Here is a 72,089-nt window from a genome sequence, read left to right as displayed (position 1 = left end):
TTAAATATGTTGTCACAACAACAAAATAAGACTGCTGTTTTGCCTGCCACCTATAAGGTTTCTTTTTGATGCACTTGTTTCACTTTTTGAGGCTCGTTGTACTGGCAACTTCAGCTGCTGCTCACAGACATTCTTTTTTAAAAATTTCTAAGTATAAACAAAGCACAAATCTCTTAAAAGAATCACAAATTTTAGCTTCCTGCTTTCCACTTCGCAATTACTCCACTCAACTTCCTGACAATCTGAATAATTCTCAACTCTACTTTCCTGCCTCCTCAATTAACTCTGAACTCCCTTAATGGTCAAGAATCTATCTCATCCTTGAAAATGCTTAGGTAGTAAATAAAAGGGGAAGACTACTAAGGTTGTAATCTCTGGATTACTTCCAGTGCCACATGCTAATAGAGTCTGGAAACAGGAAGGTAGATGAGACAAACACATGGCTAAACAGATTGTGTAGGAGGAAAGGCCTTAGATTTTTCAATGATAGGGACAGCTTTTGGGTTAGATGGGACGTGTATAAGCTGGACAAATTGCACCTAAACTGCGATGGACCCAGCATTCTCACCAGGAGGTTTGCTGTTATTGTTGGAGAGGTTTTAAACTAACTCGACAGGATAATGGGACATAGAGTAAATGTCAAATTGTGGGCAAGATCTAATCTGACATAGAAAGATAGCTAGGATAGTCCAGTAGGCGGAGAAGGCCTGGGTAGAATAAGATGCATGGGAGGTCCAGGAAGCTAAACTGTATCTATTTTAATGCATAGAGTCTGATTGATAAGATGGATAAACTTAGAGCGTTGATCAGCACATGGGAATACATTGTTGCAATCACTGAGACATGATTGAAGGAGGGACAGGATGAGCAGCTAAACATTCCAGAATATAAAGGTTTCAGGCATGATAGTGAAGGAAGTAAAAGATGTGGGGACTTTGCAGTATTCATGAAGGAAATGATCGCTGCAACAATGAGTGAGGACATCCAAGATGGGTTTTCAAATGAAACCATTTGGATACAGCTTAGAAATTTAAAAAATGTGGCAGTTATCTAGCTGGGATTTTACTACAGGCCTCTCAACAGTTAGAGGGAGGTAGAGGAGCAGTTATGTAGGCAAATCATAGAAAGGCATTAGAGAAATAGGGTTATAGTTGTAGGGGATTTCAACTTTGTAAACATTGACTAGGGTTGCCTTAGTGTGAAAGAATCAGATGGGGTGGAATTTTTAAAGTGCATCCAGGAGAGCATTTCGTGAGAGCGCCACTAGAGATGGGGCAGTGCTAGACCCAATCAAGGGGAGTGAAGCTGGCTAAGAGTTTGAAGTTTTAGTGGGTGAGCATTTTGTGGATAAGCAAGTTTTAAAGTAATTATGGAATGGGATAAGGATAGTGCAGAAGTTCAGTGTCTAAATTGGGGGAAGGCTGATTTCATTATCATTAGACAAGATTTAGCAAACATAGAATGGGAACAGTTATTTGTAGGTAAGTCTACATTTTGAAAGCGTTCAAGGCCAGTGTCTTCCTCTAAGAGTGAAGAGCAAGGGCAATATGTCCAGGGAACCCTTGCTGTCAAAGGATATCAAGAATTTGATAAAGAAAAAGAAGGAAGTGTATGTTAGGTACAGTGCATTAAAAAAAGGGTAGGCCATTCAAAAGCATTTGGGTAGCGGGTTGCTTAAAAAAGAAATTAGGAGGGCAAAGAGGGTGATGAAATATTGTTGGTAGATTGGATGAAGGAAAGCCCAAAGGCCTTTTCTAAGTATACTAAGAGTATGAGGATTACCAGGGAAAGAGTGAGTCCTGTTAGAGACCAAAGGGTCAACTGTGTATGGAACCAATGGACGTGGGTGAGGTCTTAAATAAATACTTCTTAGCTGTATTCAGGGATAGTCAGCATGGATTTGTTAGAGGAAGATCCTGTCTAACTAATTTAATTGAATTTTTTGAAAAGGTGATTAATATATTGATGTAGGTAGTACTGTTGTGATTTACATCAGCTTCGCTAAGGCCTTTGGAGGGCTGGTCCAAAAGGTAACAGTCCATGGGAATCAAGTCAAGGTAGCATACTGGATCCCAAGCTGACTTACAGGTGATGGTGGTGCGTTGCTTTTGTAATTGGAAGCCTGTGACCAGCAGAGCACCATAATGTAGAAGATATAATTAGTAAATTTGCAGATGATTTAAAAATTGGTGGTACTGTTGACGGTGCGGTGGATGGTCTCAAGCTCCCGTCTGATATTTGTGAGCCAGTAAATTGGGCAGAGCAATGGCTGTAGGAATTTATTCCTGATAAATGTGAGTTGGTCCAATAAGGGTAGGATATATACAATGAATGACAGGTTCCTCGGGAGTTCTCAGCAACAAAGGGACGTGGTGTACTAGTCCATAGATCCCTGTAGATGTCAGCACCCAAAGACAGGTTGGTGAAGAAAACAGGAAGCTTGCCTTCATTACCCAAGGTATAGAATATAGGAGCAGAAAGTCTTGTAACAACTTTATAAAACATTGGTTAAGCCAGATGGAATATGTGTGCAGTTCTAGTCACTAGATTATTGGAAGGATGTGTTTGCACTGGAGAGGGTGCAAAGGTGATACACCAGGATGTTGCCTGGGATGAAACATCTGAGTTATGAGGAGAGATTGGATAGGCTGGGATATCAAGGTGTAGACCTGGATGAACACAGCCGGCCAAGCAGCATCAGAGGAGCAGGAAGGCTCATTTTTTGGGCCTAGACCCTTCTTCAGAATAGGCTGGGATTGTTTTTGTTGGAGCAGAGTTGGCTGAGGACGGAATCTGATTGAGGTCTACAAAATTTTGAGAGACATGGACAAAATAGATCATGAGAACTTTTTCTCCATGGCAGATGCGTCTACCCAGACAGCATAAGTTTAAGGTGAGAAGCAAATAGTTTGGAGGAGATCTAACAAAAAATTTTTTCACCTGAAAGTCGAGGTATGGAAATATGCTGCCTGCGCGGGTGATGGAGGTAGATACTCTGACAATGTCTCAGAAAAAAATCTGAATGAGCACTTAACATGCCAGGACACTGCACACTATGGAACAAGTGCAGGTAAATGGGATTCGTGTCGTTTGGTGTTTGTTGGTTGGCATAGACGAGGTAGGCTGAAGGTCCTATATCTATGACTCTAACGCAGTCTCAACCGCCCTCTCTGGAACAGGATTCCATAGGTTTACTATTCTCTCAAAGAAAAGAATTCACTTCATCTCTCCTTTAAATAGGTGAGCCATTACTCTGAGATTATGCCTAATGGCCCTAAATTCTCTCATAAACGGAAGCAACTGTTCCACATTGACTCCACCTACTTCCCCCATTCAAGTCGTAAATATAAATAATTGTGGCCCCAACACTGATCCCTGTGGGCACTACAAGATATAGATTGCCATCATGAAAATGCTTCCTTTTTCACAACTCTTGGCCCTTTATTAGTTAACCAATCCTCTATCTCTAAAAATACACTTCCTTCAACAGCATTGACTTGTATCTTATTAGGCAGCCTTACGCAGTACATTATCAAATGCGTCTTGGAAATCTAAATATCTATTGGTTCTCCATGATCTACTCATCTTAACTCATAAAAAAACCATAATACATTTGTCAGGCCTAATTTCTTTTCATGGAATCTTGCTGCCTTTGCATGATTATATTATGCATTTCTAATTGAGCTACTATTACATCTTATACCATATACTCTAACATGCCCCAATGACAAATGTTAAACTAATTGACATATAATTATCTTTGTTTGTCTCCTTCCTGTTTTCACTAATGATGTTACAGTGCTAAACTGGCAATCTGCTGGAACCTTTCTAGAATTTAAGGATTCCTGGAAGGTTACTCCCAATGCATCCATTACGTCTATGGCTACTTCCCCAGGTTCAGGGAACTTCCTGGTCTCTAGCCCCATTAATTTCCCTAGCTCTTTTTTTTCCCTGAAGTGATAGTTATTGTATTTATTTTCTCCTCTCCTTTAGCCTTTTGATTGTTTAATATTTTTGGGAAGATATTAATGCGCTGAACAGTAAAAATTGACAGAACGTTTATTCAACTTAACTGTAATTTCCTTGCTCCCCATTATTATTTTGTCAACCTCATTGCTTGAGGGTTCACTGTTCAATTTGGCCTCTGTTCCTTTTTGTATATTTAAATAACCTCAATGTCCATTTTTACAATACTTGCTAGTTTACCCTGAGTTTATTTTCTCCTTTCTTTTTTGAAGTCACCTCTTGCTGGCTTAGAAAAAATTCTCAATCTCTGGTTTACCTGTGTGCTTTCTCTTTCAGTGTGGAAGTACCTGAAATTTTCCTGGTTAAGCATGGTTAGCATATCCCCTTCTGTTAGGACTGCCCATGTCTGAGCAGCATAAAATGACTGATGGCTGCCCATGGCTAATGCAGCAAAACATGGCTGACTGTAGTTAAAGTGCTGGTGTAGATATTTGCACAAGTAGAATAGTAGTAGCTCTGTAGACTCAAGGTTACTGAACTGAGATAGAATATGCAGCTACAGTTGTTTACACAAGACTCAGCTTAGACATTTAATTAGTGGATTTCTCTTGAATTACTTAATCTGTTACAATACTAATGGTAGATTTTAGTTAAGATTCTTCAGCTAATCATAGATATAGATTCTGAAGTAGTTATTGACCCATGTTTATACAAAAAAAACCACTAAAAGTATTAGAGGAAAAGATTCAAATCAGTCTCAGACCGTAAAAGCAGTCCCCATACCATTACAGGAAGAGCAGAGAGTCTGGGAAATCTCATGAAGGACTGGAGGTGGACCACAAGCCTATCCATCTTTTTGTTGTTCAGTGATATGTTTGGCTCAATTGGAAATATATTGAAATTGCCAAATGTGGCAGCACTTCCTTCGGGTTAAGGACTATCAACAGTTAAACTCTGTACACGGCAGCAAGGAAATTGCTGAGGCAAGCTTAAGATGTCGTACTAGAGCCAATTACAAAGTGACCAATAGTAAAAAAAATTTGTGCACTCTAAGTTTGAACTGTGTAAATTAAGACATTCTGAAGCTTTTTCTGAAGCACCCTTATTGTGCTGGAGAAATCAAGCTGTACTGGAAAAAAGCTGCAATAAAGGTTACTTGAAACCACCCTGTGACTCAGACTCTCATTGGAAAATATGAGATCTAAAACCTTCTTAACATTCTTCCTCGCACTGGGGTATATCTTTAATGTGAGTCATGAAATATTTTCTTAAACACCTGCCATTGCTCCTCAACCATCTGTTTTAACAAAACTCCTTTCACAGTCCATTTTAGCCAAATTCTGGCCTCATCCCAATGTAATTATCCTTATTTAAGTTTAGCACGGTTGTTTTTGATGCTAATTTGATTTTCCCAATCTATATCAAAATTCAAGTCACCCATGACTAATGAACTGAATTTTTGGTTTTTAGCAATGCCTCCACTCCCTCTACAGTCACTACCTTTAAGATCCTCAGATGGAGGCCTCTAATGCCATTAGTTTGTCAAATACATTGTCCTTTGTGCTTTATTATTAAACTAAATTATTAAAATTATTACAAGATCTTTCCTTACTTGCCCATTACCTTTGGGGTGTTTACAATGTCCATGAAGACCACTGCAAAATATTGGTTTAAGTTACTTGCTATTTCTGTTTCCTGTCATCAATTCCACAGATATTGGAGACTGGAAATGTGCCTATTGATGGCAGTACAGTACAAGTAACATGGACTTTAAAACCAAAATTGTGCTTAAGAGGTAAGTAATACTGTGGATGACAATAGCAGACAGAAAAAAAGATGGCTGCCAAGGAGCCAAACCTTTACATGCAGGGAATGTTGACATGCTTAATTACCTGTGCTTCACAACCACACTGATTTCCTGTAGCTGTAACTTGTTTATTTATAAAATGAGATTTTTGGGAAGGAGGAAGCTTAAAAAAGTGAAACTATTAATAAAGCTTTGGTGCAACACACGCACAGCTGAAATGTAATATAGCGCAATGCTGTTCAGAAATTGGCCTGCACTAAGCCATTTTTGATAGAAGATCACATCCTGTCCAACACTTGCTGTATCAATAGGTTATTGTGCTGCGGTAAAACTCTGACATCTCTGGGTTGTCAAAAAAAAAGAGATACCAGTCCACTAAATTTATTTATGTTACTGCACTACATTGGATTGATTTTGTGGCAAGTAATTATGCTAGATCAAAAAAAGTCCTGAAATCAGTTTGCAGACATGCATTGTGCAGAAATTTGGGATTGTGTTCAAAATGATCGAGATCGGTAAGTGGCGAAAATAGCCCCTTTATTGAGCATCTGCAATGGCATGGTTCGAGGCAGCAATAAGTCCAAAGTATTACAGTATAACAAAGTGTAGAGCTGGATGAACACAGCAGCAAAGTAGCATCAGAGGAGCAGGAAAGTGACGTTTCGGGCCTGGACGTCTAGGCCCAAAACATCAGTTTTTCTGCTCCTAAGATGCTGCTTGGCCTGCTGTGCTCATCCAGCTCTACAGTTTGTTATCTCGGATTCTCTAGCATCTACAGTTCCTAATTCATCTCTGATACAGCGTTACAGTAGTCTCTTTAGCGCTCAGTTTAACTGTGTGACACCATACTGCTAAAATTTTAATGTATCTACTGTACTCAAGTCTGTGTCGTATCTATCCTGGGGAAGCAGGGATTGTTTAATCATTTGCTAAATGCTGGCAGTTACTCCTGATGGATTTAGAATGTCTGTTCGTTCTGAGCTTGCATAATTAAGAAGTTCTTTTGCCCTTAATGTTAGTAAAATACTAGACCCTATATGATCTAAATAAGTGAGAAATTATACATGTACTTAATAAACGTATGTAGGATATTAAACTGATCTCTCTCAGCTGGGTTGTAAGATTTAATTTACTATTTCAGGTTTTGACAGTTCTTTCATTTATTTATACAGTTTCACGGAAGCACTGTTTTGATTGTAAGTTTCTTTAAGCGATAGTGGTCCTTTCAATATGTACTTAACAGGTACATGCTAATGGAGGAAACTTGTTTGATGTTCTGCAACCTATTCAGGTTCCAAGAGATGGTTGCTAAGGGCTAATTGATATCATATTCATTCCAGGTTCGAGTGAGTTATGGAGACACAATGGCATTGTTCTGAGTACAGTATTAACACTTATTCGGGGGTAGCCTTTGATACAGAAACAGGTCTAAACACTGCTTACAGCATGGGGTCAACAATAATTGAAAGATGTAAAAAAGCAGTAATGCGTTGGAAGGAATGTTTAATTTAGTTTATCGTGTAAGAGTAAAATGTATTACGAAAATGCATTTTTATCAATGAATGGAAACATGGTATAGTAAACAGAGCATTTGTGACTGAGTTGGTAAAGAGGACCATAGTAAAATATCTCACAGTCCCTCCATTTGATTCTCCTGAGGCCCTTTGAAGAGCGTAATTCAATTCTTATCGTAACACAAATGTACCACTTGGGTCTTTTAGATGTTGGAGGGGCTTGCGGAAGCAAGGCTTCTAGTTGGGGATGGTTCATATTTTCAAAGATGTATAGAAACAAATATTGATTGAATAAATGACTGTAGACATTATGGTGGTCATTCAGTCTCTGGTTCTGCTGTATTGTAGAATATGGGAGGTGTGAATCCAGGCCTTGTTTCCTCGGACCTTAACAGCTGACTGGGTGATCAGCAGCTCCTGGTTTGGTCCTTCCCACATCGCGCCTAAGATCTCCTTGACAATCTTACTCATAAGAACCCACTAGCTTGGTACAACTTTGTGATCTCCCTCCAGCAGGTCCTTCCAGACAGCCGATACCTGTGAGGAGGCAGAACATATTTCATCTGTTAGCTTGGAATTCTCCAGCATCTGCAGTTCCCATTATCTCTTCATCTGTTAGCGCTTGGCAGTAAGACAATAGGGTGATACTCATAAGATGACAGTTGGCCCTCTGTAGGTCTATTGTCCTGGGTAGGGACATTGGCCTGCCTATCACTATTTCAAATAGACTCAGGTCTTTTGTTGGGAGTAGCCCTGACACAGCACAGAACTATTGGTAAAGCCTGGGGCCAGGGCATTCCCTCCTAGTGGTATTTAGCCAGTCACTGTCTCAGGATTTGATTCATTCCTATGATTGTGGATGACAGGGACAGTGAAAATCTCAGTCAATCCTGAATAATTGGCAAACTTCTTGACACAGTGTTCCCATGAAATGGGTTCCCTGGTCCGGGACAATTCTGATAGGTAGCCCCCACCAGGATATGCAGTCCGTACACAGTACTTTGGCTGTGGTCTTTCTTGTGGTCACAGCTTCCACATGTGTCCACAATTACAAGGACGTCTGAGTAACCCTGACAGTGTGGGAATGAGAAATAATTGACTTGCTAATGCTGGAATAGCCCTGGAGGCCCCAGTGCTTTCAGTTGGGGAACTTGCAATTTGGCTCCAAGGTTGTTCTTCTGGTAGGTGAGGCAGGGGTCTGCTATCACTTGGGCATATATTTTAGAACCATGCCCCCACCAGCTGTGCTGGAACATGGCTGTCATCTATTCCGGCCCCAAATGTCCCTGTGAGTGGATTTGATATTCCAGATAATGGCATCAAGGCAGTGGCTGTGACTGGTCTATTTGATTCTCGATGTCTCCAAGCTTCATCTTTGCATAGTCTGTGTCCATTATCAGTCCATTCTCATTTTTCCTCTTGAAGCGTTCATTCTGCATTGTTTACAGATTTTGATTTGCTGTCCCAATGTCAAGCTGGCAGATGTGTGCTGGAGGCTTTTGGCTGGAGCGATTAGAAATGGCTCTTTTAGCTGCCTGATCTTCCAGGGCATTACCCTCGGCTCCTATAATGTTATTTTTAGTGTGGGCTTTGCACTCTAATATGGCCACCTCCTTGTGTAGCTGGAGGGCCTGCCCCAGCTGCAGCCATGAGGAATCCACATTGTTTCCAGAGTTGGCCAAAGCTACTCCAAAAGCACAGTGGGTGTCAGTGAAATTGTCGGCAGACTGATTCTCTGCTATTCTGCAGGCTTCAGTCAGAGCCTGTAGTTCTGCTTGCTATGCCAATGCTCTGGCAGGTAGGCTTCTCAATGCCATGATGGAGTGGAGTATCTTGACAGCCCATCCAGCTTTACTTACACCATTCTCTACAAAAGAGGATCTGTTGGTGCAAGGGATGAGGTTTGGGTTTTGCAAAGCCTCATTTATCATTTGGTTATTGTCCTACAATTCCTGCAGGATCCCAGCACAATCATGGTAATCTTCTCCCTCTTCTGCAGGCACCAGTAACAGTGTGGCTGGATTGACTGGGATCACACAAACTATTTGTAGATTAGGGGTTTCAAGGGCTGCTGTCCATTGGGTCCACTGGGTAGCATTTTCCCAGGATACTCTGTTTATAGAGAACAAAGTGTGTACAGCATGTGGGCATTTAACTATTACTCGCTGCTCCAAAACCAGGCTCCACCGCCATGCATGTAGCTTACGCGTGCTCTCAAACAGTACCCCCATCCAAAGGCTACATTATCCAATTTCTCTGAGTAATACCCAACAAGTCTCAATCTGTCCTTATGTTCCTGAACCAGACCCCCTGTCATATAGACCTCCTTCTTGTGAAAAAATAATGCAAAGGGTTTTCTGTTATTGGGGATCTCCAATGTTGGTGCAGAATAAAATGTTCTCTTTAGGTCCTAGGAGGCTTCTTCCTGTTCCTTCATCAATGCAATTTGTTCTTTCGAGTCCTTTTTCTCCTTCAGGATGTCCATCAGGGACTGGGCTAGTTGGGTATACAAACCAACCCAGCACCGGTTAAAGTTACACAGACCCAGGAAAGCCCTCAATTCTCAAATTGTCTTAGGCTGCAGTCCAACTTTAGGTGATTTCCCTTTTCTTGTGGGAGATTTTCTGTCCTAGATTCACTATGTCTTTCTGGGCGGTCTCAGCATTTTCAATACTGGCCTTATGGTCTTTTCGTTGCAGGTGTTTAGAAGAGTCTTCAGGTCTATCTCATGTTGCTTTTCCATTTCTGGGGCTCAGTATATCATCCATGTACTGCGTGATAACTGACTTGGTTGGTGGCATTTCACGGAGGTGGTTTTGTAAGGCCATATAGTATACAGTCAGGCTGTAGTGGAATCCCTATGGGAATCAGGTCCATATGTGCTGTTGTTGCTGTACAGTAAAGGCAAACCACGACTGTACTTCAGGTGCTAGGGATACTGACCAGAAGCCGTTAGTCCTAACTATAATGAGAACCACTTGTGATCTGGTGTTAAGGCATTGAATCTGGTGGAAGGGTCAGATACTACTGGGACCTCTTGATGGTTGTCTTTCCTGTAATCGGTCGTTAATCTCCATTCCCCCCTTGCTTTCACATGGACCACACTGGTCTGTTACAGGTACTGTGAGTTTTTACCAAACTCCCCTTTTCCTCTAACCTCGGAATTATCAGAAGGATTCCTGCAATAGACGGAGTACTGTTAAGTGCAAGGTGGAGGTTTTCCTATAAAAGTCGCAGGTCTCATTTGCAGTAACCCGCAGTCATCATTGTCTTTGGCCCAGGTGGGGTGGTCTTCTAATTCTTCCCTTTGTAGGGTTCTGATGGACCATGCCATCTGTCCATCATCGAAATGTAAAGACAAGTTTAGTTAGGTGTGAATATCCATTCTGAGGAGCAGTTGGGCTACAGGTCGTACACATATAAAGGTTACTAACTTGTGGGCGCTGAATGCAATGTGCATGGGTTTCGTCCTTTCACTGTTCCATCTAGTGGGAGTTTTGTTTCATACTTCTGGGGTAAATAATTCAACCCTGCTCCTGAGTCCCAAAGGCACTCCTGCATTGTCACATACAGACCGTCTCCCCTCTGCTGGCATAAAGCCAGTGGGAGTGTAGATGGACACAGTGCGGTCTCTCTCAGTCTTTTGCCATCTTTAGCAGCTCCTGCTGCTGCTGGGTGGTTAGCTTTTTAAACTGCTCTGGGAGATGGTTCTTACTCCCAGTTTTTGAAATCTCCTCTTCCTTACTATTTACCTAGCAACTGCCCTTTACCCCTTTTTCAGTATCCCCCGGCCCAATGGCCTTTCTTCCCACAGACCTAACTGTTCCCTGGGCATTTGTCTTGGGTCTTTCTAGGGGTACTGCGGGTCTGTCCTATCAGTCCTGTTTGTAGGGACTCACAATTTGGCACCTATGTCGCGGTCAGGTTGGTGGGCTCAGTCCATCAGTTCATTATAATTAGTCCCTGCCTGGTCCTAGTCTGGTTTGGTGAGCTTTAGCATCTTAGCGAGCTCTTGTTTAAGTTCGGCCACAAAAGCAGACTTCAGCGAACTGTAATTACATTTGAAATCACCCACAGACTGGAGGGGCAGTACTTTATTTTCCATCTCGGGAGCCTACAGTCCAATGTCCTAAAGGTCGATTTTACCAGTTTCAAAATCTCCCCACCCCCAGCCTCATCCCATAACCAACCCTCCCTCTCATCCATGCCTCCTTGACCTGACACAACCTGTCCATCTTCTCTCCCACCTATCCACCCCAACCATCCCACTGTCCAATCCCCACCACTCCCTACCTGCAAACACCTATCACCATCCCACCTACCTTCCCCAGCCCAACCACCCCCTCTTTATTTATCTCACAGCCCTGTTGTCCTCCCCCATTTCTGAAGAAGTTGTCGACCTGAGACATCAACTTTCCTGCTCCTCTGATGCTGCCTGACCTGCTGTTTTGCCGAACCACTTCCTGGATGTTGTGGGTAGTTAGATACAAATTCTGTATGGACTTGGGAACTAGGGAAGAAATAGACAGGACAGTTATCTTCTCCTTCAGTTTCTTGTTTATTTTCTCTAGCTCCTAATTTTTAAGTTCAGCTTTTTCCTGTTTTGATCTCTCCTTTTGCAGTTGTTCATGCACTGCTTTTAATTGCTCTTTAAGATGGTTTAACTCACAATCATGGGCTGATCGAAACATGGTTTCATTCCTTTACCGATTTGTCCTATTAACATAATGGATCATTTAGTTCCATCCTTATTTTTCTGCCATGTGGCTTCTTTCCCCCCAGACTCATTTCATGTCATCTTGGGTGCACTGTCCTTTGGGAATATTGTATTTCTACCCAATTTTGGTCAGGGATTTCCCTAACAACTGTACTTCAAGGTAGCATTGTGACTGCCGCAGCATTTCTTCTTTTATACACACTTTTCATATATACAATGTTTAGCATTATGGTGTCACATTGTCTATTGTGCACAAGTTTGTGTGACATTTGTCCTGGGGAAGCAGGAGATGGTTTAAGCACTGTTACTCTTGATGGGATTAGAATGTCTGTTTGGTCTCAGTTGCATAATTAAGATGTTTTTGTCTTTAATGTTAGTGAAACACTCAACTTGTATGATCTTTGTAAGTGAGAAATTATACTTTTATTTGGTACATGTATGGAGAATATTAAACTGATCTCTCGCAGCTGAGTTGTGAGATTTAATTTACTATTGTGTTTTTTGACAGTTCTTAGACATCCATTCATGCAGTTTCACAGAAACACAGTTTTGATGGAGAAATTCACTAAGTGGTAGTAGTCCTACTAAATATGAACTTGAAAAGTACACATTATTGGAGGAAACCATTTGATGTTCTGCAACCTATTCAGGTTCCAAGAGACAGCCGCTGAGGATTATTTAGTATTATAATCTTTCCACTTTTGAATGAATTATGGAGACACAATGGCATTGTTCAGAGTACAGTATTAACATTTATTCAGGGGTAGCCTTTGATCCAGAAATGGGGTCTAAGCTCTGCTTGCAGCACGGGGTCAACAAGAGTTGAAAAGGTGTGATGAAGCAGTTATGGGTTGGAAGGGATGCTTAATTTAGTTTACCTCATAAAAGAGTAAAGTGTACAACCAAAATTTATTTTTGTCTAATGAATGGAAACATGGTATAGTAAAACGGAGCATTTGTGATTGAGTTGCTAAACAGAATCATAGTACAATATCTCAAAACTAAGCAGGCACAGTTGAGTAATAAAGAAATGATCTGTCTACATAAAAAACATGGTTCTACTTGGCTTCATTTTTTGACCAATGGAATGCATTAATGGTAGCTGTTAATACTTCTATTATGCTCTCAAGACCACTTAAAATTAAAAGGACTACACAAATTCATTTTGATTTGATCATAAAATGGTCCTTTATTAGAGGACATTCAGCCTATCAAGTCTGCACCAACCCAACCAGACCCATTCAATCTCCCTTAATCCTACACATACCATGACTTATCCATCTAGTTTGCATGTCCATGGGCACTATAGACAATCCCCCTAACCAGCATATCTTTAGACTGTGGGAGCACCTGATGGAAACCCTCAAAATTATGTTAAAGGGATACATACTTCACCCAGATGGTCATACAAGGCTAGAATGAAACCCAGATCCCTGGTGCTGAGAGGCAGCAGTGTTAACCACTGACACATCATGCTGCCCTGATGGAAGCACTTCTCTCTCAATGAGCAGAGGTTTTGAAACTAATTGAAATTGCAGTCGCGAGATTTAATCAAGAAGCTTACTTTATGAAATTTGAAGAGTGGCTCATCAAGCTGAAAGCATACCTTCGTCAACCAATTGTCACTCACTTCATCTCCACACACCACCACAAGGATACCATTGTTTAATCTGACACCTTTCTTACATGACTGATTTTGAAGTTGACATGAAGGATTAAGATTCTTGCACTACATGGAGGCATGCTTTGTCAAACAACTAAGGCACATTAATGGCTCAACCCAGTCTGATGTACAATACACATTTAATCAATTTAACATTCACTAATCTAACTATGAAATACAAGCAGCCCTTGTGTATTGAAACACTTTGCCTGGATAAAAGGATGTTGCCATTCAAGTTAAATCTTTCAATGTCAAACAGCAATACTACCACAGAGCCAACATCAATTCAAAGTTCTGAAATCAATTTCCACAAAAGAAACAACCTTTATTTGAAAAGGAGACACAAAAACATAAGTATAGGCTAGTTAGCTTAAAATCAGTTAAGAAAATGTGAAGAGTTTATAACAAATGATATAGAGCAGAACGTTTTGCAATGCACAGTATGATCAAGCAGAGTCAGTGTGGCTTCATGAAGGGAAAAGAAAAGTCAAGCAGACAAACATTCTGCAGTTTGTTGGGAAAGTAATGAGGAAGACAGAGAAGCTGTGAATGTATTTAGATTTTCAAAAGGCACTTGACAAAAAGGTACCACACAAGGCTACTTAACAGCCCATGGTGGAGTTGAAAATAGTTGATTAACACAGATAGAGGAATACTGTGAAAAGTTTTGGGTTCCTGATCAAACAGGTTGATTACATTGGGCCTGTTCTTGTTGGGATATAGAAAAAAATGGGAGATTAACTTGTTGAAACATACAAAGATTCTTATGGGCTTGACAGGTAGATGTAAAAAAAAAGGGAAACTTCAGAGGCCATAATCATAAAATAGAAAGTTGCACATTTAAAACAGAGGTGAGGTGGAAATTTTTTGATGCTCATGAATCTGTCAGTCACCACCATAAGGCTACTCAGGCTGGGTATAATCAAGGCAGAGATAGACAGATTTTAGATCAGTCAGGGGATCAAGGGTTTGGGGGGGAAAAAAGTAGAAAATCGGAGGATTTAGATCAGGCATGATTTAATTGAATGGAAGAACAGACATGATAGGCTGAATAGCCTTCTGCTCTAATGGTGAATAAACTCATCATTATACCCAAAGGGCGATGCAGCATCAGAAATGCAGTCTTTTATGTGACACTAGGCCAAAATCCCATCTGCTGTTTCAGGAGCATTTGAAAGATTTCATGGCACTATACAAACAAAAGCAATGACTGCTTTGGTCTTGGTCAACATACAGCCTTTGATGCCTACCATCAAAACACATTATCTGTTTCTTTCATTTCTCCACTGTTTGTGGGAATTTTTTTTCAGAAACAGACTGCAAATATACATTAAACTACTTCAATAGGTATAATGTGCACTGCCGATTGCAAAGTTGTGAAAGGCTGAGAGTTTGGTCAAACAAATCTGTTTGGCCAAATTTCACATTTCTCCTTCTGAGCACTCTGGCGGTTTTGTTAATTCAGGAACAATAACCCAAAAAACCTTAACATCAAAAAATTCCATCTATTAAAGATTACTTGACAATTTGAAAATGACGATGCACAATTCTTGATTGCTGTTGGCTCCAATGACTTGGCTGGATACACTGCAAGTTTAAATGCATGGATAAGATTCCAAAGTTTTATAATTCATACACTAGCCAAGCTTACAAAATAATGGAAACAAGGCAGATTACACACATCTTTATTTTATTAAAACAGATTTCTTAAGTCACTGATTATGCAACAGGAGTAGTGATAGTTCACTCAATAATCCAATTGTTATCATCACGATCATCCTTAGCATTGAAATTTTTAATAAAACTTTCACAAATCATTATGGTTTACAATGATAATCAATACTCAAAAAAGGTCAAAAAACAGAAAACATTTAGAAGATGTCTTCAAATTAGTGAGGCACTGCAACTGCCAAAAATCTTCAAATTTCAGAACTGATCTGTTATGTTTAGACTATTGCATGGAGGAGGGTAACACAAGCTTTTGATGGAAAACTTTTCAATACAATCATTTAAAAGAACATCTGCTTCACTCTGTCCACAACGTAGGAAAACATGTTTGAATAAAGGTGACTCAGTAAGATGGACATGTGTAGAATAATTGTGATATAAACTGCCTTCAATAATTGCAGCAATTTATTTGTGTTGAACTATCCTAGAGAGATGTAGAGTCAGTCCATTGTACGCTGTGCAAGAACTTGATATTTACGTTAACCAAGATGTCTGTAACTGTACAAAAATACGCTACAAACTGGTCTGTTTAGTCAGAATTAAAAGATGCACTCCGAAGCAGAAAGAATTGAGAAGAAAAAAAAGAAATGAGATGGCGCAGTGCAAGGCCACAGCAAAGCACGACAACCGTCACTTGAGAAGTTCTCTCATTTCAGGGCTTTCAGCAACTTCCAAATAGCTCCTTCCTTCAGGGCACTTCCCGGTTTTATTTGCACCCTGTGGGTTGGAAAAAGACAATTAGAAACCAACTGGAGATAGAAGGGTCTAGGCCCGAAATGTCAGCTTTTGTGCTCCTGAGATGCTGCTTGGCCCACTGTGTTCATCCAGCTTCACACTTTATTATCTTGGAGATAGATGGTGTTCACTTAAATAAGACCCAAAAATTGGCTCCTGTTCAAATAAAAAGTGGATAGAACCATCATTTGAAAATGACATCCATGGGGAATATAGCAATGACAGTCTTTAAAAAAAAGTTTGCTGATCTAGAAACAGCAAGCTTTCTGATTATTAAACCCATCCTTGCCATTGTGCGGTTGTCCTCAGTAAGGGTTGTTGGTTTGTTCAAGTAGAATAATCAGTGATCAGTTTAAGGTACGGCCAATTAAACCTTTAATGAAAAAAACTAATTTTAAAATAAAGTTTAACAGTTGGATCATTTGAGCATTTCCATGCAGACCACTGAAATTTCTCACTTGTTGCTAAGCATCAAAGCTACAATCAGGTACCGAAATTTGGACACTGTGGCCTCTACTACAATGGAAAAACTGATAACTGGCAAATGAGATTATGGATCTCATTTGATCAGCTCAATTCCTTTCCAAAAATCCTCATTCAGTATAACATTAAATTCCTGAATCATTGACATTTCACCACTGCATAATATATATTAAATAATACAAGCTTTAATATAGTTGTATCTCAGTTTACTTTGCTGTTTATCTTTAATGCTTGGTTTTTTTTTGAAAAAGCTGGTCTCTGATCTGTGCAAACATTTCAAGTTCTCATCATGATGCTTTATCAAAACACTCATGGTGACTTCACGGCTGCAAATACAATGAACATCAGACGTGAAATATATGGGTACAAAGCTAAAGGAGAATCACCTCCAGGGGTGGTGATGGCCTTGTGGTATTATCGCTGGACCGTTAATCCAGAAACCCAGATAAATGTTTCGGTGACCTGGGTTCAAATCCTGCCATGACAGATAGTGAAATTTGAATTCAATAAACATCTGGAATTAAAGGGTTGAATGATGACCACAAATTAATTGTTTATTGTTGGAAAAACCCATCTGGCTCTCTGATGCCCTTTGGGGAAGCAAACGGTCATCCTTACCTGGTCTGGCCTACGTTACTCCAGACCCACGGCAATATGGTTGATTCTCAACTGCCTTCTGGACAATGAGAGATGGGCAATAAACGTTGCCTAGCCAGCAACATATTCATTCCATGAATGAAGGAAATTTTTAGGCAATTTTCCTATAGTATATTGAAGGTGATAATACACTAAGCTGGTGTAACTAGAGTAATGCATCTGTGCCAGGAATGTGTGCATGCATGCACGTTTGAGGCAGGTTGTGGATTACTCAGCAGCAGCTTCAATTTCTTCAGGTAATTCCTCAACGACTGCTACACTGAGGATTCCACAGCGTCTGCATGTATAAATTCCATGTGCACAAACAACTGCCTGTCTTTGGAATCTTGTGCCATATGCAAACAGAAGTTAGACTCTAAGACATTTTTAAGCTGTGTACATAAAATGCTTGGTCCAAGGTACACGTTGAGAGAATAAGGCCACAAAATACAAACATTTTTAAAACAAAAACCTCTACGAAATCAGAACTGCAAGACAAATCTTCTCAATTTGGATTCTAGAATCTAACATCCAGAATTAGCCCAAGATAAATTCAGGTAATTGCCAGTGAACAGCACATCAAATAGCAAATGCAGTCATTGCAGATCTCATGGATTTCTTAGAAACCCTCCAGACATTGAGATTCGGTGACCCATTGTTGCTAGAACATAAGGGATTCCAATGATTCACTTTTGATGATCAGACCTTAAAATTCCTTGCAAAGCCTCCCAGTCAATGGGCTGCCTCAACTGTTACTCATATTCTGGTAGTTCACCTTCCTTTCTTCAGACTATGCTCCTCTGGATTCTGAAAACTGAACTCCAACACCTAGGCATAGGCACAACTCTAACATTATAGAAATAAAAGAGCTCCACCAAGCTAGGCATGCTGTTTCTTGTAGATGTTCCACAAATACCTTTTCATGGCACCTGCTACCAACCTGACTGGTCCAGTCAGTCAGTCAGTCAATCTGCATATTGAAGTCCCCCATGATGACTAATAGTGTCTTTCATACATACTGTTTTCCTATCTCAATGCATTTTCTTCACAATCCCTGACTACTGTCAGTAGGCCTGTACACGGCACCCATCAGGGTGTTTTCTTTTCCCCCCCTACTCTGCCCACATTTAACACTTACTAATTCTATATCATTTCTTTCTAAGAAGGAAACCTTGCCCATTTGAGAGGCAGCGACAAGAATGGCCCCAAGGATGAGAGCTTGCCATGAAAAATGGTTGAGGATCTTGGGTCTGTACTTGGGAGTTTCAAAGGACTTGGTGGGGGTTAGGGATCCAATTGTAACATACTGAATACCTAGAGGCCTGGATAGAGGGAACATTGAGATGTTTCAACTGGTAGGAAGGATTAAGACCTGTGGGCACAGCCTCACAGCAAAGGCATTACATTTTAGAAATGAGAGGAGGAATTTCTTTAGCTAGGGGGTGCTTAATTATCAAAGTCATTGCTGCAGAGGGCTGTGGCGGCCAAGTCACTGAGCGTATTTAAGATGGTCTGCTTACCAGTCAAGAGCCTAAGGGTTACAGGAAGGAAGGAGAATGGTGTTGAGAAATGTATTAGCCATGATTGAACAGCAAGTAGGCGCATGGATTGAATGGCTTAATTCTGATCCTGTGGTCTTGTGCGGCTTGAAGGGGTACTTGGAGATGGTGATGCTCCCATTCACCTGCTGCTCATCCTTCCAGGTGGGATAGGTGGTGCGTGTGGAAGTTCCTGTCAAAGGAGCTTTAGTGAGTTATTGCAGTGTATTTTGTAGGTGCTACACATTATCGTCACTTTGCAATGATGTCAAAAGGAGCACGTCGAAGTTGTACCCACAGAAGCAAACAAAGTATTTCATCACATTGCTGGCTTAAGCTCTGTAGATACTGGATAGGAACTGATGAGACAAGAGTTGAGTTGCTCAATGCAGCATTCTGACCTGCTCTTTATAGACCAGCTACATAAATACTGCGGCTACATCAATTTCGGGAGACTGGCAAACCCCAGAACAATAGCGAGGTATTCAGTATTGATAACATCATTAAACACCATGGAGCAACAGATAGAATCTATCTTGTTGGAGGAGGCCATTGTCTGACATTAGTGAGAGTGATGAATATTACTTGCCACTTATCATCCCATGTCCTCCTACATAAAAATACATGCTACTTCAGCATTTTAGGGGAGGTGAATATTGTGCAATCTTCAGCCCCACATCTAACATTATGTAAAGTAAATCCTTGATGAAGCTGTTGAAAGTAGTTGGGTCGGGAACATTAGCCTGAAAAACCCTTGGCATGATTACGTGGGGCTGAAACAAAGGACCTCCAACAGGCACGTTCTTTATGCAAGGCATGGTTCCAACCAACGGTAAGCACCCTCACCAAAATTCTATTGGCTCCACTTTTGCTAAGGGTCCCGGATACCTTGTTTGGAAAATGCTGCCTTGATATGAAGGGAGTCTCTCTTAAATAGCTCTAGTGTTAAGCTCCCTTGTATATGTCTGGGCCAAAGCCGTAATGAGGTCAGTAGTGGAATGGCCCTGGTAGAACCTAATAGGATCACTGTGCAATTTATTCCTTTGCTAGTACCTATAAGTAACATTGTAAATGATCTCTTCTATCACAGTGTTGAGTTGAGAGTAGACTGACCAGGCAGTAATGGGCCAGATTAGATTTGTTCTGCCTTCACTGTGCAGGATATACCTAAGCAACCTTTTTAGGACTGTCAGGTACGTGTCAGTATTGTAGCTACAGTAGAACAGCTCGGGTGTTCAGCTTGTTGAGGTATAAGTCTTTATCTCCATTGCCAGAATGTTGTCAGGTGCACAGCCTTTGCAGCATCCACTGCCTTCAACTGTTTTGTGATATTCTGTGGAGTGAATCAAATTGGCTTATGACTACGATGAATGATGCTGAAGGCTTCAGGAGGAGGAGGAAGAAGAAACAGATCACTGTCTTAACACTTCTGGCTGAAGATTAATTTGAATTCAAATTCTTCAGCTTTGTCTTTTGCGCTGAAGTGCTGAGCATCCCCATTAATGAGGATGGCAGCATTTTATGGAGCCTTTTGCTCATTTGTTATTGACATGTCCACCACCATCTTTATTTGTTAAAAGAAAACAAACATGAGATGGAGTAGACATTTCTCTCTATGGCTCCCAATCCATTTGCAACACACCCAATCTAGTGGCCATGTTCTTCAGGACTCAGCCAACTTGGGCATTGTGCTATTGAGTTATTCTTGGTGATGGACAATGATGTTCCACATCCATGTACTATTGTAGAATCCAGTTTAAAATGTATAAAACAACATTTCCTATTAAAGAGCACCACTGACAGAAGCAATGGGAGTAAAAATGCAAAATCATCAGGGCACACAAAAGGACAGTAAACTTTTGATGTTCAATTGTTAATTTTAATTGATAATGTTAATGCACTTGATTAAAAAGAAAGTCTAAGGGCTATGGGGCAAAGAAAATTATATGGTGCTTAATCACAGATCAACCATAATGAGATTGAAAGGTAGAAGAGGCTTGAAGAGCAAATTGGTTAATTGCTGTTCTGACATCCCATCTGTGTGGCTTTTCCTAACAGTCATGCAATGTTTGATAATAAAGTGTGAAGCTGGATGAACACAGCAGGCCAAGCAGCATCACAGGACCACAAAAGCTGGCGTTTCAGGCCTAGACCCTTCATCAGAGAGGGGGATGGGGTGAGGGTTCTGGAGTAAATAGGGAGAGAGGGGGAGGCGGACCGAAGATGGAGAGAAAAGAAGATAGGCGGAGGAGTATAGGTGGGGAGGTAGGGAGGGGATAGGTCAGTCCAGGGAAGACGGACACGTCAAGGAGGTGGGATGAGGTTAGTAGGTAGGAAATGGAGGTGCAGCTTGGGGTGGGAGGAAGGGATGGGTGAGAGGAAGAACAGGTTAGGGAGGCAGAGACAGGTTGGACTGGTTTTGGGATGCAGTGGGGGAAGGGGAGATTTTGAAACTGGTGAAGTCCACATTGATACCATTAGGCTGCAGGGTTCCCAGGCGGAATATGAGTTGCTGTTCCTGCAACCTTCGGGTGGCATCATTGTGGCACTGCAGGAGGCCCATAATGGACATGTCATCTAAAGAACGAGAGGGGGAGTTGAAGTGGTTCACGACTGGGAGGTGCAGTTGTTTATTGCGAACCAAGCAGAGGTGTTCTGCAAAGCGGTCCCCAAGCCGCCGCTTGGTTTCCTGAATGTACAGGAAGCCACACCGGGTACAATGGATGCAGTATACCACATTGGCAGATGTGCAGCTGAACCTCTGCTTAATGTGGAATGTCATCTTGGGGCCTGGGATGGGGGTGAGGTAGGTGGTGTGGGGGCAAGTGTAGCATTTCCTGTGGTTGCAGGGGAAGGTGCCGGGTGTGGTGGGGTTGGAGGGCAGTGTGGAGCGAACAAGGGAGTCACGGAAAGAGAGTGGTCCCTCCGGAAAGCAGACAAGGGTGAAGATGGAAAAAATGTCTTGGTTGGTGGGGTTGGATTGTAGATGGCGGAAGTGTCGGAGGATGATGCGTTGTATCCAGAGGTTGGTGGGGTGGTGAAAGAGAACGAGGGGGAACCTCTTGGGGCGGTTGTGGCGGGGGCGGGGTGTGAGGGATGTGTTGCAGGAAATGCAGGAGACGCAGTCAAGGGCATTCTCGACCACTGTGGGGTGGGGGTGGGGGGGGGGGGGGGGTGGTGGGGGGAGAGAGTTGCGGTCCTTGAAGAACTTGGACATCTGGGATGTGCGGGAGTGGAATGCCTCATCCTGGGAGCAGATGTGGCAGAGACGGAGGAATTGGGAATAGGGGATGGAATTTTTGCAGGAGGGTGGGTGGGAGGTGGTGTATTCTAGGTAGCTGTGGGAGTCGGTTGGCTTGAAATGGACATCAGTTACAAGCTGGTTGCCTGAGACGGAGACTGAGAGGTCCAGGAAAGTGAGGGATGTGCTGGAGATGGCCCAGCTGAACTTAGGGATGGGGTGGAAGGTGTTGGTGAAGTGGATGAACTGTTTGAGCTCCTCTGGGGAGCAAGAGGCAGCGCCGATACAGTCATCAATGTCACGGAGGAAGAGGTGGGGTTTGGGGCCTGTGTAGGTGCGGAAGAGGGACTGTTCCACGTAACTGACAAAGAGGCAGGCATAGCTGGGGCCCATGCGGGTACCCATGGCCACCCCCTTTGTCTGTAGGAAGTGGGAGGAATTGAAAGAATTTGTTGAGGGTGAGGACGAGTTCGGCTAGGCGGATGAGGGTGTTGGTGGAAGGGGACTGGTCGGGCCTGCGGGACAGGAAGAAGCGAAGGGCCTTGAGGCCATCTGCATGAGGAATACAGGTGTATAGGGACTGGATGTCCATGGTGAAAATGAGGTGTTGGGGGCCAGGGAATTGCAAGTTCTGGAGGAGGTGGAGGGCGTGGGGGGGGTGTCACAGACGTAGGTAGGGAGTTCCTGCAATGTTTGTCTAGTTATGATGTCCTTGCATTGATCTTTTCCTAATGTCTCCTCAGGTATTGTGACTTCTGCCTGATCCAGTTGATAAAGTATTATGGTCAGCTTTGGCTCAGTCTGTAGCACTTGTACCCGAGTCACACCAAATACTGCATTGTCTACGACGTGCTTCAAGATACGTGGTGGTTCCGGAAAGTGCCATATAAATACAAGCTATTACATTAATACAAAACAAAATGCTGTAGAAACACAGGAGGTCTGGCTACATCTGTGGACAGAGAAAAACAATGTTTTAAAGTTGGTGTAATTTCTCTTCATAAAGAGAAGAGGTCAAACTAGCCTCAAAACGTCAACTGTTGTGTCTCTCCACAGATACTGCTGGACCTACTGAGTTTCTCCAGTGTTCTGTGGTTCTTTCATACTTCCAGTATCTGCAATATTTTACTTCTATTCAAGCATTTTAATGCTTGGTTTCTCTTTCTAAACTATCTTGGTTTATTCTACCCACTGCCCTGCAATTGTGGCTCTTCAACATCATTAACTTATCAGGCATAACCAGTTCAACCCCATTGCTCTTTGACCATAGTTACTTCATGCAAACAACAGCTCACTGCTTTGAATAATTCAGAACTGGAAGTTTAGAATGAGAGTTAATAAAATTACTCAAATTCAATGAGAACTGAACAATATTACAGTAACTCAAGAAAATAAAACTCCTATTTGAAGCACAGTAAATGGAGTGACCTATCTATAGATTATCAAACTCCTTCCATTGGTTGGTTCTGTCCAGAACTAGAATGCACAAGAAATTTGTAGCCAAGAAAAAAAAGTTATAACAGGGAACAAAAATAGCAGACAAATGAAATACATATTTTGGCTCCATCTCCATGAATGAGGACACAAATGATGTCTAAGGAACACAAGGTCTAATGAAAGGGAGGGACTGAAGGAAAACTCAGTATTAAAGGAAATGGTTTGAAAAAATTGAAAGGAATCAAGTCTGATAAATCTCATCCAATAATCTACATCCCAGAGTACTTAAGGGAATGGCCCTAGGAAGTATGGATGCATTGGTGGTCATCTTTCACAATTCTATAGACTTGAACAGATCCTATGGATTGAAGGGTTGCAAATACAATCAAAAAAAATTTAAGAAACAAGGTAAAGAGAAAATAAGGAATTATAGAGCAGTTAGTTTGACATAGGTAGGGTGGAAAATACTAGAATTCATACTAAAGGTTCACCATCAGAACTTTGGAAAATCATGACAGGTCAGAGAGTCAGCATAGATTGATAAAGGATGCAATGAGATCAGGGCGTCCTTGTATGTCAGCCTCTGAATGTAAACTTGCACATGTAATAGGAAATAAATGGTGGAAAATGGTGGAAAATGGTTTGTTGGCCTTTATAGAGGGGATTCAAATACAGCAGCAGGGATTTTTGCTGCAAATGTACAGGGCTTTGGGGGAGACCATGCTTGGTGTACTGTGCACAGTTTTGATCTCCTTATGACAGGGTACATTCTGGCCATGGTGCACGTACAACAGACTTACCGAACTGATCCCTAGACTGGCAGGACTAACGTGAAGACTGACCGGCTCAGGGAAGGACTATATTCATTAGACTTTAGGAGGAGTTGTTCAGGAAATCTCAAATTTTAACAGGGCCAGACAAGGTAAATGCAGCAAGGATGTATGAGATGACGAGCAAGTGCAGAACTACGAATCAGTTTAAGGATAAGGGGAAGCTATTTAGTTCGGAGATGTGAAATTTCTCCACCTGGAGAGTGGGAAGCCTGTGAAATTCACTGCCACAGAAAGCAGTTGAGGCCAAAAATCACAAATGTTTTTAAAATTATGTTGAATGGTAGAGCAGACTTGAAGGGCCAAATGGCCTAATCCTGCTCTTATGTTTCTATAGAAGTTTTAATAGAAATGAAAACAAATACTGGAAATATTTAGCTGGTCTTGACAGAATCTGTAGAGAAAGAAAGTTAACATTTCAGATTAATGACCTTTCAATTTCTGCTTTGATTTTAGATATACAGCATCTGCAATATTTAACTTAAACGGATTAAAAACTAAAAATCTCACTTCTAGTTTTAAACCTATTGGCTTCTGATGAATATCTGTACCAAAACAATAACCACTTACTTTTCAGACATAACAGACTTGCTGTACTTCCAGTATTCTGTTTTCGTTCGTGCTTTATTTTGGGCTAGAGACCATTTGGTGGTGCTCTGCCAAAAATAAGTTGATTTGTGGATCAATTTCTGTACAATTACTCAACAGCTCATGAGAATGATATATTTTGATACAGAAAGCTGACTCTAGCCTCTAGCTGTAGCTATCGAGTAGTAGATGGTCAGTCAATCTTAGACCTCAAAAATAAGGGTTGAGAAAGGGAATGTTTGGGGGGGGGGGGGGGGGGTGGAAAGTGATCAGTAGAAGTGCTGTTTCTACAGAAAAAGAAATCCTTGTACACATCAACCAAAGTAGTAAGGAAAAACAATTTAGCTACAGTGCTTGTTTCGAAGGACAAAAATGGATTGCATTAAAATATGTCAGCAAAATAATTAATGCAAATGGATCGAGATGCAAAAAAAGTGCAATACCAAAATGGATCATTCAGGTCTGAGATGGGGCATTAAATCGGGGAGACTCATACTAGAATGTCACTATCAAGCCTCAAAACGTAGGAACTAACTCACTCTGTACATGCATCAGGCCAGTATGAAGACCAAGTCAGTGAGGTTGATACTAAATCAAAAGGTGAAGCTTTACTTGCATTTAAATGTATTCATTTTCTCATTATTTACATATCCAACCTCTACCTTCCAACAGTTGGAAAAATCAGAAATAAATATCATCTAGGGTTTAGTACATTCCCTGAAATGTTCAATGAAAAAAATGTTATTTACCAGTTAAGAACCAGTTAGCAATGAATTCAAATAAAATGTCAAACAAACATTCAAAAGGTAATTGAATCAACGTTGTAGATGAATTGGTTACAGACAATAATGCAGCAAGATTTCCAAAAGCCTTACAAACCTCAACAGCCACAAGCCATTTGAGCCCCAGCAATAACTGAAAATAAAACAAATCAATAACCAGCTGCCCTAATGTCATCAGAAATGGCATGTAATGCAGGAGTGACAACTGCCAGATGGTCAACATACACCATTTTCAGACAGACACTGAAACGAGGATTGAGGTTGTGGTCTAGAGGGGACATAATAGTTATCACAAGAAAACAACTTTGCCAATACATTGACTGTGCTTCCATCTAGCCATAAGCACTTCAGAATATCACAGTATCAATAGTTCCTTGCACATACATTAGAAAGCTTGTATTCATATTGAACTTCAAGACCACTGTCTTAAGACAGTGTAGTCCAAGTAATAACTCAGACAGTGTAGTCAATACAAATAAAAATCTAAGAATCTAACTAATTCATTTTGATGTTCAACAGCATAATTGTCACTGAAACCCTTATCCTGGGGGTTACCACTAAAAGCCAAACTGGACCAGTCACAAACATTGAGGCGGAGCAAGTCAGAAACCAGAACCTCTGCAACAAGTAAATGGCTCCCCAAAAGCTGTCCACCACCTACGAGACACAAGTCAACACAGTGTGATGGCATACTCCTTTTGTCAGGATGAGTAGAGGGCCAGGATGCAATTCAAGATGAAGCAGCCCTTTTGGCTGACATTTCAAACACCTTCAAGATTCACTCTCTCCACAACCAATGCACAAGTGTGAGCAGGGTGTAATCAACACTACTCCTTCCACAGCACATTCCAAACACAACCTCAGACAGATAAGAGCAATGTATATCTGGGAGAATCACCATCTGCTAGAATCCCTCCAAGTCAGATATCATTCTGACATGGAAATATATAAACAAACATTCATTCACTGTTGTATGGTTCAAATTTTGGAGCTGCCTTCTTAACACCACAATGGGTGTATCTATCCATCACAGACTGCAGCAGCTGAAAGGAGCTCATCACTTCAGGACAATTAAGAAAGGCAATAAAACACTCATCTAACCAACACCACCCATGGCCCATTAATAAGTAGAGGAACTCTTACAATGAATGGCTCCTACTTACCAGCAGAACACAACATATTCTTCTTCCTTTCCTCCTATATCCAGGCTATTCCATTTCACTACCTATCTCCAAAAATTGCAATACTACTTGCTTGTTTGAATTTACAATACATCAGCAGCAGTACCAAATAAAAACTTTACATACTGCTTTTTTTTTTGCTCAGCGATTGCAATTTATGCTTTTAGAAACAAAAAAACAATTAAGTGCAATGAGAAAGGGTTCCAGGAACTCTAGAGAAGAGACAGAGTTTGGTACCTCTATACACAAAATCAACTCTCACCAAAACATCACCCACAGCTTTATTGATGTCGAGCTATTTAGATTTTTTTAAAAAAAATCTATGAACAGAATGCTGAGAAAAAGTCATAAAAAGATTCACCAGGACGTAGCTGGGAACGGAGGGTTCAAATGTGACGAGAGGCCGAGACTTTTTCCACTGGACTGTAGGAGACTGAGGGTTGACCTTTAAGGTTTATAAAATGATGGGGGTATACATAGTGTGAGGTGGCATGCATCCTTCCCCTAGGGTGGGGGGGATTTCAAGACTTGGGGTACATTTTGAAGATAAGAGGAGAAAGATTTAAAAAAGGTAAAAGATATATGAGGGGCAATTTTTTAAAAACAAACAATGGTTCTTGTGTGGAATGAACTGCCAGAGGAAGTGGTGGACATTGGTATGGTTACACATGTTTAGAAGACATTTGGCTAAGTACACAAATAAGATGTTCAGAGGGATACAAGCCAAACACTGGCAGGTGGGACTAGTTTAGCTGGGAATTATGGTCGGTGTGGGGTGATTAGACCAAAAGAGTCTGTTTCTATCCTGTACAACTCTGACTTTGACTCCATGAAGCCCATATGGTTCAGAAGAGGTGGAAGGTGAATGTTTCACCATGTGGATGTGTGGCAGGAGACCAATTTATAATGAGGCTAGTAAACATTACAGTCAAGTGTTTGCAGGTGAGAATTCCTTCCATGAATAAGGACTGATGCACAAATACACTGTTTTGTGTGTGTATGTAAAAATATTATTGGTGTTTTTTTTGGGGGGGGGTGGGGGGAGAAGAGGAGTAGGGGGGAGAGGAGAGTGAAAAGTGAAATGCACTGATTAGATTATTTGATTTTAGCTACATTTATAAAAGTAATAACCTCAGAAGCAATGGCAATTTATCACAGAAAAGCATTGCCTTATGGCTGTCTGCAAACAGCCTAAAACAGTCAGTTTCTCCTTTCATTGTTAGACTAACAAATGTACAAATATTCTATAGAAAGTGCTGAAAGGATTAGGGACTGAAGAAAGAAGACATGCTCAAGCTCACTGGTGCACTGTTGGCTACTTACAATTCTGAGTCACCCAATTTGCTTCAGGATGTACATATTTCCAACAGTACTTTTAGAGCAAACCTATTACTGTGAAATTGCAATTTAACTACAAAAGCAATCCTTAACCTCCTGAATAAACAAGAGATTATATTTTCCTCTTTTAGACATGGTCCAATAATTAGAACTTTTCAGAGGGGTGCATAATTGGGGAATGAAATGAATTGATGGTTTGAGATTTAAAATTCAAAAATACTCCTCAGTATGGTATCTTGGCCCAAACAAGATTTTCCCATTGAAAACAAAAGGATTTTATTCCAAAATGTGAAATCTTTGCAGAATAAAGAAATTAAAATAGCTTCTAACATTATCAAGAACATACAATATCTTATTTGTAAACAGTATTTTGTATTGTCATTATCTGGTAGCAGCCATTTAAACAGCAGCAAGAGGAATCTGGTTCAAACCTTCCAGAGCCCTGCAACAGTGGAACAACTAATAAGACACTTGGATATTGGAAACCAGAGACAGTTGTGCAAAATAAACACAGAAATAAAAGTATGTCAGAAGAACACACACTTTGGCAGCTGGGATTAAGCAATTGAGAAGACTGTATTAGCAATTTGGATTGACTGTGCTGTGCAGTCCCTTAGAATTAAATAATACATTGGAATGGTCTGGAAAGGATTGATAAGTATTATTGTAGCTATGCGGACAGAATATTGAAAATTAAAATAGAAATGTAATAGCACAGGTGACGGTCAACCAGTATGGTCAGTGGCTTTAGGCACATCTTGGGAGGCCAAACTAACACGGCATTTGTTTCTGTGCTATTGATCTAACCTGGCTATGCTGGTGTGTGGCAGCACCACCCTCGTGTCCTCCCATTCTATCTACTTCATTTTAGTCTCCTAGCATACCTGTGCAGGTTTCCCCCCCTCCCAATTCATGGACACACCTGGTTTATTTCTGAAAACATTCAACATTTACCTCAATCACATTCTTTGGTAGCAAGTTTCACATTCCAACCACATTAAGCAAGCAAATTTATCCTCATTTCCCTAGTGGAAATATTAAGTGAATTGACCCATAAAAACATTTTCACTACATCTCCAGGCCAACACATATAATTTTAAAAGGACCTCCATCAGTTCTCCTCTAAATCATTCCTTTGTTTAGGGGAAAAAGAAAGGTGTCCTAGTTCGTTTAATCTTCTGCTGTTCTTTCCCCGCAGTTACCACCATCCATCTAAATCCATTTCACCTGTGCACATCCTTCTATAATGTGGAGACCACAACTGTAGTCAGCACTTTAGAAAGCGCAGCTTTAGAATTTTGTTGAACTTTAATGTCATCTCAAACACAATACAATACATCTAAAAAGAAATATTGTACCTTGTTTGAATTTTGTATTGCTTTTAAACCGGTGATGCTGTTCTGAATGAAATATTCATCAGAAGGTACTGATGCTCATCTACCCTGTATTTTCATAAGGTAATGAATAATGACTTGCTCTGCCATTCAATAACACCATAACTGATTTGCTTATAGACTTAACTCCATTTTTGAGACATAGGATCTGGGTTTTATTGGCTGGGCCAGCATTTTTTGCCAATCCCTAGTTGCCCTTGAGAAGGTAATGGCGATATGCCTTTTAGAACTGCTATAGTCCACATGCTCTTAGGGAGGGAATTCCAGGGTTGACCCAGCAGCAGTGAAGAAATAACTATTTCGAAGTCAGAATGAGGAATGGCTTAGATAGGAACTGGCAGCTGGTGGTATCTGCTGCCCTTGTCCTTCTGAAAAGCTCTAAGGATCCTTGGTGATGTGTATTTCAATGTTCCAGTGCAGCACCTCACATTTACCCAAAGTTAATTTGTCATTTACCTGCTCATATTTTCTAATATCTTACTGTGTTGCATGCTCCCTCATGTTAGACTTGGCCTATAAGTTAGTAATTTTTATAGATATTTACAGAGAAAAACTTGTTCCTGGATCAAATACATTGGTTTCAATTTTGTAATTGTAACAACTGCTGAAGTATCAATATTTGCCATCACTATACCCAGCATCTAAATAAGGAAATTCACATAGATGAAATTAAGATAACAGAAAACAAAATATTTATAGATACACAAATTTAAAGATTTTGAAAGAGTCACTGCAATGCCATTAATCCTTTATAGTACACAAGCACCAGTGAGAACTCCCTTCTCTCTAACTAGGTTTGTCTTATTCTATGGCTTTAATTATCTGGTCTTCAGAATGATTACCTCTTCCTTTAACACTCATACAATGGAGCTCAGACTTTAATTCCAAATAAAGCCTTCACTGTTTTAACCAAACACTTCTGATATCAAAATTTCAAGTTAACTCTTTACAGCAAACTAATCCATCCTCTTTCCTCAGGAGCAACGGTTTTATACATCCAGTTTCAGCCAAGACTTATTCGGAATAGCGTAGGTTAGATGGGCTTCAGATCGGTACGACAGGCCGGCACAACATCGAGGGCCGAAGGGCCTGTACTGTGCTGTAATATTCTATTTTCTAAATCTGCTAAACTGAAACCCAAAAGCTCTAAGTTAAGGGTGTTCCCTCTAAATGAGGATCAAACCACATTTTGTAGGTTCCAGTCACCACACTTCACTGTGTGCTGGTAAAATTATCCCAATGTAAACAAACTAGCATTAGCTGACAAAAACTCACGTGCTATAATAAAAATACACCATTTCTACAGACAAGTTAATCATTGAAATTCTTCAAACAGACCAAACCCCCCACCCCTATCACTAGTAATCCAAATTTTAAAATAATTTATATTTAAATATAAATTAGAAGCCAAACTCCTTACATTACAACATGCTGCAATTGTTTTCAGCTGGATAAAAGATGGAAATAAAGCATCAAATGGGACTGAAGTTGTAGATTTATTTTTTAAATTCTGAGAATTCCCAAAATATTTTGGTTTAAAATGAGAAGATTCTCATACATCCTTCATTTTTAGTGAAGCATTGTCAGACTGCTTAGTGTTTCTTGCACAAAGGCCACATAGCTTGTGATCAGTGGTTATACGGAGAAAATTCTAGGAGTTCACCATTAGACCACAACTTGTTTAAATCAGGTGATCACCTATTTTCACTTTATGTACCACGTGTAAGAAAGTGACCAGTTGACTTGTTGCTTTATAGTTATAGCGAGGAAGTTTGAGAATGATTTCAGGACATCATTTAAAGCTATCTGGTTCCCTTGCGGAATGCACTCTGAATACTGGATCCACTACATTTGTAATTAATATCTGCCATAACAATTATTTATGTTGGATATACAGGCATTTCTGCTATAACATGTTTCGTTAATGCAAATTGGCTCTAACACAACTGATGAATAGTGGATGCTGTTTGGATAACGCAAACATTCTGTTGTACAAGTACAGGTGATTTCCGATCGCACAATTTTCTATAGTACAAGGTCACACAAGAACACAACTATCGCACTATAGGAGAAATAACTATGGCCAAGCTGTGCTGGCAAATCTTTCATCAGCATAACACTTTTAGATTTTAGGTACCACCTCAAAATAAAAGTTACTTAAAGCAATTTGCTGATATTTTAATTTACCCTCCCATGACTTCAACAGGAGGAAGCACCAACCACATGATGCAAATGCACTTATTCATGAAATAGTTTGGCAATGTAGTCACAGCAACTTTCTTTCCAATTATAATGGATAATATACATGCATTGGACACCTCATTTAAAAAAAAGAGCAGTGAATGATTTGGGGAAAACTTATTCATCAACTTTACCTAGAAATATATTTTAAATGATATGCTAGTTAGCTACAGTATCGTCCAAAGGATGTGAGCAAATCTCGAACTGAAAATGCCAGTACCACAGATCGGTTTCTGCACACAGATCATACCACCTGACCGATTTTATTTTACTAAAAAAGGAGATTAGGGATGCAACCTCATTTCCTTGGTAGTCCAATTATCAAGAGATCAATATTCTGAACCTACCTTGGATACCAGCAATTTCACGCAGTCTACATGTCCCTCGTAGATTGCTGACAGAAGTGCCGTGTAACCATGTTTATCTGGAGCCTGTAGATGAGAGAAATGGGAGGGATAGAGAAATTATTGGCAAAAATTGATATCTAGTTAATGTCAACGTAGGCAAAGTTTCGAAAGACTGCATAAATCCAAAGATGTCTCTTTTGTATGGTTCTTGAAGTGATGTTCTCATTGATGTCCACTGGGGATCCATTGAATTCTCCCATTTATTATTTACTTGGTGTTTTGGTGTGGTTGGAGGACAAAATAAGTTGTCTTCACAGTTCTTGCTACTATCAGTCATAAGGTAATTTTCTGTTCAAAATTAAAGTCAAATACATTCTTAAACTTGAAATTTAAAATTAGAACAGCAACAAAATTGGCAATGTAAAATGTTTAAATTGGTGTTCGAGTGAGTAACAGTTATAAAAAAAGTTAACAGGACAAAACCAGTGATTTGTATCAGAGATAGCAGGAACTGCAGATGCTGGAGAATCATAGATAATAAAGTGTGGCTGGATGAACACAGCAGGCCAAGCAGCATCTTAGGAGCACAAAAGCTGACGTTTCGGGCCTAGACCCTTCATCTGATGAAGGGTCTAGGCCTGAAATGTCAGCTTTTGTCCTCTGTCTGCTGTGTTCATCCAGCTCCACACTTATCTTAAAACCAGTGATTTATCCATTTTCCCTATACTTCAATTCCTTGTGGCCAAATATCACTTGATGGTAGTCTTGAACATTTTAAACAAATGAGCATCCATAGTCAGTGAAAATAGTCTGAAGATACATTGCTCTCAAAAAAAAAACTTTTCCCTCATTGTTATGAGCTGAGTATTGAATCATTCAGGTAACAAGGGATAAGTCAGATCTCAAGGTGAAACCTGACTGACCACAACTTATATTTTTCTTCATTTACCATGGAAGTCAGTCACTGAACATATTCACAAGATGTTGCCAAAGAGGTAAACTGCACAAAATAAAACTAAATACAACATAAACAGACTACTGGAATAATCTCATTACAAATAAAAGAATCATCTTTCTAAACCCCAACAACCTGTGAAATGGCCTGCCAAGTTGTTCAGTTCAAGTGCATTTGGGGATGGACAACAATGCTGGCCCAATCCGTGACACGCACTTGCACCAACAAAACAAGATGCTGTAACAATCACAAAAAGGTCCAGGTAAAAACAGAAATTGGAAATTTAAACTTTCTTGAAGTATTAGCAGCTCCAGTCTACTCCAAAAGCAGAATTTTTTTGCCTACATCGCTTAGCAAAATAAAGCTCAGGTATGTTAGTATGTCCAGTGTGGTTAAAAAGGGGTAGTCAAGGCAGTAGAATCCAACGATTCATATTAGTTATGTGTAAAGCATTTAAAATTACCTAAATATTTTCAGAAAATCAGATTTAGAGATTGATTTTTAATGATGTGAAATCCAAAGATCATTAGAAAACCAAACATTTAGAAGCATAAGCCCGAGATACCCAAAACAGCAGCAATGGGGGAAATGCTTAAATAAGGGTGGTGGGGCCAACATTTAGCCTACACCTTCCAAAATTCTGATAGATTTATATATCTTTCTTACATTAATCTCAGCTCCCATATAAATGAGGAACTCCAGAACCTCAAGCTGACCACAATCAGCTGCAAAGTGAATGGCCTTCCGACCAGCTACTTCTAACTTGGTCACATCGACACCCTGAAGATGAAAACAAAACATTATTAATATAAATAGAAACAAAGCATGCAGAATTCATGATTACCATTCAACAATTCAATTACTGACAAAAACATGCAAGAAAACAGTTATTATATTTTAGCTTATTAGTAAAATCAAACACTCAAATGCCTCAAAATCCATTAAGTACAAAATGCGCAGACAGAATTATGACGTCGTGACTACAAAGATACCTAGGGCTGATGATCACCTGCTCAACAACCAGCCAGCTATCCTCTATGGATTATGTACCAAACAGTAAATCAGACTGTTTTTACCTTTGGAGATTATAGAAGGGCAAGGGTTAAATGGCCAGCCACAGTGCTATTGGAAGGGTCTACTAGGACAGAAGTGGTACTAACCTGGGTTCAAGTGGTATCATTCTGTGAAAATCATATTTGAAGAACTTTCTCCCAGCTACCCATGTTATAGGTAATGATCCTCTTGCACTCTGGTGCTAAAAATTCAGCCACTAAGCAGCCAGGTAAAAAGGAAATCAGAACAACAAAATAATCTCACCCTGAACACCGAATTCAGTCACAGTTCCAAGGAGTCAAAACTACAGAATCTCAACTGATCTGCAAGTGTAAGAATTGTCAAAGTGGCTGTATAGCTACCAATTTCAAAAGCTAAATCAGTGAGCTCCACTGCACTGGCCACAAATGTTCAATGATCTGTTTGAAAATAATTCAGACTGATTGCAAGTCTTTTTGTAAAAAAAACTCTTGTCTAGACTCCCATTACTCCTAATCAGCAAACACGTGTATACTGTGTTAGAGTTCTTTCTTGCATGTGGCAATTAAAGTCATGCTTTGTTATTTCAATACAGACTGGTAACGGGCTCTTGTTGTGAAGTGGCAGTGTCCCTAGCCCTGAAGTGAGGGGCCCAGGTTCAAGTCCCCCCCTGATCCAAAGATTGTATCGTAACATTTCTGAACATATTAGAAAATAGAAAACTTGGTTAAATTGGCTCATTTATAAAGTACAAGAGATATATCCACAAGGAAAGGGATCCTTTCCAAATTCTCATTATTCACCCACTGTACTTGGTTTGCAAAGGAAGGCTAAACTAGCTCCCCCATCACCTGGGAGCTTAACCATTGGCCTGAAACCATAAAGAGTTGGAGATTGGTCTCAATTTAAGACTGTTAATTGTCACTTTGAAAGCACTCTTGTACAAAAACTTTATTGTTAAGATGTAGAAACGTTTTCATACAATGTCTGTTTTAATAAGTGGGACTTAGGGTAAGTTACTTTTGTGGACTTAAAATGTTCTGTCCTACAATTAAGAGATTTAGCAAGACACTTGGAGGATTAGAATTTGTCCAAAAATCAGAAAGCCTGAAAATTTAAAAACAAAAGCAGCCAATGGTTTACAGGTGGAAACCAAGGACAAGGAAATGGATGTTGTATTAGTACAGAACATTAAAACTGGAAAAATAGAATTTAAAATTTCAGGAAAAAGAGAGAGAAGGAAGGAGAAAGAGAAGGGAAGAGCAGTGAGAGAAACAAAAGTATTTCACAAAAAGATCTGGGAAGAGAAGTTTGAACTAAAACAATTCAAGTTAAGTTGGAGAAACATTACTATGTCCCACGAAGACAACACTGATTCAGACTTGAGATTCACTCATTTAATTCTTAGGTTTGAAGCAGAAGCTGAAGCTTACTTTATTGCTTTCAAGTGAGAGGCACAGTAGTTAAAATGACCTGATTCTTATTACTGCAGAACAAGTTTTTGTAGAAAATATAAAGGGTATCCTCCCCCTTGTTGAGCAAAGTGCCTCTGATTTAAAGGCAGTTGAAAAAAAACATTTTAAGTGCATACAGTTAGTGCCAGAGGTGTCCTGCCAAAATCATATCAAATAGCACAGAGATGTGATATTTGAAAAGCTTCAGCAGCTTGTTTTTGACTGATGACTATGAGCATTTAATATGGAAGTCACTTACAAACAGTGATGTAATATTATACACTTTATCTACCCCTTCTAGTAAGATTATAGCTCAAGGAACAGATGGCCACTGGAGCAGATGATTAAACTGACCAAAAAGCACTGTTCCAGAACAAACAAGTTGTTTCCATCAAACTGGGAGGAGGTAGGGAGACTAAATCTCAATCATGCAGTACTGGAGAGGTCCTGTGGTCCATCAAGCTTGCATCAAAAAACTAAATCCATACTCGACCCACTTTCCAACACACAGCCCACAGCCTTGACTGTTATTTTTCAAGTGCTCGCACAAGAATTTTCTAAAAGTTGGCGGTTTCCCACCTTAACAGTGCATTCCAGATTTGAATCACCTTCTGGATGGAAGAAAACTTCACTTCAAATCCCCTCTAAACCTGCTGCCTTTCACCTCAGAATTATGCCTTTCATTTTTTGATCCTTTAACTTCTATCCACGACACTCACTTTCATTTTTAGCCTTCCCTAAAGAAAAGGACCCAAATTTATTCAGCCTTATAAACTCAGCCTCAAATGATAGGCAAGTGTCCCATAAGGCTTTTTTGACTACCTTTTTAACCTGTCATGCCACCTTCAGGGATCTATGAACAAGAACTCCAAGATTCTTGTTCTTATGAGTTTCCTAAATGTCTTATCATTCATCTCCCACCTTGTACTTTAGAAGTAGTAACATCACATCACAACAAATTTACCATTGTAAAATTCCATCTGCCATGGATCTACCCATTTGATCAATCCATCTATATCCTCCTGTAATCACAGCCTTCTTCACTGTCAACCGCCTAACCAATTTTTGCATCATCCACAAACTTATCATCCCTCCATTTTCTTCGATAATGTTTGTGTTGTATATGAACATTAAAGGGATTCAGCATTGATTCTTGTGGTACACCAATGGGGGACTGGTCTCCAATTTCTAGCATAACAAAGCTAGTCTGGATCCTCTTTGCCAAGCTACTCAGAGCTAGTTCATTAGGGTGAAAATGTAGGAGCAACAAGCTGGGATTGTACTCTTGTCAATTCCAATTTAAGCCCTCCTCCCTCCATTGTTGGGCTTTCTCCATTTTAATAAAATCTGCCTTCCCTAATCCAAAAACAGTTTTGGTAGACCATCCTTCTTTTCCATAACAAACCTAAACCATACAGCATGGGGGTCACTTCCACTAAAATACTCTCCCACTGCCATCTCTAACAATTGCCTGGCTTCGTTCCTCAAAATTAGGTCCACTGCTACACCATCCCTTGTTGGACTTCCTACATGTCGATATAAAAAGCTCTTCTGGATACATTAAGAACCACCCTCTAAATCCTTTAGGCTATGACAATCCCAACCAGTTGGGGAAGTTGAAGTCCCTGAACATAATTTCACTTTTGTTTTTACACATTTCCGTGAACATTCACATATCTGCACCTCTCTTGCCTGTTGGCTATTTGGCATCTATAAAACATGCCCAGCAGTGCTTTTGTTCCCTTTTTATTCCTACGCTCTAACCACAAAGCCTCAACTCAGGATCTTTCCAAGATATTGTCCCCTCCTTATTGCAAAAATCAGACTCCTAAAGTATTCATGTGACACACAGAGGGAGGTGATGGCCTAAATTGTATTACTGCTAGACTATTAATCCAAAGATCCAGATGCTGTTCTGGGGACCTGAACTGTAATCCAGCCATGGCAAACAGAATTTGAACTTAATAAAAATTTGGAATTTGTAGTCTAATGATGACAGTGAAACCATTGTTGGAAAAACCCCATCTGATTCACGAATGTCTTAGAGGGAGGATAAACTGCCATCCTTACCTGAAGCGGTATACATGTGACTGCAGACCCACAGCAATGTGGTTGATTTTTAACCTCCCTCTGGGCAACTACAGGTGGGCAATAAATACTGGCCTAACCAGTAACACTCACATGCCATGAAGAAAAAAAACAAACTTGTTTTACACCATCCCCTGTCCTGTCTGAAGATTTACACTCCAGAGTGTTAAGCTGTCAACCCTGCTCCTCCCTCAAACATGTCACCATGACGGCAACATCACATCCTCAGAGGTGGCGATGGCCTAGTGGTATTATTGCTGGACTGTCAATCCAGAGACCCAGATAATGTTCTGGGGACCAGGTGCAAATCCCACCACAGAAGATGGTGGAATTTGAATTCAATAAATATCTGGAATTAAGAATCTAATGATGACTGTGAATCTATTGTTGGAAAAACCGATCTGGTTCACTCGAGTTCTTTAGGGGAGGGAAACTACCATCCTTACCTGGTCTGGCCTACATGCGACTCCAAACCTACAGCAAAGTGGGTGACTCTGAATTGCCCTCTGGGCAATTATGGATGGGCAACGAATGCTGCTATGTCACCAACACCCTCATTCCGTGAATGAATAAAAAAAAATTCCACATGTCAATCCATGCCCTTTAATGTATCTAAGGTTCTCGAGTAGATTTGCATCTGTTTTCCCCATAACAGTCCATGTTCAGAGCCATCAGCCTCATCACATTCCCTTGAAAGTTAGCATAATTTCCTGCCTTTGTTCCTTTAAAGTATGTTGCACCCATATGGTTAACAGTGTGCCCTCCACTTGCTGAACTAGTCTACATTCCTACCAACTGCACTAGCAAACCAACTGTAAAAGGATGCTGGGTCCATTCTGTTTTAGCCTGCACAGGTCTTGCCTTCCCCAGAAACAGGCCCAGTGATTCAGTAATCTAAAACAGTCCTGCACCAACTCAGGCAACAGATTCATCTGCTCTATTTTCTTATTTCTGCACTTGTTAGCATTTAGCCGAGTGATTACAAAGGAGGTCTTACTCTTCAGTCAGTTTAGCTCCCCAAACTCAATCTCATCCTTCATCTGACCTATAATGATGGTACCCATATGTATCACAACCTCTCATCACCTTCCCTTCAGAATATCTTGCAGCTATACAGTGACATTTGACCCTCTTATGAGGGAGGGTGCATATTATTCTGGAGTTATATCTGCAAAACAAACCCACAAACCTGTCTGTTCCTTTAACTAATGAGCCACCTATCACTAACACGCCAGCTCCTTATCCTCCCTGCCTGTACAATTCAGGCCAATTGTAGTGCCAGAAGATTGGCTCTGACTGCATTCCCTTGAGGAACCAGCACCATTATCAACTTCCAAAACAGAAAACCAATGAGCGAGCAAAAACTTGCACTACCTGCCCGGTGGTCATCCAGTCCGTTCTTCTGCAGTTTAACCACGTCTCAAAAGTATTATTAGCTTTGTGTAAATGCCACGCTGTCTCCAGCCACTAAAGCTCTGAAACATGGATCTCAAGTTTCTGCACTCAGAAGCAGTTCCCACAAAACTGGTCATCTGATATGTAGGTAGGTTGATGATTTCCCACAAAAGTTTATACATTCCAGCCAGCTGACCTTACCTATGACAAACTATCTTATTTGGCAGTTTCTTTTGTTAGTTAACCTTAAAAAAAGTCTCCCCCTCTTATTCTGGCTTAACTATCCTTGGCATGTCTCAGTTAACTCCTTAATGATTCTTCAGCTCTGAGCTTGGTCTATTCCTGCCCAACTGACCTGTGAAAAGTTGGAAAACAAGACAGAAAAAGAAAAACCACTTCCCCGACTCCATTCACTATGGGTTGCACTGCGATAGAAAAACTAAACACATGGTTTTTTTTGGGGGGGGGGCGCACTGGCACAGCAGGACAGAGATGCTGGGAGCCCTCCTCCTCAGGGCCTGACAGGGCGACGTTGGAATAAAGAGACAGAGAAACTCATCCAATTTTAAAATGACAAAAAAAAAGGGTAAGGCTTGTTTAGTTTTATTGTAAGTTACAGGAAAACCAGTGGGATTATCAGGGCACATACATCTTCTAAAGAGGATGGTAGAGAACAAAGCAGCTACGGTTTTGGACAGTAAATTCCTGTAAAGAGATACCTGGATGAGTGCAGATGAGATAAAACAAAAGCCCACATGAATTGCATGGTTTTTGCATCAAAAGAAGCGTGACCAGTTTTACTAGGATAAGGCAACCAAGCTTTATTGTTACTGGAGTCAGGGTGAAAGAAGCAGACAATTCATCACTCTTCACCCGGGAGATGAACAGTTTTGTGTATTTTATTTAGAACTGTAACAAACTAGGGGCCTTGTCCAGGGTCTGAATGCTGCACTCCAAACTCATTTTCGCTATTGTTAACAGCTTCCCTAAGTCTTCAACTCCCCCTCCCCACCCCTTCAATCCTCAAGTCCAATAAGCACAAAATGCTCTTACATATTACCAGAACTAGAGAGATCATTTGTTCAGCTGTTACTACCAAATTCATTTCTCCCTTTGCCAAACACATTAAACCTTTTCCGTTTCTGCTCCCAATCTCCTGCGTTCTGAGGAAGGGTCTCTAGACCCAAAACGTTAACTGATTTTTTTCTTTACAGATACTCCAGACCTGAGCTTTTCCAGAAAGTTTTTGTTCCTGTTATGTTCCTAGTCTCTGAGCTCTTCTCAATCCCATTTTCATGCTAAATAAATACATAGCACTTCATCAATATGAGCTATGCTATCAATGTTTGCTGTTCCTTCAAAATCAACATAGTGAAAAGATGTATAATGAAAGAATGGATACAGTATGGACACTAGAGGTTTGGGGACAGTGAAATTTTCAGAGGGGATCAAATGAGAGATAGATCAAGGAGACATCTGGAGCAAATAAAGTTGACGCCAACAAAAAGCAGAGGTGAGGTCCAGACAATGTTCAAAACATTTGAATTTCTGGGCTTCATAGCCGCTTAAACAAAAACTGCACAACATGTCTGAAAACAGTAAGTCAGAATACCTTTACTTCTTCCAAAAAGAGATTTAATTTTGCTATTTCCTATGTTCCAAGTGGCCTGCAAAATTCTTAAAAACTTAGATTTGAACATGGAATTTCCCGATCTGCAGCAAAACGCTATGAGGACATCTAGTTTTGGACTTTCCATGTAGTTTAGAACAAGTTAGATGAATTGTGCTGAAAGGACTGAAGCTATGCATTACTCTGCTAAGTGATTAGTCCCACATTCTCCAGCCTACACTTTCAAAGCTAAAAGGTCTCATTGCTATAAATAGGTGAACTGAGGTGTAATAGAAGGGAATTTTATTTAAACACATTAAGAGATCAATTGATGAAGTTCTGTGGACTATGGCCTATTTAATTCTGAAAACAACTAAAAAATGTTCCTTTTTAATACTTTTCAGAGTCTTTCATTAGTGCACAAGGCTGATATCCTAGAGTAAATGCTGACTAGCCATAAGGATGGCTACAGCTCATATGGCCAAAAAGAAAATACATGAAACATGCATGACAGCTAGCATTAGTAAATTCTTGATATCTACAATATGCATTAATTCTTGTGTCTAAGCAGCGAGAATTTCATCAGCACAAGTTTACATATCAGTCATGAACAAAACTAAAACATTTGCAGCTCTAATCTTGTTATCGCAATAAAAGTAGACAGTTGCTAAGAATAAAAGGGAAGTTGGCTCTCTGTTTTACTTTAAATAGCTCAACTTCCTGTACAAACCAACTACTTATGCTTGCTGCAAACTCTTTACAGACAGACATCAGCTCATACCATGTTCAGAAATGATGACAATAGAGAAAACAATGGATCTCTTCATATCCAGCTTTATAATATTTAATGGTTAAATAGAGAGATGGGAGATAAGTCCTATTCATGGGGCTGCCAATATTACTATTTTTTATTATTTAAGTCAAAATGTTAAACATCGTTAAGTCAGAACAGACACACTTTCTAGAAGTGGATTTCAACTTCCCAACCAAAGCATGGGTCCTAAATTAGGATTTCCACATAAAGCTAACACAATTTTCTAACAGCAACCAAAGTTTTAAACATTCAAAACAGATATTTATTCTTCCTGCAAATTATACAGTATATGAAATGGCACCATGTTACCAGAAACAAACTATTATTGGGAATTTATTGGTTCATGACATCCCTAGGAGGGAGAATGGCTTGTAACAATAAGCAGCAATCATTTCAGTCCCAGAACATCACTGGGAATTCCTCAGGTTGGTGTCTGAGGGTTAACCATTTTTAATGATCAGTCCTTCAACACAAGGTCAAAAGTGGAGGTTGGCGCTGAGGGTTGCGGTATTCAGTACCATTCCCAGCTCTACTACTGAAACAGTCCATGCCCAAATTCATCAAGACCTGGATAACATCCAGACTCAGGGTATTTTTGTGGCAAGTAGTTTTCATGCTGTACAAGTGTCTAGCAATGACTTTCTCAATGACAGTTTAATCATCATCTCCCACTGATTTAATATTATTAAAGATCAATAGCATCCACCAAATATCCCAGTATCAACTTCCTGCAGATTACCTGTTGACAGAAATTCTGCGACAACAATTCACTGACTCTCAATGCCTGTATGCCATCCACAAGCCACCACTGGGGTGGAATGCAATACTCTCCATGTGTTGGAAAAGTGCACCTCCAACACTCAGCCACCAAGCTCAACATCATTCAAAATAAAGCAAACCACTTGAATGGTATTCCATCCACTTTCAAAGCCTTCTCTCTATAATTGGTAGCACATCACATTTATAGTGGAGCACATGCACAAAATGCATGCAGCAATTTATGAAGTCTCTTTGAACAAACTATCTCTAGCATAGCAAAAGATGGGACCAACCATTAGCAAGCTACTCCCACACCAGCCCCCCCCCACCCAGCCATACAAAAAAATTAATTGGATATGGAGCATTCATTTGTTGCTGAGATGCAAAACTCAATTATCTTCCTAAAAACAGTCACCACATGGGCTATGGCAGTTCAACAAAAGGCATCTATCTCATCAGCCATGCAAATAGAGGTGGGCAATGTTGGTCACCACCAGTGAATAAACAAAAGGAGGAAACACCTTTAACACAGTAAAGATCCCAAAAATATCAACAATGGATTATCAGTTGAAAAATATATCTAACATCTAATGGAACAAAAGACAAATGTTTGGTCAAAGATAGTTTTTAAACTTAGTTTAAAAAAAGGGGTGAAAGGTTGAAACCCAGACAAAAATTCCCGATCTCAAGCCAGACACTAATGGTGAGATGAAGGGAATCAGGAAATCACAAGAAACCAGAAATAATAGGAAACAGTCTGGAGTCAGTAGGCTCAAAGTTAAATACCTAAAGGGGAAATGGCCATAGGATCAAATTTGAACTCAGATCAAATGATTAATTGTGTGTTACTGGATCAGGGAACAAAATAAAGAGGTTAAGCACAACTTGATTAGAAAACGAGATTTGATGCATATAGGATATACTCTCAGCTGGAGCTTTTCCAAGAACTCTGCTTTCAGAGAATATAAAGTTGAAGACCAGCCAGAACAGCTTTAATATGGATGAGTTAGTGTGCTTTTACAGAAATCAATGACAAAAACAACCCAAATTTTGTGGGGAGCTGGGGGTGAGAGCAGAAAAGGAAGAGAAAGCGTAATGATTTTGTAGATTGGACATAAGGGCATCACAAATTTACTATCCATACAAACATCAAACAACTTTGAAGTAAATAAATTCTTGCTCTGTATCACATTCAGAAATAGTACCACGTGCTTGCACCAGCTGTGCTATCTTCTGTATGAAAATTCATGCACCAATGATAGGACTGGACTGATGCTCTGGGAATGAGCCCACCATAGCATCTGGGCAATTGAAATTAGATTAATTACATAATTGGAATGAAACACTAGCTTCAGTAAAAAAGGTAACCATGAAATTGTTGGATCATAAATCCCATCTGTTCAATTTTTTTGGAGAAGTAAAAATGATGTAATTACCCAGCTAGGCCTACATGACATTGTAAACCCACTGCAATGTGACTGGTTCTTAAATGCCCTCTGAAATGGCCTAGCCAGTCACTCAATTGTATGAAAAAGACTTACTAGAAATAAAGCCAGAGTGACCATCTTGCATTCATCTAGACCTCAGATACAAAGGCAAATCCTTGTAAATTCTTCAACCCAAGCAGAAATCAGAATTGTTATGGCATGGCAGGTCATCATTCAGGCCACTGTCCCTGCATTGGTTCCACTATCAAGTGCTAATCTCCAGCCTTTGCTCCATACCCCTGCAGACATTTCGATCGAAGTATCCTTCTTAAACACCTCAATCCAATCTGCCATCATGCTTCCAGGCACTGCATTTAATATCTTAACTACTTGCTACATGAGAGGGGTTTTTTCCTTATCAAATTTACATTACTTGGAAGAATTACTGAAAGTTGGACCTCAATGTCCATTACCAAGAACAACTCAGTAGTGCAACTATAGACCATTTTGGCCAAGTCCTCAGCAACAGTCTGTTTGATGAGAAAGAACAAAAAGTGGAAAAACCAACTGTCCCACATCGCAGATCTACCTGTTCCTGATCCACCTGTGCATGACAAATCAGAAGGGCCCAAAAACAAACAAACAATCTTCAGAGACAAAGTTCAATCTTCACAATTATATTTTTTTCTCTAAAAATTGTTGAAATGAAAAGAACTGTTTTAAAGTTGAGGATTATCAAAGGAATCTACTTACTTTGAAAGCAAGTAATCTGACACAGTAAACAAAGTTTACCGAACTGCTCATTTCAGTGTTACTTGAATTGTTGCTTGCAAACCAGCTAGAACACAGGTGTATACTAATGGAGATCCAGCTGATTGATTACTAGAAACTGGTTCACAGATCAATGAAGATGACAAAGATCTGCCTGCCAACAACTGAGATTGGTTCTCAGGTAGGTTAATAGCTTCATCTGTGAACAGGAGAGGGAGAAGACTCCATATTTCAGATTTCCACCAGCTCAGAAGCTGTTCTCTACAGTAAAAACCAGTTTAAAGACTAAGAAATAATGGGAACTGCAGATGCTGGAGAATCCAAGATAACAAAGTGTGAAGCTGGATGAACACAGCAGGCCAAGCAGCATCTTAGGAGCACAAAAAGCTTTTGTGCTCCTGAGATGCTGCTTAGCCTGTGTTCATCCAGCTTCATACTTTGTTATCTTAAGGACTAAGAGAACTGGTTTATTTTTCCTTCACCATTTGAAGTGAGCTATAAATGTTTAATCACTAAGTCAGACCTCAAGTATGTGTGCAAATATACATGCACAAGTGAGACAGAGTTTAAGAGAATTAGATAGCAGTGCTATATACTGATGGTTCATAATTATTTACCTGCAGCTGGTATCCATTTGTAATAAACGGAAATTCATGTTAAGTAGAGAAACTTGGTATATATTGTCTACCTAGATCTAAACACACAAATTGGAGAATAAGAATTTTATAATACCCCTTAACTTCTGTGACAAACTGAAAGCAGTGGAATTGCTTTCCAGATGTCACCCTAATCAGGGGTAGATGAGGACGACACCCTTCAGTGCACTGTGTGGCTAAGTGGGAACACATCCAGCAGATCAACACTTACATCCATGATGTGCAGTGCAGCACCAACAGTCAACATGTAGTTAACTACGAGATAATAAAATGTGAGGCTGGATGAACACAGCAGGCCAAGCAGCATCTCAGGAGCACAAATGCTGCCGTTTCGGGCCTAGACCCTTCATCAGAGAGCTCCGGCATCTGCAGTTCCCATTATCTCATGTAGTTAACTACAATCTGAATTTTGTGGCACAGGTAATTGCTTTGTCACCATCATTAAGCTGGTGATAAATCCTGGTTCAATGAATGCAAAGATATACTAGGAGATCACAAAGCCTTTACATTTTCATTGACATTGGAGCCCAGAAAATTAGCACATGACTAAAGTGTTTGCAACTAACTTCAGCAAGTAGTAAATGAACTATCTTGTCTGCTCCTGATGCCAGTCTTTGATCAAATTGATTCATTCAACATGCCATCAACAAACACTTGAGTGCACTGAATATGGCAAAGGTTGAAGTTCAGTAGCATTCCAGCTGTACTGAAGATGACCCAAGCTCCAAGGCCAAGCCATTGGTATAAAGCTACAGTATTAATATCTACCCAGGATTATTTTTGAAAGTTCTTTTTCATTGTGTAATTTAATTTTTCTTGCTTGTGCTATTTATTTCAATTTAAACAGGTCTGTAGCAGTCTTAAGAGGTAAGTAAATACGGTTAACTACTTTCTCAAATCCATAATTATCTCAACATCTCAGTCGCATGCATGTCTCCACAAAGATTGAATAGGTAATGATAGTAATTTATAATTCTAAACTTAGAACAGTCTTCATATTATGACCTCAGGTTTCCCCAGTCTTGTTTCAAGTTTCTCAAACAACAAAACACAGACTAGTAATAAAATGTGAGGCTGGATGAACACAGCAGGCCAAGCAGCTTCTCAGGAGCACAAAAGCTGACGTTTCGGGCCTAGACCCTTCATCAGACTAGTGATTGCTTTGCTGAACATCCACATTCTGGCCATAAAAATTACCAGCCATTTCAACATACGACCATGTGCGTTGAAATATTTCTGCCTCAAACCGCCTCAATGCTCCAGCAAGCTGCAAGATCAAAACCTCATCTTCCACTAGGTACCTCAAAGCCTTCAGGATTCAACATGGAGTTTAACTATTGTATTTCAGAACACAAACACCCTACTCTAATTCAGTGGCCCTTTTTCTACACAACTCAGTCCTGTCTTGTGTTGGATGCTCCTAGCAAAGCCAACTTGTTTTCAGCTTTTTACACTTCTCACTCATACTGCACCCAGCATTTCTCTCACTCAAGAGTATTAGCAATCCCTGTTTGCCTAACCCTGTCTCTCTGGGCCCCATCCCCATTTACTCTACTCTCCACGCATTCAAAATTAGCAGCAAAAACACCACTCCTTACCAGCTATTTTCTGTTGTGACAAAAAGGTCACTGGACTCAAAACTTTAATTGTTTTTCTCTCTGCCAATGTTGCTAGACCACCAAATTTTTGTTTTTATCTCAGGTTTCCAGTATCCACAGATTTCATAATTACACAGGTTTTCCATTATACATTTGATGTTTTGAGATGAAGTGATGTTCTGTAGAGTGAAGGGTTCACAACAGGTTGTCAAGTTACCTGCAGTCAAATAGTCAGGGGTTCAGATGAACTCCCAAGTTGGAAATGGTGCAGATGATTTGCAGCAGATTTCCAGCTGATGACTGAAAGCTATAATAGTTGCTGATAGCTCTCCTTTACCCCCTTTATTCCAGAAGCAAACTATAATCCCAAAAGCAGTTTCAGCGACATGACGGAGGCTAAAATTTCTGAAGTCTGCTCATTCTGGCTGAAATTGAGAAACTGTCAAGATACAACAGCAACTTAACATGGACTACTGGCTTTGAGTTGGCACAAATTATGAGTTAATCTTCCTTTTTGCCCTTTACAAAAAATGGAGAAGAGCTGTCTCTAAACTCTATTGTTCAAGAATGGACAAAAACCTACATACAATGAGATGTTTGAATTTCACATGAATGCCCATATTTTAATTATTTGATGAAGTTTCACCTGTCTCTGGAGCCAGAAATGCCAAGTCACAATGTGGGGCCAAACATCTTAAACAGTACCTAGTTGTTAAAAATATCTATATTTAACATCTTGTAACACTGTCAGGTCTGTACTGAGTATAACACCACTAATGAGGGGAAAAAAGACCTATCCACAAAATCTAGGACAATTTCGAACCAGCCAACAACCTGTTATTGATTTTTGAAAGCAGTTATAAATGGCACAGCTACTAAACCACTATTTAATCTGTTTTCATAGAGGAAGACAACTGTAGCTTTTGGCAATAAATTATTACAGAGGGACTGGGTGAAATCATGAAAAGTAGGGAGGAGGTATTATGTAAACTGATAGGATGAGAGGCAGATAAATCCCTGGGGTCTGACTGTCTATACTGTAGGGTGTCAAAGTGGATGGCAGAGATAGTTGCTGCACCAATTATGATATTCCAAAATTCCCCAGATTCTGGAAAAGTATCAGTGGATTTGAAACGTGCTCATGCAACACCCAAAAAAGGAGATAGGGAAAATTATGGGCCTGTTAGTTTGACCTCTGTAGTGGGGAAGGGTTACTGGAGTCAACCATAAAGGAGATAACTAAACACAAAAAACCAAACACTCAATTCACTAGCGCAGCACAGTTTCATAAGGGCAAGTCAGAGTCATACAGCTCTACGATCCAATTAATTCATGCTGACCATAACCCAAACCCTAAACTAGTTCCACCTGCCTGTGCTTGGCCCATATAACTCCAAATATGTTTTACTCAAGTACTTATGTCTAAAGGCATTTAGACATTGGAACTGTACCCGCATTCACCACTTCCTCTGGAAGTTCATTTCCCACAGTAACCAAAAAAATTGGCCCTCATTTCTTTTTAAAAGTCTTTTTCCTCTCACCTTAAAAAATATGCCCCTTGTTTTGAAAATCCCCACACCTATCATTTATATTATCTATGTCCCTCATGATTTTATAAGTGACTACAGGTCGCCTTTCAACCTCCTATGTTCCTGCAAGCGTCCTGGCCTATCCAGCCTCTCCTTATAACTCAAACCCTCCATTCCTGGTAAATCTCTCCTGCACCTGTTTCAGCTTAATATCCTCCCTGTAACAGAGAGACCAGAACTGTGCGAGGTACTCCAGAAACATCCTGTACAACCTCAACATACTGGCACAACTCCTATACACAAAAAGGTCTGAGCGATGAAGGCAAGCATGCTAAGTGCCTTCTTAACCACACTATCAATATGTGATGCAAACTTCAAAGAATTATGTTTCTGAACCCCCTTGGTCTCTGTTCCGACACTGTACAAGGCTTTAATTTTAGTTGTACAAGTCTTGCCTTTGATTATTTTATCAAAATGCAATAGCTCACATTTATCCAAATTAAATTCCATCTGCCAGTCTTCAGTTCATTCACCCAATTGATCACGATCTCTTTGTAATCTTCTTCACTGTCCATTATTCCACCAAGTTGTGCTTGACAAACTTGGGAGTTCTTTGAGGATGTAACCAGCAAGGTGTACGACAGAGGTCTGGTAGATGCAGTAAATTCCAGAAGGCATTTGACAAGGTGCCACATAAAAGACTGGTCTAAAACGCAAGAGCCCATAGCACACAAGTAGAGTACTGGTTTGGATAAGGATTGGCTGACTGACAATGCAGAGAGGCGGGATAAAATTGGTCCTTCTCAGGATGGTGAACTGTAACTAGTGAGGTGCTGCAGAATTCAGTTTTTGAAACGCAACTATTTATAGTGTACAACGATCTGCAAACAGGGACAGAATGTAACATAGCAAATTTGCAAATGATACTAAAATAGGTGGGAAAGCAGGCTGTGATGAGGATGTAAAGAATTTAAAGGTGGATATTGATAGGCTAAGAGAATGGGCCAGAATCTGGCAGAGACTTTAATGTGGATCAGTGTAAGGCTTTCTGGAAAAAAATAGTCGTTTAAATGTGAAGCAGATTCAAAGTGCATCAGTGCAGAGGGATCAGCGCATCTTTGCGCAGGAGTCAAAATACATATGGAGATGCACTATATAAATGAGAAAAGGTAAATGAATCCTGGCATTTATTGCAAAGGGATTGAACATTAAAAAGAGGTGTTGTTACAATTATAAAAGGTGTTGTTAAGACCACATCCGAGGTAATGTATCCAGTTTTGGACTCAAAGCAAGATGTGGTGGCTCTCCAACTGAAACCAGGGACGAAAAGGGCTCTCGTACAAGAAGTGGTTGAATAGCCTGGGCTTATACTCACTCGAGTTAAGAATGAGGTGGGAATCTGATTGAGATATATAAACTGCTAAAGGGGATAGCCAAAGTGGATAGTGAACCGACAATCCCCTTGTTAGACTTCCTGTGGGACACAGTTTCGATGAGACGAGGTAGGTTCAAAACTGAAGCAGAAATTATTTATCTCAAAAAGGGTTGAGAATCTGTGGAACTCACTGCCCAAGAATGCAATGGAGGGAGAATCAAATCAACAGATTCAAGAACAAACTACATGGTTCTGATGAAAAGCAAGATAAAAGGCAATGGGGAGCAGGCAGGAGAGTACCATTGAGATCAGCCATGAACACATTAAATGATGGCAATGGAGTCAAAGGGCAAATCTCCCAACCCTAATTCGCCCATTCATAGAATATAACAGCACAGTACAGGCCCTTCGGCTCTTGATGTTGCGCCGACTTGTGAAACCAAATCTGACACCAATCTAACCTACTGTATTCCATTATCATCCGTATGTTTATCCAATGACCATTTAAATGCCATTTAACTTGGCGAGCCTACTACTGTTGCAGGCAGGGCATTCCATGTCCTTAATGCTGAGTAAGCAACCTACATCTGACATCTGTCCAATATCTATGATCCCTCAATTTCAAGCTATGCCCCCATATGCTAGCCATCACTATCCGAGGTAAACGGCTCTCACTGTCCACCCTATCTAATCCTCTGATCATCTTGCATGTCTCTATTAAGTCTCCTCTTAACCTTTTTCTCTCTAACGAACATAGTCTCACGTCCCTCAGCCTTTCCTCATAAGACCTTCATTCCACACCAGGCAACATCCTGGTAAGTCTCCTCTGCACCCTTTCCAACGCTTCCACATCCTTCCTATAATGCGGTGACCAGAACCGCACGCAATACTCCAAGTGCAGCTGCACCAGAGTTTCGTACAGCTGCAACATGACCTCATGGTTCCGAAACTCAATCCCTCTATCAATAAAACCTAACACACCGTACACCTTATCAACCTGGGTGGCAACTTTCAGGGATCTATGCACATGGACACAGATCTCTCTGCTCATCCACAATACCGAGAATCTTACCATTAGCCCAGTACACTCTATTCCTGTTACTCCTTCCAAAGTGAATCATCTCACACTTTTCCACATTAAACTCCATTTGCCACCTCTCAGCCCAGCTCTGCAGCATCCTTCCGCACTATCCAAAGCTCTGGCTTTTGTGTCATCCGCAAATTTACTAACCCATCCTTCTATGCCCTCATCCAGGTCATTTATAAAAGTGACAAACAGCAGCAGCCCCAAAACAGATCTTTGTGTTACACCACTAGTAACTGAACTCCAGGATGAACATTTCCCATCAACCACCACCCTCTGTCTTCTTACAGCTAGCCCAGTTCTGATCCAAAGCGCTAAATCACCCTCAATCCTATGTCTCCGTATTTTCTGCAATAGCCTACCGTGGGGAACCTTATCAAACACCTTACTGAAATCCATATATACCACATCAACCACTTTACCCTGACTCACCTGTTTGGTCACCTTCTCAAAGAACTCAATAAGGTTTGTGAGGCACAACCTACCCTTTATAAAACTGTGTGGACTATCTCTAATCAAATTACTTCTTTCTAGATGATGATTATAAATCCTCTCTATTATAACCCTCTCCCACACTTTACACCCACAACCGAAGTAAGGCTCACTAGTATATAATTACCAGGGTTGTCTTTACTGCCCTTCATGAACAAGGGGACGTTTGCTATCCTCCAGTCTTCTGGAACTATTCCTGTAGACAATGACAACAAAGATCAAAGCCAAAGACTGTAATCTCTGCCCTAGCTTCCCAGAGAATCCTAGGATAAATCCCATCCGGCCCAGGGGACTTACCTATTTTCACACTTTCCAGTGAGCTAATACCTCCTCCTTATGAACCTCAATCCCTTCCAGTTGAATAGCCTGTATCTCAGTATTCTCCTCGACAACACTTTTTCCTGTGTGAATACTGACGAAAAATATTCATTTAGCGCCTTTCCTATCTCTTCAGAGTCCACGCACAACTTCCCACTATTAGGGCCAGTCAAGGACAATCTTACTCTAGTCAGTCATTCTTTTATTCCTGACATACCTATAGAAAACTTTAGGGTTCGCAATAATCAATGTGTTGGATAGTGTTGTTAACAAGGATATCAAGTAATATTTAATCTTCTGTGAACTAAATCAAAGCTGAGCATTCTGTCAGGGCTATGCAGCTCCAGAGCTCATCACAGCCATAGTACAAACAGCTAAATTTTAGAATTCAAGGAGGCCTTTTAACTAAGTGTTGCATAAAGGAGTCTCAGCAAAACTGATCAGAAATGAATTTGGGAACAAATTCTACATGTAATTATATCTAGAACAAAGGAAGAAAGGTGGTTGAGATTGCTGGCGATCAAACATCTCAGCAGGTTTTGCAACAAAATTCTCCTCAGTCAAACTATCTTCATCAATAATCTTCCCTCCAAAGACTGCATATAGGGGGTTTATGATTAGACTCTATGATTATCATCATAGAATCCCTACATTGTGGAAACAGGCCATTCAGCCCAACAAGTCCACACCGGCCCACTGAAGAGCATCCCACCCCGAAGCATACCCCTACCCCAATTTCCCCTTGTCTAACCCACATAACCTAAACATCTGTGGGTGGGATCCACTATTTATTAATAGTCAGTTAATGAAGGATAAATGGTTAAACTAAATATCCTTGTATGTCGATATCATATCCAACTAAACAGAAATTAACTGATTCCCCATGTGATATTCAATGGCATTACCTTCCTCTCGGTGGTGGCAGAGGAGGGGACAAGAAGGGGTTGAGTCAAGGTCTCCCACCATTTTCCATAAACTGAACTGGACTTGAATTCATATGCAAGTTACACGATCACAAAATCTCAGGAGCAAAAGGATAACGAAGTAAGTGGGCTTTACTGGATTCAATAAAAAGGAAGAAAACGGCTCGTCTTCTTTGTTTTAATGCTTTCACAATGTGGGTGCCACTGGCCAGGCCAGCATTTATTGTCCAGAGGGCTGTTAAGAGTCAAACACATTGTGGTGGGTCTGGGAGTCATATGTAAGCTAGACCATAGGGACAGCAGATTGCCCTCCCTAAACAAATGTCAGCCAGATGTGTTTTCAACTATAATTGACAATGGTTACATCGTCATTAGGCTAGTTCATTGTTCTAAATTTTATTCAATTCAAACTTTCACCACCTTTCATAGTGAGATTCAAAATCATGTCCCCTATTTGCTTGAGTCTGGATTACATGTCCAGTGACATTACCGCTATGCCACCACCTCTCCTTTGTTCACTAAAACAAAGAAGCCCAGAAGCAATTGAACCAAGCTTAGAATAAATAACAAATAAGTTTCTTATGCAAGATCGCGTAAAGTAATACAAGAAAGCATTGTCCTAGATGACACTTGATTAGCATATTTCTAAGAAGCCGACTGTGTCACAATGCTTGTTCATGACTGCAGCTGGACATTGTGCCACTAGATGGAGTTCAAATGTCCTAGCTCCACACAAACCCACAACTTTTCTCAATTGTTCTCATCTGCTCTCCTTCCTTCATGCCAGGCAATGAATTTTGTAATTTAAATAATCTTAGAACCGTCCACTTCTTCACTGTAGCATACATCATTGATAATGGTAAGAATAATCACCCTGCTAGAGAAACACAAGGGATAGGAAATGGTCTAACACACCAGTCTCCCCTTTCTAAAATATAGTTACACTATTCCTCAAAAATTCTACATCAAAAGGTCCAGACAAATAAATATTCCATTTGACCTGTCCCAAATTCAAGCCCATCTTCCTTTCAATTTGCTGCTAAAATCTTCCAAAATTGCCCTGTCCAAAGTCACAAGTGACATTTTTAGTGAAAGTGGTGCATTACACTCTACCTATCTGCAGTTTCTAAAAAAAAGAGATATTCTTCTCCAACACCTTGCGGTATAGATCCCTTTATTGGTTCCACTCAACTATCAGATAGGAATTCACAATCTCTAGTAATTGTTTCAAGCTGACACTGATTACTGGATGTAGAATCAGCACCCTTCTTAGCCTCCTGAATTAGTTTGCTATCACATGACCGCATAATAAGGTTGGCTCTCATGCATATGAGAGTGATACACAGTTCTATTTTATCTTCGGTCTTGACACCAAACTGCTTGCCTGGTAGCTCATCTCAGATATATCACAATTTACCAGGGTGCCCAGGCAAGTTCTAAAACTTTTAATCAATGACTGACTTGCAAGAGCATAGTCTCTAATGCCAGAATCTTATAAAGTTAGAGGTGCACATTCAATCTTACATCCGCTTCCCCCAAAATCCTATGCCCACCACCCCCCCCCACCCAGAGTCTGCTGATTTATAATGCCCTCAACCATATCTCATATTTCCTCCACTTCTACCCTCAAACCTCCTCCCCCTCCCAACAAAAATAAAGACAAAGTCCCCTGGTCCTCACATACCACCCAATCAACCTCCGCATCCAGTGCGTCATCCTCCGCCACCTGAAATCTGACCCCAAAGAGGTATTCACCTTCTTACCCCATCCACCTTTCATAGGGTCTGCTCACTCTGCAACTGCCTTGTCCGCTCCACTCTCCCCAGCACACTTAGCACCTTTCCCTACTACTGCAGGAGAACATTACAGCTGCCCCTACACCTCCATCCAAGGCTCCAAACGATCTTTCCAAATTAGACAGAGATTCACCTGCACATCCTCTAATCTGGTCTACTGTATCTGTTGCTCCCTGTGTGGTCTCTTCTACATCCATGAGACCTTGCACAGGCTCTGACCAATTTGCAGAGTATTTGCAGTCTGTACACTTTAATCATCACCACCTTCTGGTTGCCAACCATTTCAACTCTCCCTCAGGTGACATGCCCATCCTGGGCCTCCTCTACGGTCACAATGATGCCACACGCAAACCGGAGGAACATCTCATTCTGCCTCACGACCTTACAGCCTGATGGAGACAACAGAGAATTCACCAGTTTCAAAATCTCCCCGCCCCTGAACTCATCCCATGTCCAATTCTCCCATTCATTCCGACTTCTTTGACGTGACACTACCTGTCCATCAACTTTCCCACTGATCAATTTCAATCTCTACTATCCACTACCTGTATCCACCTATCATCATCCCACCTACGTTCCCCTCGTCCCACCCCCACTCCCCATTAATGATGTAAACCCAAAACGTTGACTCTCCTGTTCTTCTGATGCTGCCTGATCTGCGGTGTTCCTCCAACTCCACTCTGTACTGACTCTAGTATCTGGTTTTAGAATGGTGGTAGTGAAAACTGCATTGTCCACATCATCCCTAAAATTGTTCAACTCTCTTCCTCCCTCCCCCATTTCCACATCAGATTTCGTCAACCTGACCTCAAAAGATTGCATATGGATGCTCTCCAGGGAGGAATCAACAGTGGTCACGAAATAATACCAGGTCTTAGAAAGTTTCTGAAAGGTGGACAAGATTGCCTTTTCCTTCAAAAACACCAAAAGTTAGTTTTCATATTCAAACTGCAGTCACTGGATCCGAAACTTTAACTGATTTTCTCTTCACAGTTGCCGCCAGACCTGAACTTTTCCAGCAACTTGCTTTTGTTCCTGATTTACAGCGTCCACAGTTCTCATGGCTTTTATTTAGTAAATAACTCACTGCCATCTCTTCTAGGTGCACCCTTCTTGAAGTTCTGCTCCCCGCTTTTCCGTTTCCATTCCAATCCCCCAATATTAATTTTATCATCAGTCCTGGTGTTTGAATACAACTGCTCTTCTCCCTTTGAGCTCAATCTCATTGTTTAATCCCTACCCCAGATCCAGTCCTATTTTCTGCATATAAACCACCATTTTCCCAGCTAAAATCAGTTCTGAGGAAGGGTCACCAGACATAAAACGTTAACTCTGATCTTCACAGTTGCTGCCAGGCCTGCTGAGCTTTTCCAGCAATTTCTGTTTTTGTTCCACTTTTACCAATATCAGTTATTTCTTTAATTTCAATTTGACGTAAATAACATCACTGAAATTGCCCAAATAGCCTTGGTGAGTTTGACATTGTTTCTTTTGTCACTGAAGCAGATCTAAATTACTGAGGTAACAAGGTACACAGCTGGATGAACACCACAGGCCAACCAGCAGAGGAGCAGGAAGGCTGCTGTTTCCGGTCTGAAACATCAGCTTTCCTGCTCGGCCTGCTGTGTTCATCCAGCTCTGCACCTTGTTACCTCAGATTCTCCAGCATCTGCAGTTCTTACTATCTCCGAAACAGGTCTAAATTACTATTCTAGTATGGCAACATCATGACAACCATGTTAACATATCCTCCTAGGGGAAGCAAGAGAAAGTAAGATTTATCCAGGCCAATCGAGGGAGGGAATAAACCTAGGAAATTCTTTTGACCTTTCCAGGAAACCAAAAATCAGGAGAACATTCTGGCCCTGATTAGTTTATACAGAATAAAGTTATCTCAGTTCTTCCCAGAAATATGGTTCAGCTCTCAGAAAAAAATCCTACAAGTTGGTTACTACGAGCCAACAGTTTGTTCCAGAAATCTCTAGTTTCTGGGTGAAAAAAAACAAAAAAAAGTACTTCTTGACATCAAACATAAATATGACCTTATACAAGTTAAAATGGAGATAACTTTACATTAGTATGGAAGAAGGGAACGGTTCAATCCTTAATGACTGTACAAAAAGCTTAAAAACAAAGCCAAATTAAAAGCAATAGAAAAATCAGCCGCCTGCTTGAGAACAACAAAGCTGTCCTTTCTAGAAAGGCTCCCCTAAGTATAAACTGCTACATCATCTAAAACAGTCTGCTACAATATCAGCAATGCTATTGAATACCATATACTTATGCTGACAAGCGGTACATTGGCAAAAGTGCAAGGTCACCACAATAAATGTTTGGAGGTGGGGGATGAACTAAGTTCTTTTGCAGTCCTACACATCCAGTCAAATGGCAGTGAACAATTAAAACTGAAGTGGAGGCTTCACAAACATCCAGGACAGGAAACTCTGCAAATCACCTCCAAAATACAGAGATAAAGGGAACTGCAGATGCTGGAGAATTCCAAGATAATAAAATGTGAGGCTGGATGAACACAGCAGGCCAAGCAGCATCTCAGGAGCACAAAAGCTGACGTTTCGGGCCTAGACCCTTCATCAGAGAGGATGAAGGGTCTAGGCCCGAAACGTCAGCTTTTGTGCTCCTGAGATGCTGCTTGGCCTGCTGTGTTCATCCAGCCTCACATTTTATTATCCAAAATAGAGTTCAATCATTTGAATCCAGGTTCAATAGAAGTGTTAAACAGATAATCCAAATCCTGCCAATGACTCCAACACTGCAGACGTCAATCTTCAAATAATTCAATTCATTCCATACAACATTGAGGGCTGAATGTACCGAATACAGTAAAAGCTTTGGGAACTGACAAAACCAGTTGATGGTATTGAAGATCTGTGCTCCTGATCTATCCCTGCTGCTAGAAAAGCTGTTGCAGTGCAGGTGACATTTACTCAAAGTGGGAAAACTGCCTAGGTGGATCCTGTCCACACAGCACAGGACAAATCAAACCCAGAAAACAGCCACCCCAATCTTCTCAATCATAGCGATTGTAGCACTACTGACAATATCTTCCATGTGGCATTAGCAAAGTATAACCTGCTCACCTGATGCTCAGTTTGGGTTCTGCCAGGGCCACTCAGCTCCTGAACTCATTACAGCATTGATCCAAATGCGGACAACAAACAGAAGTGAAACTGAGGGGTGAGGTGAGACACTCCTGGCATCAATGCAACATTCAAAACAGGTACACAATCAAGGAGTCTAACAAACTGGAACCGATGGGAATCAGGGAGAATATTCTCTGCTAGCTGGAGTCATGTCTAACACAAAAAGGAAAATGCTTGTGATTGTTGGAAGTCAATTATCTCAGCTCAAGGACATCACTACAGGAGTTTCTCAGCAGTGTCTTAGGCCCAAATGTTTTCAGCCTTCATTGATGTCCTTCCTCCAGCATAATTAAGCAATGGCAATTTTACTAACAATTGCACCATTTAATATTCCATAGATACTGAAGCAGATAATGCTCAAATGCAGCAAGAACTACAGAACAAGCAAGCTGGGATTATGTGGTAAGCAATGCTGTCACACAAGTACCAGGCAATGAACACTTTCAGCAAGAGGGAATCTAGTTACTGCTCCTTAACATTCAATATTCATTGCTGAATCTGCCACTACTTGTCCCAGGGGTTATCACTGACGAGAACTGAACTGGAATGACCACATATACAAACACTGTGGCTACATGAGCAGGAGAGAAGCTGGGAATCCTGTGCCAAATAATTTGCCTTCTCTCTCCCCAACTGCCTGTTCACAAGGTGCAAGTGTGATGGAGTAGTCCACTTGCTTGGATATGTGCAACGACAAGGAGTGGCTGAACAGGTTGGGACTCCCCCACCGACCACATTCTACCCTTGGAGTGGGAAAGGCCACAGGGTGACTTTATAGAATCATAAGGGGCATGGAGAGGGTGAATAGCAAAAATCTTTTTCCAAAGGTAGGGGGAGTCCAAATCTAGATGGCACAAGTGTAAGGTGAGAAGGGAAAGAATTAAATGGGACGTGAGGGTTAACTTTTTTGGACAGAGAATGGTCAATAGAATGAGCTGCAAGAGCAAGTGGTACATACTGTACAGGTGCTTACAACATTTAAGACATTTGAATAGGCACAAAATTAGGAAAGAGTGAGATACACAGGCAAATGGTACTAGTTAAGTTTGGGAAACCTGGTCGGCATGGACAAGTTGGGCCAAAGGATCTGTTTCTGTGCTATATATGATTCTTCAATTCCGACTAACTCCAACAATACTCACAAATCTCACTACTAATGCAGAATAAAGCAACCAGCTCCACCATCAACATTCCACTTGCTTCACCACAGATGCATAGTGGCAGCAAAATGTACATGTTGCACTACAGCAACTCACCAAGGTTTTTCAATAGTGTCTTTCAAAACCACTCAACACTTTGAAGGAGAAGGCAGCATATGCATGAGAAAACCACAATTTTCACATTTCCCTCCCAGACACACACCATCCTGACTAGAAAATACATCACCATTCTTTCACTGTTGCTGGGTCCCTTCCTAGTAGTACTCAGTGTGCCTACAGCTTAGACGATTGCAAATCATTCAAGACCACAGCTAACCACCACTTTCTTCAGGTCATTTAAGAATAGGAACCAAATGCTAAACAGGTCCAAGAAGTGACAAAAAATTCCAAAATTAGTAGTTTAGATCCTGTGCAATATACAACCTCTGGAGACCTTTTTAATTCTACTGTTACAAATGCCTTGCTGCTAAAGTAATTTCCTGATGAACAGCATGCTCCAGAGTACAGGCTTCTGGAGAAGCCATGTAGAATTCACAGTTGTCAGCCTAGAGGTTATGAAGTCAATACCTTTATGGTACAATTTTTTAAAAAGTATGCAACTTTTTGCTGGTAACCAGTTGCTGGGTCTGTTGAAAAAAATATCAAAGTACAATATTACTACGCTGACACCAGTCCATCAGATTAGATAAATAATTATTCATACAGGAAACATAGGATCTTCCTCTAAAGATAGTATTGGGTAGCATCCCCAATTTTGATCATTCTAATGTCACTCACCGAGGTGTTTTCATTACTGGCATTTACAGATTAAACTGCAGTTTGAATATGAAAAATACAAGTAATCTTATCCACCTTTCAGGAACATTCTAAGTCCCTGTATTATTTCATGACCAGTGTTGATAACACCCTGGAGACCATCCATATATATACATACACACACACACACACACACACACACACACCAGGTGCAGTACTATGTTGCTTATTTAACTGGCTAGCAATCTACAGGCCTGGACAAATAATTCAGAAAATGCAACTTCAAATCTCACCCTGGTTGAAAATTAGTTTACAATTAATTAAACTAAAAATGAGAAAAGAAAGCTATGACTGGTAACCAGTAAACATGAAGTTCATGCAATGTCGTAAAATCTGAATTGCATTGTTACATCCACGGCAGTGGTCTGGGTTTGATAGGGGTAGGGATCTGGTGCCCCTTTTCCAGTATGCCTTGTAAAGGATTTCATTTTGTTACTTAAAACTGGTTGATTTTGAACTGCTCTCTGAAGCAACAGACTGACATGTTTAAACAAAACAGCTGCAATTCCACCAAACTACATTTGCAGGGCACTCAGTAGTGGGCAGAAATAGGTATTGACAGCATTTAAAAGCAGATCATTCTCCTGTGATTAGCCCAATACAGAATCACCTTGTGGGTGAGGTACAAAAGGACATTTGGAAGAGGTTTGTTGCCCAAGGCAATACTGCTTGATGAATACACATCCAAAGTGGCTACTGCGAGTAACTAAATAAAGCCTTTCCTGTCATTATTGCATCAAATCCAAATGTGAGGGGATGACTTCAATGGGTTAGAATACCCGAATTTACTCCACTAATATAACAAGGTTCTGGTAGCTTTACAAATGTACATTTTTCCTGCCTCAGTGCAGAGGGATTGTTTAACAATGCAGAAAACCTATGACAAATATAACAGACCTGTAATGTGTTTACAGCAAAAGAAACAAGAATTGTATTCATCTCTCAAAACACAATTTCAAATCACATGCAAAATGACATGAACAGCAAGACAAGTTTTAAACAGCAGTGGTCATCATCTCATTCAATAGAAAGAGAAAGCTTCAAGAACACTGCATTAAACACTAAAGAAAAGTGATGATTGGCTGGCAACAAGAAGCCTTTTTCCTCATGCAGTATAAATGGTTGTCACCATTTTCAATATCCTGATGAATATAAGGCTGAAAGCTTAGACAGCATCTCTTCTTTTAAGGTGATTATAATTGTATACATCCTACAACATGATTATAATTGCATATATTTCACATGATTATAGTTTATATCAAGTTGATAGTTGCTAGGCATTCAAATCCTGCAAAGAACAATTTAGATCCCAGTGGATTACTAACACACTATCATGACATGAACGAGGTGTGTAAATGGAGCCGGTACATCTTTTAAACAACTGTAGTAAAGGTGTGATAACAAGTCTAACCACCATTCCTCACTACAGTTTTAAAAATTCCAAATGGGGAATTCAGTATAAGGACTCCATTACTATTGCAAATTTCAGATTTTTAAATCCTGTGGAACATACAGGTTCAACATCAAAAAAACATGAGCACTGATAAAGGAGTTTAAATACAAAGTAATGAAAGAACTAAAATCCTGATAACTCATTAGACTGAATCACCACAGAAGAGATATACAACAGGCCCTTCAGTCCATCCTGGACATGTCGACCAGATATCTCATAAATCTAGTCCCATGTGCTAGCATTTGGTCAATATCCCTCCTATTCATATACCCATCCAGGTGCCTTTCAAAGTGCTGTCAATGTACCAGGCTCCATGTCCTCCAGAACTCACTGCAGACACGCATCACCTTGTATAAAAAAGCTGCCCCTATAATCCCTTTTATATCTTTTCATTCTCAACTTTAACCTGTGCCCTCTAGTTTTGGACTACCCCCACCCCAGGGAAAAGACCTTGGCTATTTACCCAATCCGTGACCCTCAAGATTACATAAACCTCTACGGTCACCCCTCAGCCTCCAGGGAAAATAGCCCCAGCCTATTCAGTCCCTCCCCATTGCTCAAATCCTTCAACCTTAGCAACATTCTTATAAATCTTTTCTGACTCCTTTCCAGTTTCACAATATCTTCCTATAGAAGGGGGACCAGAATTGCATGCAATGCTCCAAAAGTGGCCTCAGCAATGTCCTGTACAGCTGCAACATAACGTCCCAACTCCTATAATCAATGCACTCAGGCAACAGTGACTGCGCAACTCAGCGGCCAGCAAGTCACTTTATTAAAAATAGCGAGTAAAATGTTGAGCCATACTGGGAAAAGAAAACAGTCTAACCGGTGACAGAATTCAGTGAAGATTAAGGATTTTAATTAGAAAATACAGCACAACAAAAAGGGACCATCTCCTCTTAAACAAGTCTTTCAAAGAGATCTGGAAGATCTTGCAAAGCCATTCCAAGTGTATGATTACAGATACTGTTTCAAACCTTGATCTGTAAATTACTATCATCTATAAAAAGCAACAAGCCTACAAATGGTCTTGAAGTTACTGTAAAAAACCGTGTAGTATATTCCAGCACCTAACATTAAAGCAACTAACTGACTTTACGGGTTTATTCAAAGCAGTGCCACATTTCATTTTGTCTTCAGAATACTGCAACTATTGGGGGGTGGTTTGACACTGTCGGTTGAGCAGCTGGTTTGCAATGCAGAGTGACACCAACAGTGTGTTCACTTCCCATATTGGTTGAGATTATCTCGAAGGATTCTCCTTCTTAACTTCACCCCTTGCCTGAAGCGTGGTGACTCAGGTTAAACCACCACCAGGTGCGTCTCTCTAATGACAGAGAAGCCCCAAGGTCTGGTAAGACAAGGGCAGTTTTAGCATTTACTATGACCAAAACTGCATCTATCCCAAAACATCAGCTTTCCTGCTTGGTCTGTTGTGTTCATCCAGCTCTACACTTTGTCATCTCGGCATCTAGTCCTTATTTAGATTGAAGCCAGAGTCTTGGCTGCAAACTATCCTTCTGGGCAATCAGTTCCAGCTGTTGATTCAAGAATTTGTTCTACCCTCACTTCTAAAATCACGTCCTTCTAACTACTGTTGTGGCCTAAAGAGTACTGTCATACATTTTCCATGCATGATTAAGTTTCTACTCATCTATTCCCTAGTTCCTCAGATTTTCCCTATATAGATCAAATAGATTCTTTCCTCTGCCATACCTTTAGGGCTTCACAGGTCCCTTATTTTGCAACAGTCCCAGCTGCGTGCAGTGCTCTTGATAAAGCATAATCAAAACAACGTGACCTCTGCAGATTTGAATTCAAACTAATTTGGTACTGCAGCATAATATTCGATGGATTTTTAAAAATCAAAGTAACTGTTTGGACATAGGCAAACACCAAATAAACCAACAATTCCCTTGGTAAATTATTCCACTCAAAACACAAGGCTTGTTGACTCATTTGCAGTATCTTGCATTTGTCCATGTTGAATTTCTTTTCCAAACATTCAACCTAGTACTTAGCATATCAAACTCTTTGCAAGACCTTGGTTGCCCCAAGGAGATCAGATTTCTTTAACTGTACTCCATCCAATCTGGGTGCCACCCACGTGACAGACAACAGAACTTCTTCACAAAAAGTTAGATCTGAAGTACCGAATATTATACCTTTAAACTTGAAGGGTTCCTTCATTACATGGCTTTATAAAAGCAATCTTGCAGCCCAACTGCAAAGTTTAATGCAACTAGGTATGGAAACAATGGAACATTGCTTAGTTTATTAATAAAAGAGAAGAACCAACTAGGTTCTTAGCTTTGTATCAGTGATAATGGGAACTGCAGATGCTAGAGAATTCAAGATAACAAAGTGTGAAGCTGGATGAACACAGCAGGCCAAGCAGCGAGATGATGAAGGGTCTAGGCCCAAGATGTCAGCTTTTGTGCTCCTGAGATGCTGCTTGGCCTGCTGTGTTCCTCCAGCTTCACACTTTGTTATCTTAGGTTCTTAGCTTTGTTATTTATTCTGGATACTGAGCTTAGAAAGAACGTGGAAAATGTTAGAATTTAAAAAGAAAGTGTTATAGGACTGAAAATAGTAGCAACCATTAGCATCCAGAACAAAACCAAGCTAGACCAGTAGGATTACTGAGATTTTTAAAGTGTCTTTTACACTTTGCTCCTTTTTAAGTTCTATTTGCCTTTCATAAACGCCCAATAGAAAAACATGTATGAAATGTGCCAAAGCTTCCATTTTAATCACAAGCACCATTATACAGAGAAAATAGATACTACACTGTTACTTTGCCTCTTCACCCTCACTTAAGTAACTGAATCAAAGCCACTTCCATGTTAAATGAGTTTCGTTTCTGAAGAAGGGTTTTAACCCGAAACATCAGCTTTCCCGCTCCTCTGATGCTTCTTGGCCTGCTGTGTTCACCCAGCTCTACACCATGTTATCCACTTTAAATGACATTGGCAAAGGTGCAGCTACTCTTCAGTCCATCTGAAAATACTGACCACACCACATACTTGAAGCCACTAGATTAGAAACGTGTTTAGGCACCACATGGAAGTAGGAATCAAATCTGTTTGAAGCAGGAAGCAAAATGATGAGAAACAGATATGGAATAGTTTTCCATCTGAGAAAATGACTTTCAGATTGGAATATTTTAGTTAAATCCTGTGGGGAGATTGCAGTTAAAAAAAACAGGCAATGATTTTTGGTCTGGTGTGTAAACACAAGAGGATTCCTGTTTCCATAGACATTACCGAAATGCATGAATATTTTTAAGAATGCACAGAGCCCAGCCATCATATCTTGGAGCAATTTCTGCAATGAGGGGCTTAAGACCCCTCAACTACATAGGTAAAAATCTCAATATCAGTTTTGAAAATACAAAAGAGTCAGCAGCTTTGGACATGTTTTGACAAATCAGAAACAGGTGTGGCTTAAATCCAGATCTTCCAGTCCAGAGTCAGGTACATGACCACTGGCACAATACCTGTTTCAAGCAGTTCTAGGAGCCAAATGAAATTGGGCCTTTTTGGATATGTAACCAACAGTGCACTTTTGTAATGCTTTATTTATCAAGCTAAAACACTCATGGCAACTACCTTGGTTTACTGCAGTCTAATATTCTTTTATGGGGTATGGGTATCACTAACATGACCAGCATTTATTCCCTATACCTAAATGAATGGCTTTCTAGGTCATTTCAGAGGGTAGCTAATATTCAAACGTTGTTGCGATTCCAGAGTCACATTTAGGCTAGGAAAGACAAAGATCGCAAATTTCCTTACATTAAAGGAAATCTGAACTAGATGGGCTTTTCTGACAATTAACAGTCATTGCTGATATTGGCTTTCAAACTTGTCTCTAAATTATTAATTCACCAATTTCACTGCACCATTATCTCCTATACAAATTCTCAGTTAGTCCCACTAAGTACTCCAGCCATATATGCCTACTTCTTGAAAGATTATGTACAAAGTTGCTTCTTGTTCTCGACATGTTTCTATGCTGACAACTCTAACTTGATAAACAAATAGGGTAACAAAAATAACTCAAAAGTATTAAAAAAAGTAATGTTTCATTAACTGACATGTGACTCAAAGTGCTATTGCAAAACTAAGTCTACTGTTCTTTAAATAATAGTAAAGTCATTAAACCAATCAAGCTGGCCTTTGTGATTGTGCAATTTGACTTCAAGCCTTTTTCATTTAGTAGATGTCATTGCAGGTTCAACACATTTACTATTGTATTGTCATCATTTGCCCATTTTCACCCATTTTACATCCCACCCCAACTGGCAATCCCTTTATGTTTTACATTGGGTCTTCACTAAATCTGTTTTTGTTCCTCCTCTGCCTCTGTCTAGAGTCAAACAGCACTATTTTCCAAACCCTTAGTTCTTAAGAACCATCATTTCAGAATTGAAATGTTAACTGTTTCTCTCCACAGATGCTGCCAGACCTGAGATTCTATCCATTTATTATCTATCATATAAACTTAATCTCTTCCAGCTTATTTGTTTTTAATTCCTAACAATTTCTAAACATTGTCTCAAAATTCATTATTTTCTCTAACCATTATTACTTCTACTAGTGAGAGGTAGACACAAGCAAGGCCACGAATTTTAAAAAAAGGCTGACTGAAGACTGGGTTAAAGTAATGCCCTCTGGGTTATTGATGGAAATAATTCAAAGGTGTTTGACTGTGAGTAGAGAGACTGAATGGTACTGAGTTAGCACAGAGTGCCTTGAAAAATGCTGCTGACTTCTCCTGCACTCCCTGCCATGGTAAATAATCAAACTAATGCTAGGCATGAGTGGTTATCTATAGACACTCTCTGGCCTGACTAACTTAACTGGCAAACTCTGATCACAGTTAATGTGCTGCTTTTTCTAAATTTAATTTTTTAAATTTGAAAACCACTAATGAACAAGCAAATTATCCTTTGTTAATCTAAAATTATATTTAGATGGCACCCTAAATACAATAAAATCCACAAGGCACTTCACAAAGCATGATAAACAAGAATATGCTACAAAAGGGAACTATTAGGTCAGGTGACAAGTAGGATTTTAAAGAATGTCATAGAGGGAAGCAAATTAATTAGGCAACTAGAAATGGGGTTGGGGGTTTCAGGGGTGTAAGAGGTGGAATTCTAGAGTTTAGGGGTCAGGAGCTGAAGGCACCTTCCCCAAGGTGTTGCAATTAAAATGGATGAAATGAACTAAGATAGTCCTGAGGGTTATGCAGGTGAAAGCAATTACATAAGCTCTCAAGCGATTTGGGGTCCTCTTGTAGTGCAGTGGTAGTATTCCCAACCCTGAACTAAGGCATCAGCGTTCAACTCCCACCCACCCCAGAGGTGTGTAATAACATGTCTGAACATATACATTTCTATATGGTATTTTAATTAATACCATCTCAATGTGTGTAACAGGCGAAATACTCAAAAGTGGCTGCTCGTGGTAACTAAAATAATTAACGGTCGCACACATTGAAGCTTCATAATACACTCCTTTGACGTGATACAAACCTGTTTGACTCTATTTGCAGAAACTGGGTCTAAACCAATTTCCGGTCATTAATCTACTACTTGGACTATCAAATATTTTAGATATAATCCCACAGATTTCAGGCTAACTTGTGTAAACTCAACAGACAACCTTATAGCTGAGATCATGGTTATTATAACATGAACACATCAATTAAACGGTTACAAGCACCCCGATAACAGCTACAGGTCAAGGGTGTGTTACGACCGGCCTTTATACAGGAATTTGTCGATGATTTTCCACCTCGTCCAACAGACACCCCACCAGTTTGACTCGATCGAGGCCGGGCCGCAGCCGTTATTTTCCGCCCCCGCCTTGAAGGCCTCTCGGTGCCCGCCGCCGCCCTCACGCCCTGAACTCGCACCTGTTCCACAAAGTTCTTCACAGCCTCCACATCTCCGTTCTTTATGGCCCAGATTACGTCGTAGTCAGCATCCGACATGTTTTAATTCAGCAGGTGGCCTCTCCTCCCCTCTCTTTCTATCCCTGTCTGCCTCGGCCAGCGGCTGGCTGTGGGGAAAGGGAAAATGGACCCACACCCTAGGAAGGATATTAGTGTGACACTGGTGGTGACGGAGCTTCCGGTCCGCCAGCCGGCCCAGTCGCTGAAGTGACTTCCGGTTTCTAATATCGCGCTCGCACAATTGGAACAAGATCAGAAAATCAGAGGCAAAGTGTACGGTGATGCTGGGGTGAATGCAGAAAAGTGCAAGTGCGATAGCGGAAAATCTCTCAATATTTTCCGGCCGTGGCTGGCGCAGTAGCATTCTTTAGATTGTGGGTAACTCCCCTCCTCCTCCTGCTGCTGTTGGATCTGCACGGCTTTCCCTTTTCCCGCAATTACACTACATACCCACAAAGTGGTTAGGTTAGCTACTTCGAAGAATACAACAAAGGAGAGGAAGTTACTGTTCCAGGCTTTCTCTGGTGTGGAGGACATTCTGGTGTGTCGTTAATGATACCAGATAAGTAATCTAGAAGAGATAATGGGAACTGCAGATGCTGGAGAATCCAAGATAATAAAATGTGAGGCTGGATGAACACAGCAGGCCAAGCAGAGTCTCTGATGAAGGGTCTAGGCCCGAAACGTCAGCTTTTGTGCTCCTGAGATGTTGCTTGGCCTGCTGTGTTCATCCAGCCTCACATTTTATTATCAAGTAATCTAGAAGGCCAGCTTAATGTCCTGGGAGCATGGAATCAAATCCTACCAAGTGGAATTTATATTACATTGATCTGGAAAACAAAACTGGTGCCCATGAAACTGCCATAAGTTGTAAAACTCTGTCATCCTTACCTGATCTGGCCTACATGTCATTCAGACACGTCGTGGTATGGTTAATTTATTGTGCAGGCTTTGAGATAATTGGGAATAACTGAAGCCATTTAAATCATTGAACCTGCACTGCCGTTGAACTAAATCTTTCAAATGATTCCCGTATTAACCCCATTTTATTTAATTTTTAAATTACGTTTTTTGTTAATATTCTAAGGATGAGCAACAGATGTTAGTATTGTGAGTACTGCTCACGTACCCTGAAAGACTAAAGAAGAAAAAATACGTTCACGTTTGGAACAATGAAGAGGCAGAGTCTGGTTGTTGTTTTCTCTGGCATGGACTGCTTGTTTATCTTTGGGATGTTGTTAGTGAGTGGATGATGAACTGCTTTGTAGGTTTTAGTGAACTTCCACACCTGTCTTTGGTGTTGCAGTGTAGGCCAGTCTAGCAATCTCAGCACAGACATAACACTGCATGTTTTTGCATAGTCACTGAAGACAAACCATACTGCATATCTATGAGCCATTGCCAGTTTATATGTAAAATAGTATTGATAGAGGTTCTAGATTGTTCTGCATATTCTAGTCTCCTATCTCCTATGTTATTTATACACATTAAAAATTTAAAAAAGCACCTGCAGTTACTGGTATCAAATGAGACTTTTTCCAATCAACAATGCTACAATGCTTCAAAACAGAAAACGCTTCAGAAACTCAGCATATTTGGCTGTTCTGAGAAGAGAGAGCATTTGGAGTTTGACATTACTGCATTTTGGAATGAAAAAAGTCAAATATCGTGCTTAAAGCGTTTATTTTAAATTACAGTCAAAGAGTCATTTAGTGTAGAAACAGATCCTTCAGCTCACCATGTCTATGCAGACCAATAAACTACATTAATGCCATTTATTTGCACTTGGTCTTTGTTCTCTCTCCTTAAATGCTTCAGCACATTCTGTTTTATTTCAGATCTTCACCATCTGCATTGTTTTGCTTTTATCACATCTCTTGCTTCTCTTGGTTAGCTAAGTTTCCATCCACTGTAGAGATTCATCTTTTATTCTGTATTGTTTATTTTACTGAAGGGCTTTGCTAAGCCACAGGGTCATACATTTTACTAATGTCATATTCTGCACATTAGGTTTTATTCAAGTGGCCATTTACCACATCCTTTATGATAGTAGGGAAAACACTAGAATCTGTGGTGTAAGGCTGCTAGGTCTGTTGTTCTCTGTTCTTCCCCTGCTTCTTCATAAATAGTGGGGTGATATTTGCAAACTTCCAATCTGCAATAATCATTATGAAATATGTAGAATTTTAATAGATGGTAACGAATGTATAGTTATCTCTCTAGCCACCTCCTTCAACTCCAGTATTTAGACTGTCAGGTTCTGGGGATTATCACCTTTTAGCTCAATTAATTTCTCTAGTTAAACCTTCTTCAAACACTAATTTCCTTCAACTCATCATTCTCCCTACTCATTGAGATCTTTAATTCTGAGATAAGTCTTAATTCTTCCTCAGTGAAAACAGGCATAAAGTAATTCCTTAGGTTGTCTGCCATTCCTCCATTCCCCACTATTGACTGTTTTTAATGGGCCCACATTCATCCTAGCCATACATTTCCTTTTAATATTCATCTGAAAGTTTTTACAGTCTTATTTTTATGGCTTTGGCTGGATTGAACGTATTCTATTCCTTTTCTTATCAGATTCTTGGTTCTCCTTTGCTGTATTCTTAAAAACCTTTCTAATCCTCAGATTTATAACTGTTTCTAGCCATTTTACAATTTTGTTAAAAATGTCACAGATGTTAACAGTTAACCAGTCTTCTGGGAACACCTCTTTATTGATGGATGGTGTCTTTCAGTAAATGCTGATTCTAGTTCTTCACATTCCTTTGTTATGTACACAGATATTTAATTAGGACCGTTATTATGTGTTTATCTAATTCCTTTAGATATTTCAATATTCTAGCAATATCCATGCAAATGAGTGGATGGTGTATCCATTTTTGGAACCGTTTTTTGCTAATTCTTGTTGAGCACTGATCCATAGTGTGCTTTCAGAGTTTCTCGTTTCCATCACAAGTTTAAAAAGGAAGAAATTGATTTTAAAAAAGAAATTCATGCTTGCACAAACTTACATAATTTTTGAGGAGCAAACATAGAGTAAGCCATGTTTATACAATAGACGTAGTTTATCTGGATTTGGAAAAGGCATGGAAAAGTTCACTTACTTGGATGCACACCAACAGCGTGGGTTCGATTCCCATACTGGTTGACGTTACCATGAAGGTCCCACCTTTTCAACCTTGCTCCTTGACTGGGGTGTGGTGACCCTCAGGTTAAATCACCACCAGTTGCCTCTTTCTAATGAGAGCAGTGATGATCCACTAGGACTATGGTGACTTTACTTTTACCTTGTAAGAGACTACTGAATGGAGCTGGAGATTGCAGCTCAAGGTGCAACATTGAAATATGGAAGTGGATCAGATATGTGCCGTGAGGGTTCCTAGAGGCTAGCATGTAACGGATGCCAGTGTCAGTTATGTGGTGTGCATGCGGCTGATGTCTTATGGAGAATATCTGAGATGTTGATGTCCTTGTCCAAAATGGATCTACTTTGGAATAAGTGGCAGGTCGAATCCACCAAGAACCCACTTTTCAGATCGCATTTGCCCTGTGCCTCATCTGTATGGAAAGTTTGGTAAGATTGCAAGTGCCAAGCTAATCTGTTAACAAGCTCTTTAACAATCAATAATCTTTGTCAGCTGGGACCCTGCAACTGCCTAGAGAGAATCTTGCCACACAACTTGAGAATGATGCAGCAAGATGATGCTGTTGATGAAAGGGCCTTATTGAACATTTTGTCTGATTCTACTATTTGTCTTGCCACGGCCCATTGCCCATCAGAGGCTGATAATATTTCTCCCCCTGTCCCATTACCTTCACAGCCATGGTAGGTGTGTCCTTAGGAACATAGGAACAGCAATAGATGTTTCAGCCCCTTGAGCCTGCACCTGCCATTCAAGATAAAGACTGATCATTTTCCTCAAAGCCATTTCCTGTGCTACCTCCATATCCTTTGATATCACTATTAATTGGAAATCTGTCAAGTTCTGTATTAAACCTAATTAATAGCTGCGCTTTTCCAGCTCTATAGGGTAGAGAATTTCAAAGACCCTCTACTCCTGTGTGAAGAAACTCCTCCTCATCTCAGTTTTAAATGGTTTGCCTTTTATTTTGAGACTTTGTGCCCTGGTTTGAGACTCTAGAACTAGGAGAAGCATCTTTTCAGCATTCACATTGCCTGTCACTTTAAGAATTTAATAAGTTGCACTGTGGTCGTCTTTCATTCCTCTAAACTCCAGAGAATGCAGGCATTCAAGAAAGTAGAGCAGGAACAAATGAATAATCCTCAAAGTGGCAGACTGTGACCAGGTACCTCAAGGATCAGAACTTGTCCAAGATCAGTCTTGATAATTTGGTAATGGAAAAGTGAAGGATATGCTAGGCCATGAGGTTGCAGGTTTTGGGTGAGTGCAGTTTGCTGTTGATGATTGCCCACAGTGCCTCGTGGATGACTAGTTTTGGGCTGCTATAACTATTCAGTGTGGGCCAAGAAAGGACAGAGTGTACAAACATTTAAAAAAAGCAAGTTGGATCAAAGAGGAAGAAAATTGTAAAAAGGCAAAATTTTTAACTTTTATTTACTTAAATATATCTATTTTTCAGAGTGAAATAAATGAATTAATGGCACAAGTAGATGTTAATGGATATGATGGTACAGCTGTTACGGAGACATGGTAACAAGAAAATCAAAACTGGGAACTACATTTTCATGGTGTGTGACATTTCCAAAGGACAAGGAGGAAGGGAAGGATGATTATTAGGATATTTTTAGGATAGAATAAAATAAATAGAACATAGAACACTTCAGGCCCTTCGGCCCTTGATGTTGCTCTGACCTGTGAAACCAAACTGAAGCCCATCTAACCTACTCTATTCCATTATTATGCATATGTTTATCAAATGAACATTTAAATGCTATGAAAGTTATAAAGTAAGAAATAAAAAAGGGAAAACACTTGCAAATGTAGCCTGTAGTTCTAACAGTAGCTCTATGATAGGACAAAGAATAAATCAGGGAATAACAAAGATATGTTTAAAAAAAGTCAATTGTAGTTGATTTTAATCTTCGTTTGAATTGGCATGCTCAAATTAGCATGAGGAAGAATTCGTAGAGTATATTTGGGACAGTTTCCAAGGACAATATGTTGTGGATCCGTCGAGAATTAATTTATTTTTGATCTGGTGAAATGTAATGAGGAAGGCTAAATAGATGATATTACAGTAAAAAAAAACCCTCGAAAACAGTGACCATAATATGGTAGAATTTAGCATTCAGCTTGAGAGGGAAA

At 40.3% G+C, this 72,089-nt stretch overlaps 1 protein-coding gene across 1 annotated transcript; it reads right to left on the bottom strand.

Moving 5' to 3' along the window:
- Nucleotides 1-15,340: 15,340 nt before the first annotated feature.
- On the bottom strand, nucleotides 15,341-66,954 carry mtpn (myotrophin). Its single transcript, XM_048549418.2, has 4 exons — nucleotides 66,760-66,954; nucleotides 33,788-33,901; nucleotides 32,167-32,250; nucleotides 15,341-16,112 (listed from the first exon to the last, which is right to left on the bottom strand). Exons 1-4 carry the CDS (start codon nucleotides 66,835-66,837, stop codon nucleotides 16,026-16,028), a joined length of 363 nt encoding a protein of 120 aa, XP_048405375.1. The 5' UTR covers nucleotides 66,838-66,954; the 3' UTR covers nucleotides 15,341-16,025.
- Nucleotides 66,955-72,089: the final 5,135 nt, after the last annotated feature.

The sequence above is a fragment of the Stegostoma tigrinum genome, chromosome 18, assembly GCF_030684315.1.
Source record: "Stegostoma tigrinum isolate sSteTig4 chromosome 18, sSteTig4.hap1, whole genome shotgun sequence".
Lineage (NCBI taxonomy): Eukaryota > Metazoa > Chordata > Chondrichthyes > Orectolobiformes > Stegostomatidae > Stegostoma > Stegostoma tigrinum.
Note: the sequence above shows the minus strand (reverse complement) of the source record. Positions and strands in the feature narration are given on the sequence as shown.

Excerpts from the sequence above, each read along its gene's own strand:
- mtpn (XM_048549418.2), bottom strand. The coding sequence starts at position 66,837 with ATGTCGGATGCTGACTACGACGTAATCTGGGCCATAAAGAACGGAGAT. Across the intron at positions 33,902-66,759 it reads TGAAGAACTTTGTGGAACAG|GGTGTCGATGTGACCAAGTT; the intron begins GTGCGAGTTCAG and ends TTTCATCTTCAG. Across the intron at positions 16,113-32,166 it reads TGAAATTGCTGGTATCCAAG|GGTGCAAATAAAACCGGGAA; the intron begins GTAGGTTCAGAA and ends TCCAACCCACAG.